At 43.7% G+C, this 72,089-nt stretch overlaps 2 protein-coding genes, 1 long non-coding RNA gene and 1 other non-coding gene across 7 annotated transcripts in view, besides 1 other annotated feature; all 4 read right to left on the reverse strand.

Annotated features, from left to right (window-relative positions):
• The window catches only part of LOC107983987 (small integral membrane protein 34B), a 9,453-nt gene extending 2,849 nt beyond the window's left edge, over nt 1-6,604 (reverse strand). Inside the window, exons 1-2 of one of the 2 annotated variants that reach the window (XR_007067779.1) lie at nt 6,486-6,574; nt 1,526-2,283 (exon numbers count right to left, since the gene is read on the reverse strand). Coding sequence is in view for 1 of the 2 variants with exons in the window: in NM_001386820.1 (NP_001373749.1) it covers nt 1,871-2,283; nt 6,486-6,492 (420 nt within the window). In the remaining variant the exon portion in view is untranslated. Of the gene's footprint in view, nt 1-1,367; nt 2,284-6,485 lie in introns of those variants that run through there. The other variant, NM_001386820.1, reaches the window with a different exon arrangement.
• Nucleotides 1-72,089: part of a sequence alteration artifact (region identified as an assembly artifact by the Genome Reference Consortium. This region falsely duplicates sequence located at GRCh38 chr21:34374240-34495759) that runs on past both edges of the window.
• LOC102723475 (potassium voltage-gated channel subfamily E regulatory subunit 1B) lies at nt 29,342-42,297 on the reverse strand. Of its 3 annotated transcripts, none has more exons than NM_001369869.1 (3): nt 42,182-42,297; nt 41,307-41,389; nt 29,342-32,337 (listed from the first exon to the last, which is right to left on the reverse strand). In NM_001369869.1, exon 3 carries the CDS (start codon nt 32,294-32,296, stop codon nt 31,898-31,900), a length of 399 nt encoding a protein of 132 aa, NP_001356798.1. In that variant the 5' UTR covers nt 32,297-32,337; nt 41,307-41,389; nt 42,182-42,297; the 3' UTR covers nt 29,342-31,897. The 3 variants fall into 3 exon arrangements, with proteins under 3 accessions (NP_001356798.1, NP_001316994.1, XP_006724009.1); NM_001330065.1 differs by having other exon boundaries at nt 41,307-41,417; XM_006723946.3 differs by lacking the exons at nt 41,307-41,389; nt 42,182-42,297 and adding an exon at nt 38,039-39,971.
• LOC124900474 (small nucleolar RNA SNORA11) lies at nt 38,763-38,890 on the reverse strand. Its single transcript, XR_007067947.1, has one exon. It is a non-coding gene; the product is annotated as a small nucleolar RNA SNORA11 (small nucleolar RNA).
• On the reverse strand, nt 66,668-69,672 carry LOC105379505 (uncharacterized). Its single transcript, XR_951148.2, has 2 exons — nt 69,450-69,672; nt 66,668-66,929 (listed from the first exon to the last, which is right to left on the reverse strand). It is a non-coding gene; the product is annotated as an uncharacterized LOC105379505 (long non-coding RNA).

Below are 72,089 nucleotides of genomic sequence, written 5' to 3' on the forward strand. Positions count from 1 at the left end.
TTTCTTTTTTAGACAAAGAAAAGTATATAAGTAACAGGTATTGGTAAACCACTTGAGTGAAGCATATGATATCTAATGTAAGGAAATCTAAAAGTGTCCACAGGCAAAATCTCATGGATTCAATTGATAGCACAGGTCATCAACTGACATGCAGACGGAATTCTCTTGTGGAACAAGACAATACAGCCATTGCTTAGAGACTAATTGTCAAGGAATTAGTCATTTCCTGTTTCAGAATAGCATCATCACCACCACCATTAATGCCAACATCAACCACCACCACCTACGCCACCACCGTTAGCATCATAACCACCACCAATAACATCACCAACAGCAACACTGCCATCAACATAAACCATCACCACCACCAAAACCATTAGCATCACCTAGAACCACCAGTCACCACCATCACCACTTACCACAACAAGGCTTATATTTACATACTTATTTTACTTTTCGAAATACATTCACATGCATGGTTTCATTAGATCTTATCTACTTGGTAAGGTTGGCAGATCTGACATCATTAGCCTCATTTTATCTGTATGGAAACTAAGTTCTAGAGAAGCGAAGTGATGTGTGAAAGGACACCAGAGTGATTGATAATCAAATCCAGACTAGAGTTTGGTTCTTCTGACTCCAAAATTAATACATTTTTCTTAAAAGAAAAAAATTTTTTTTGAGACAGGGTCTCACTCTGTCACCCAAGCTTGAGTGCAGTGGCATGATCACAGCTTACTGCAGCCTCGACTTCCCAAGCTCAAGCAATCCTCCCACCTCAGCCTCTCAAGTACCTGGGACCATAGGCACATGCCTGGCTAATGTGTTTTAAACATTTTTTGGCTGGGCACGGTGGCTCATGCTTGTAATCCCAGCACTTTGGTAGGCCAAGGCAGGCGGACCACAAGGTCAGGATATCGAGACCAGACTGGCCAAAATGGTGAAACCTCATCTCTACTAAAAATACAAAAAAATTAGCCAGGCGTGGTGGCACATGCCTGTAGTCCCAGCTACTCAGGAGGCTGAGGTAGGAGAATTGCTTGAACCCAGGAGGCAGAGGTTGCAGTGAGCTGAGATTGTGACATTGCACTCCAGCCTGGGCGACAAGAGCAAACTCCGTCTCAAAACAAAACAAAACAAAACAAAACAAAACAAAACAAAACAAAACAAAACTTTTTTTTTTTTTTTTTTGTAGAAACGGGGTCTCCCTAGGTTGCCCAGGCTGGACTCAATCTTCTGGGCTCAAGTGATCCTACTGCCTCAGGGTCTCTAAATGCTGGGATTCAGGCATGAGCCACCACACCCAGCTCCAATGCTTTTTTTGTCGTACCTAATTCTTTCAATGAAAATGAAGAATTTCCAACTTCTGATATTAACAACTTTGGTCCTATATTCAAGCTAGAGTCTTTCAAATAAAATAGACTTTTAAAACCATCTGTCTCCAAACCCTAAATGTCTCAGGTGAGCAACTAAGCTGCTCAGTTTATGTGACTCCCCAGAAGTTGAATTTTAACCCAGAACTGACTCCAAGTTCATTCTTCTTTCCACGACAAGGAGTCACCTCCTTGTATGCCCCCAGGAGTCTCCCGGATTCCTCCGAGAACAGTGGAATAGTGCTCCTCCCCAGAGCACAGGTTTTGCCAGTGAAGATTGAATTTGGCTAGAAACCGCTGCCCTGCTCTCTCTTCTCGAAGCACCTGGAAGTCTGAGAAGGAACTGGGTGGCTGGCTCTGGTCACAAACTAGCAGCCAGAAGCACCCCTTGTCAGTGATGCACCCCCAGTCCCCCTCAAGGGCTCCAAGTAAACCCAAAGCTGCTCCCCTCCAAGAAGTCTGGGGCCACCCTAGGGAAGGCCTCCTGGCCTTGACTCTCAGGGGGTCTCTGGGGTTGCGGTTTGGGGCCCGCTGCTTCCGCCCTTTGCCCCCAGGTGGGCCTGGCAGGGCTGCAGCACAGCTCTGTTGCTGATAGACAGGGTGGAGCACTTGGCGACCTTGCCCTGCAGCCCTGTCATTTTGAGTTCAGAGGTCAGATTTGAGTAATAAACATCTTCTAAGGACTTGTCATTCTTTCTGAGGATGTTGCTGGCCAGCCGGAAGACGAAAATCACCGCGTAGATGCCGATGATGGTGAGTATATACCAGGCAGCGCTGGTTCCGTCTGGCACCTTCAGAGCCCTGGTGGAGTTGGTGTCATTCCTCCCCTCTGTGTGGTCACCCAGCAGGAGCCCCAGGAGGGTGCTGGCCTGGGTCTGGTTGGAGGCTTCATGGGGAGTCCACTTGGCCCCTGAGAAACAGAGAGGTCCGGATGAGATCCAGCGTCCTGGGCTGAGGGCTGCCTGGCCACACCAAGGAGAATGGAGCCCTCATATCCGTGAAAACGTGTCGCTGCTCAAAGAGGCCTTCTCTGAGGCATGAGCAGGAGTGTAACAACAGGTATGTCAATATATTTTTAAAAATCAAAAGAGTCCAAAACACTATTTTGTTGTTGTTTTGTTTTGTTTTTTGTTTTGTTTGTTTTAGAGAGACAGAGTCTCTGTCACCCAGGCTGGAGTGCAGTGGCATGATCATAACTTACTACAGCCTCAACCTCCTGGGCTCAATTGATCCTCCTGCCTCAGCCTCACAAATAGACATGCAGCACCATGCCGGGCTAATTTTTTTCTTTTTTCTCTCTCTTTTTTTTTTTGTAGAGATAGGGTCTTGCCATGTTGACCAGGCTGGTTTTGAATTCCTGGTCTCAAGAGCTCCTCTCACCTTAGCCTCCCAAGCCCTGGGATTACAGGCAGGAGCCACTGTGCCCAGAAAAACACTAAGTTCTTGAATAGGAGACACAACATCATAAAGATGTCAGTTATCCCTCAAATAATTTATACAACAAACATAATTGCAATAAAAACAGCAATAGGATTTCTTTGTGAAATCAATAAACTATTCATTTAGAAAAATCAACTGTTGGCCGGGCATGGTGTCTCATGCCTGTAATCCCAGCACTTTGGGAGGCTAAGGTGGGAAGATTGCTTGAGCCCAGGAGGTTGAGACCAGCCTGGCCAACATGACAAGACCCTGTCTCTACAAGAAATAAAAAAACTAGCCAGGTGTGGTGTGCAAGCCTATGGTCCTAACTACTCAGGAGGCTGAGGCCGGAGGATCACTTGAGCCCAGGAGGTTGAGGCTGCAGTGAGCTGTGTTCACACCACTGCATTCCAGCATGGGACCCTATTTAAAAAAAACAAAAAAAGAAAGAAAGAAAAAGAAAAAGAAAAATCAACTGTCAAGACTAATTAGAAAAAAAAATCTGAATAAAAAGAATGACTAATGAATTAGCCTAGCCACAAATTTTAAATCAGCCAGCTATAAAAACTAATTTACATTTTTTTCAATGAATGAAAGCTTTATATGCACAAAGCCCAGCTGGGACTTGCTGGGCTTTGCAGAGTGTGTGGGCTGGGGGTTCTTCAGAACCAGGTACAACTCTCCCTATAAAACTACAACAGTGCTGGGCATGGTGGCTCACACCTGTAATCCCAGCACTTTGGGAGGCTGAGGCAGGTGGATCACCTGAGGTCAGGAGTTCGAGACCAGCCCTGCCAAAATGGAGAAACCCCGTCTTTACTAAAAATACAAAAATTAACCAGGCGTGGTGGCACACACCTGTAGTTCCAGCTACTAGGGAGGCTGAGGCAGGAGAATCGCTTGAGTCCAGGAGGTGGAGGTTGCAGTGAGCCAAGTGATGCCTGTAGTTCCAGCAAGACAGAGCAAGACTCTATCTTAAAAAGTAAAAAAATAAAAAATAAAACTACAACAGCTAAAATAGTGTGATGCCTGTAGTTCCAGCTACTAGGGAGGCCGAGGCAGGAGAATCGCTTGAGTCCAGGAGGTGGAGGTTGCAGTGAGCCAAGATCGGGCCACTGCACTCCAGCCTGGGTGACAGAGCAAGACTCTGTCTTAAAAAATAAAAAAAATAAAAAATAAAACTACAACAGCTAAAATAGTGTGGTGCTGAAAACACAGGCAAGCAGACCAATGAAACAGAGTAAAAACAGCATCAATAGTTAGCAATTAGAATTTGATAGCTAGCTAATAAAGGAGCATTTCTGATCGGTGGGAAAAGATGAATTATTCAATATGTAGCATTGGGGGAAATAGCATTAGATCCACATCTCTCCACCATATGACCAGATAAATCGGTCCAGATTAAAAAAAAAACAGCCCAGATAAATCAAATATTTTAACATAAAAAGTGAAATAATTTATAGTACTAGAGTACAGCATGGCAGATTTTTTCTTTATCATCTCAGAGTGGAATATTCTTTTAAGCATAACAAAAATTCAGAAGAAACAAGAAATAGAAATCAAATTCAACTACATAAAAAAAATTAAGCTATTTCATACCATAAAACCAACAGGCAGATGACAAAGTGCAATTTATATCACTGATTTTCTAAATAGCCTTCGGTTCTGTAAGAAAAAGTTTAAAACTGCAGTAGAAAAATGTGCAAAAGATATGGACAAATAGTTCACAGGGAAAAAATGAACATTCAACATAAGAAGAGCTTCTCAATATCACTCATATAAGAAAAATGCAAATTAAGATAATAACTAGATACCATTTTGTTACCTATTGGACTTGCAAATTCATGATGTTTCAGAATAAACTAACAAAAAAATGGCTTTTTTTTGTTCTTTTGTCCAGCTTAGAAGAAAGGTGTCTAAATTGGGAGCAAAGGTGGCAATGACGTGGACTTGACACCAAAAAAAAATTTTTTTAAAGAAAAGAAACAAGTGCCTCTGCATTTCAGGGGTTTAGGATTGGCATTTTTAAAATGTCAACAAATAAATGTTCATATCCACACTTGACATTTTTTCCAAGGAGAATTTTAATTGTATAATTGCTGGTAAATTCATGCAGCCAACATGGAGGGCACACGGACAAGATCTATGAGCATTACAAGTGCACTTACCTTTGACCCAGCAATTCTATCTCTAGGAATCTATCCTAAAGATGCTCCAGAACATCTAGAGACAACATATGCTGAAGGTTAGTCATTGCAGTCCTCCTTGTGATGACGAATGCCTGGGAACAGCCTGAATAGCACCAACTGAGGGATGGTGAAATACATTTTGGAACCTCCATGCAGTGGAGTACTACACAGTCATAAAAAGCAATGAGTTTTTTATGGTACTGAATGTTAATAAGTGAAAAAATAAGCTAATGGTGACATGCTCTGCAATGCCACTTGTAAAGAAGGGGGAAGTTATATGTTATTTGCTTGTACTTTTTTTATGTATAGAACATCTCTGGAAGAATGAATAAGAAATTAGTATCTGCAATTGCCTCTGGGGAAGAAACCTGGGGGAAGAAGATATATTTTTTACTGTTTGCCCTTTTGTACACTTAGTACCGTGTATACTTATTTTTGAAAAGCAAGAGTGTACCAGTTGGTACTTTTCTGGTCTCCCTGGTGAGGTGCCCCTGGGTAAAGCCGTTGTATGCCCTTGTAAGACCAGAAGATTAAGATCTCAATTGCTGTTCAATTCAAAACTGTTTTCTCTGCTTGGAGAGCTGGTGGAGAAAATGAAACAATGAAAACCAGAGCTGTAGAGTGCAATCCTGTGAGACATTTCCCAGTGGGGCCTTACTGGCTCAAACCCCCATTTCTTGCTCTAATGTGAACACAGATGTATTTAAAAACACATCATAGGATCAATCTTGCAGCCTGCTGTGCAGAACAAAGGTGCTCCAAAATGCTTCCCATTTGATCGTTGTTTGTTGCTAATTCATTTTGCGAACGCAAGACTCAGAGAGGCCAGTATTTTTTATTATAGTTAGTTGCCAGAATGTGTGAATGAGCTTATTACTTTTAGATGAAGGAAGAAACTATTTAAAAATTACTTTTCAAACTACATGTGACAAAGCCCAGGACAAATGAACAGATTTAATTACATAAAATTAGTCACTCGCAAGAAACAACACCACAAGCATAAATTTACACCATTGTTTGGTAGAATGGTTTGAGACATTAAAGTAAGGAAGGTGAAAAATTCCCGTAATTATTGCAACAAACAAACAGACAGCAAATCAACCCAACAAGAACACAATATCCTTATATTAGGGCAAGAGAACTTATTGAAACTCAGAACACATGTATAAACTCATAGAACTTTCTAGAAATTGTCATAGAATGATGCAACACATTCAAATACAAATAAAATATCCCCAACTAAGAGCTACACACAGAACATTAAATTATTTAAAAACCAGTCCATTTTCTACACGAAAGAAACTCACTATATTAATTACTGCAATACATTACATTTTACCTTTCTTACAAAGGTAAAAGTAAGTTAGGTTGTATCTTAATGGACAAACATATCCTGTAGAAGAGAGAAACTTTTTCCTCTGTGCTATTTTGTACTTGTAATTTAATGACGTGAAATATGTAAAATCTCAACCTGCCCATCCTTGCATTGTAGCTGAGTACTCACATTCCATGGGGTGGTCTTGTCCTTGACTCTTGGAGGGGCAAGTTCAAGCGGCTACCATGCACAGAAGGGGAAGATGATGAAAGGAGAACTCCGTCTCCTAGGGAAGAATCAGTCCTACTGCAGTTGAGCTGCACTGAGTTTCCAGAGTGGGGAGTAATATGATCTTCCAACAATCTTAGGGCAGCACCAAACAGAAACTTAGTAAGTGGATGACTTTGCTTTCATGCAATTAATCAGAGGATCCGATTTGCTGTGTCTTCTGTTGCATCAGAACAGAAAGCACTTCCCAGCTTTGACTTGTTAAGAAGTTCTCAATCAAAACAAATTTTTAAAACGTGCTGGTATTAAGGAATCTCCATCTCTCAGGTCCCATCATGAACTGAGGTGGCCAGAAGCTCCCCCTGAGGCTGGCTCTCCGCTTAGAGCTTGGATGGCTATTGAATTCCCCTGTGTTCTGCACCTGTTGCAGGTGTGGCAGATGGCCAGGTGTGGCAGAGATCTGTCATCATAGGGCCAGGAAACTCCATGGTCAAGAGTCACCAGCTTCCTCTGGACAGTCTCCCAGATGAGGAAACCCAGACAGGAAGGGAGTGACACCCCAAGGGTGACACACCTGAGGGGACTTGGGCTTTCCCTGAGGGGTCAGTGGGCAGTGGACTCCTGTGCCAGGTGGTGAGAAATGGCTCTTCTCTTTCCCAGAGTCACAGACCCCATTGGAGTTGAGGTAGGCTTAATTGGAAAGTGTTAGAGTAAGTGTCTGCGGGTAAAGTTTCCCCAGGAGCAGGGAGGGAAAAGTTGGAAGACTGGCAAGTTAAATCATCCAGCCATTGTTTCCAGTTCCATTTCTTCCTAATCCTCACTCTAGGACTCTAACTTGCCACGTTTGTGATGGTTGCTGGTTTTTAAGATACAATTTGATGAAATTTCCATCAATGGGGTACTGGGTAAGTAAGTTATAAAATAAGCCATATGATCCAGCAATTCTACTCCTGGGTATCTTCCCAGGAGAAATAAAAATGTAAGTTTACACAAAAACTTGAACACACATGTTCAAAGCAGCATTATCTGTAATAGCAAAAAATGGAAACAACCCAAATATCCAACAACTGACTAATGAATAAATAAAATGTGGTTTATCCATACAATGGAATGTTATTCAGCAATAAACAGGAATGAAGTACTGATATATGCCATAACACGGATGAAACTTGCAAACATTGTGCTAAATAAAAGAAGTCAGTCACAAAGGACTACATATTGTAGGATTTCATTTATATGAAATGCCAAGAATAGGCAAATCTACAAAGATAGAAAATAGATTAGTGGTTCACTAGCGGGAGGGATTGGGGGTGATAACTAAGGGTATATAGCATTTTTGGAGGGGTAATAAAACTTCTAAAATTGTGGTGCTCACTGTACACAATCTGTGAATATACAAAAAAATTGAATGCATACTTTAAATGGATGAATTTTATGGTATATGAATTATATTTCAATAAAACTGTTAAAAATTATAATATACAAGCTGGGTGCAGTGGCTCACACCTGTAATCCCAGCACTTTGGGAGGCCGAGGTGGGTGGATCCCCTGAGGTTGGGAGTTCGAGACCAGCCTGACCAACATGGAGAAACCCTGTCTCTACTAAAAGTACAAAAAATTAGCCGGGCATAGTGGAGCATGCCTGTAATCCCAGTTACTTGGGAGGCTGAGGCAGGAGAATTGCTTGAACCCAGGAGGCGGAGGTTGCAGTGAGCAGAGGTTGTGCCATTGCACTCCAGCCTGGGCAATAAGAGTGAAACTCCATCTCAAAAAAAAAATTATAATATACATATACAATGGAGTATTACACAGCTGTGAAAAAGAACGAGGAAGCTATTTATGTACTGATGTATAAAGCTCTCTAAGGTGTGCTGTTATGAAAAAGGTAAAGAAGAGAGCATGTTAACATGTATCCAAAAATTGAGAGGAAGCATATATATATATATCTGATTTTGCCACTGTAAGCATTTAAAACACCAGTGGAATATCCAAGAAATTAAGAAGAGGGGTTACCTATTGGAGGAGAGAACCAGGTAGATATATGGCAGGTGTGGGAGGGAGAGCTCTCACTAAATATTTTTATGCTTTAAATATTTTTAACCGTATGTGTATTACCTATTCAATAATAAATGCACCCATTTGTTAGATATCTTTGTTGAAGATTCATTTGGCTCCTGCTGTCTCTTGCTATGGGATGGACCATGGCATCCCCCCTCTGCCACACAGACAAGGGATTTGGACACTGCCAGTGGGACGTGGGAGGGGAGAGCACCTGACCCGTGATAATAAGGGGCTCGTGGCAGTGATAAGGGCTGGGAGTCAGGGCTCTGGCCCCAGCCACATCCTTGCTGCATGACCCTGGGCCAGCCCCCTCATCTTTGTGAGCCTCAGTTTCCTCATCTGTGAGGTGAAGGTGGTGAAGGAGGTGAAGGATGAGCAGGATCTTATGTCCTTGGTCCTGAGAAGGCAGGAGAGAAGCCTGGGGCTCTGTGTGGGAAGAGCCGCTCTCTGGGGAGGTATCTGAATAGATGAGGGAGAGCACACCGGGCAGCCAATGTGCCAGAGGTGGAGGCTTTGGAGAGTGTTTCATTTGTGAAGTCAACAGATTTAACATTCAGATCAGGAGGACGTTGGCATGAGATGTGGGGAATCATAAGCTCCAAAACAATCGTGAGACAGAAGGAAAGATGGCCTTTTGTTGAGCAGCCATTCTCCTCCACGGAGAGTCCTGTCTAGTCTGCCTGTTGAAGGGGCACTGATGTTAGGGAATAGATCTGTGTCAAATGCTTCCCACCTCCCAGAATCCTGTGAGGCAGGAGTATTATCCCCATTTAAAGAGAGGACACTCAGGCTCAGGGAAGTGACTGGCCCAATGTCCCATAGCTCATAGGTGCCAGAGGTGGGTCATCCACACCAAAGTCATTCTCCTTCCATACCCTGAATGTCACCTTCACGCTGGACCCAGGATCCTGTGTGGTGAACTGTCTCGATCACTTCCCTAAAGGTTAAATCATAAACTCTTACTGCCAAGGCATATCCACGACCTTAAACTCTCCCTGTTGGGCAAAAACAATCTCTGATGTTAAAAGGCAGGATAGTGGATACTTTTCAGGGAAGGGTAAATGACAAGGGCATGAGGGGAACTCTGGGTGCCGGTCATATTCTGTTTTACAGGTTTGTTCAATTTGAGACACTTCATAGAGCTGTAGCCTTGTGCACAGGCACTTTTTTGCATGCATCGTCTGCTTCAATATAAACCTCTTCCTGTTGTCTTGTTTTTGTTTTTGTTTTTGTTTTCTCTTGTTTTCTTGTCCTGCTCTGTCACCCAGGCTGGAGCTCAGTGGTGTGATCTCAGCTCACTGCAGCCCCTGCCTCCCAGGTTCAAGCGATTCTTCTGCTCGGCCTCCTGAGTAGCTGGGATTACAGAGGTGTGCTACCACACCTGGCTTCCCTGTTGTTTCTTTAATGTAGAAAGCCCTGATAGATGGTGGGAAAACAAAGTTTAAGGTATTCATAGAAAAATACAAATACTATTTTTAAGGATTCTATATCTGGCCACATGGTGCCATCTCACGAAGAGTGTCCCCGTCCCTTGAGGGGGAGTGGTCGGGATCATGGTCAGTGTGGGGCCCTGCAGCTGCCTGCTTCCCTATGCTGTGTGGATGACGCCCGCCTCCGGTCATTCCCCTGTGCTTACATAACAGTGAAATGGAACAACCTGTATCAGCACGAGGGCCAAGAATTTTCTTCTGACTTGTGGATACCTCCTTCCTTAGGCCTCTGATCAGTCTGGACAAATATTGCCCTGAACGCAACCAAGCAAAGCCACTCACCTGGTAAATATTTGTATGAGCTACAGTTCTGGAAGAACAAATTCCAATATCCTGCAGTCCCCTTGACATCAAAGACCCAACTCTCCCAGAGGGCAATGGCTTTTTTGTCCACTGAGAAGCCAGTCAGCTTCGAAGAAAGGTGTCTAAATTGGGAGCAAAGGTGGCAATGATGTGGACTTGACTCCAAAAGAAATTTTAAAAAGAAAAGAAGTGCCTTTGCATTTCAGGGGGTCAGTATTGGCATTTTTAAAATGTCAACAAATAAATGTTCATATCCACACTTGACATTCTTTCCAAGGAGAATTTTCTAGAGGAGACAGACCTCATCGGTCAGCTCTGATGCCCTGCAGTGCAAAAAGACATTAAAAATGACGGTAAAGGACCCCTGCAGAGAACAACTGAGTCTCTTCCTTGCCCTGCGTCTCCAGATAAAGGATGCCCTGCATCCATCCCCTCCTGGCTAAGAGCACAGACTCCAGAGGCTTTTTCCTCTCCTGGAGGTTAAAGAGGCATCACATATGTTTAAAATCTTTAATTTATATGTCACCTTTGTCCTTCCTTTTAACTTCATTTTTCTCTTATCCAGCATTTAGGGACTCATCTTTAGGGAGGTTCAAAGGAAAGCTCATGGCCTTTAGAACTGGAAGAACCATGTTCCAGTTGGGACTTGATCATTTACTAATTGTGGGATTACAGCCAAGTCACTTCATCCCTCTGCTGTAAAAAAAAAAAAAAAAACAAAAAAAAACATATGATGACATTTGTGGAATGGCTCCCCAAGCCAAAGAGGGCAAATATTGTCACAGCTCATTTCTTCTCTCAGTTAATTACTTGCGTCCTCGGCTGCCTGGCTGGCAGGACAACCTATATTCGCCTCCCTCTTAAAGCCTCCTGGGTTGGCCAGGACTCCAAGCGGCTTTGTCCAGAATGAGTAGGGTGGTTGGCCTGGCCTCCTCAGCCAATCAGAGAGGACTAGCATCTGAACACTCCTCTGTGCTATTGCTTCTAGCTGCCACATGGGGACGCTGTTGAACACCGGCCTGGTGCAGTTGGCCATATGATGCTTCAGGGTCTTCTGAGACTTCAAGAATGTGCTCACAGGGAAGGTATTAGCTCTAAACACTTGCCTCTGCTAGTTTACATCACAGAACAGACAGACAAGACTGTTTTGCTCCCTCAGCTCTCTCCTTTTCCTAGCTTCAGTCCTGGGGAGCTCAGAAGCTACAGTTTGTTTTTTGTTTTTTGTTTTTGTTTTTTTCTTGAGGGAGTCTTGCTCTGTTGCCCAATCTGGAGTTCAGTGGTGTGATCTTGGTTCACTGCAACCTCCGTCTCCCAGGTTCAAGCAATTCTCCTGCCTCAGCCTCCCGAGTAGCTGGGACTACAGGTGCCTGCCACCATGCCAATCTAATTTCTGCATTTTTAGTAGAGTCAGGATTTCACCATGTTGGCCAGGCTGGTCTTGAATTCCTGACCTCTGGTGATCACCCACCTCAGCCTCCCAAAGTTCTGAGATTATAGGCGTAAGCCACCGCACCCGGCCAGAAGCCACAGTTTACAAATCTGGGGGATTTGGGGCATGGGAACAGAAACAGAAGAGTCCCAATGAAAGGAAGATACCAGCTGAGCTGCCCACTCTCCCAGCTGCAGTTCTCCTGCCCACAGCAGGCCCTAGCTGGGACAGGGAGGAGCCCCAGCCTTAAATCAAATTCAGAATTTTGTTTATGACATAAGACTGCACATCTTAATTACTGAATTAAGACTATATTTTCCAACCTATCATGACTATAGGTGCAGGGCAAGATCAAACTCCAGTGTATGTGGGGCCCGCAGAAGAGATTTAAAGAAACAGTGGGGGCAGAAATAAAGCTGTGTGGTTATCAGATCCCATGAGTCTTGTCTGTAAGGATGATGGTTACAGTCGGGATGCTCCAGAGTGCAAAGCCACATCTCAACCAGAGTTAGTAACAAGGGAGAGTTTACTGGTTCATGTGAGGAAGAGAGAGGAAGGGGAGGGCTAGCCAAGGGGCTGGATGCAGGAAGGAGGGTCCCCAGGGTTCTCTGTCCCCCTCCTGTCTTCCATCTCTGCCTCTCTCAGCAGGTTGGCCTAATTTCCTCCGACTGCAGAGAAGCACACAAGCTGTGGCACCTGGTGCTCAGACTCACACTGCAACACTTCCACCAGTAGATGGCAGAGAGGTACTTTCCTGCCTGTTCAGCCACGAAAATCCCAGGGGATGGCTCTGACTAGCCTAAGTCAGGAACCTGCTGTGGGCAATCACTGTAGCATTAAGATGGGGGCCAGTGATGGAGCCGGTCTGCAGCACATGCTCAGCAAAAGACAAAACCCGCCTGTTTTAGATCACTCCGGCTGCATCACAGAGTGTGGATTGAACAGGCACAGAACTGGAGGCAGAGAAACAAGTTAGGCAGCTGCAGGCATAATCCAGGCAGGAGATGACAGTATTTGAAAGAAGGAGTGGGAGCAAGTCTGGAGAGAAGTCGATGGATCCAAGAGATTTTTAGAAGGTAGAATGTGCAGAACTTAATTAGTTGGTGCAGTGGGTTGAATGGTGTCTCCCTAAAAGATATGTTCACCTGGAACCTCAGCATGTGACCTTATTTGGAATAAGGGCTCTTGCAGAAGTAAGTAAGGTGAGAATCTTGAGGTGAGATCGTCCTGGATTACAGTGGACCTTGTATCCAATGGCAAATGTCCTTATAAGAGACAGAAAAGGAAAAGAAAGAGACACAGGGAAGAAGATGTGAAGATGGAGGCAGGGATTGGAGTGATGCAGCCTCAAGCCGCAGAATGCCTGGAGCCACCAGAGGTTGGGAGAGGCAAGAAAAGGTCCTCCCCTAGAGCCTTCACAGGGAGTAGCGTCCTGCCAACGCTTTGATTTTGAGCTGGTCTCCAGAACTAAGAGAGAATAGATATCTGTTTTTCTAATCCACCAAGTTTGTGGTTATTTTGATGCAGGGCAGGCAAGCCCCCAAATTGGGTTGTAGCCTGAGAGGGTTCTTGGGTTCATTCAGGAAGGAATTCAAGGGCAAGCTGGTGGTATTAGACAGCAACTTCTGTTGAAGCAGCAGTGGACAGCAGCAGCAGAGGTCCTGCTCTTTGCAGAGCAGGGCTACCCCATAGGCAGTGTGCCCAGAGTAGCAGCTCGAAGGCAGTTCTGTAGTCCTATTTACACCCACTTTTAATTATATGCAAATTAAGGGGCAGATTATGCAGAAAATTTTAGAAAAAGAGTGCTAATTTCCAGGTTGTCGGGTTGTTGCCATGGAAAGGGGCCGCAACTTCCGGTGAACTCCATAGTATGTGGCACACACTGGTGGGCGTGTCCCATGGAAAGGTGCTTCCGCCCTGTACCTGTTTTAGCTAGTCCTTAATATGGTCCAGTATCCGCGCCCTGCCTTTGGAGTCAAGTTCAACTTCCTACCTCAATTGATGATAGCAGTTTCTGAAAACTAACACATGTAGATATAAATATAAGTCCTTAAGTCTATCATTATTATGCATATCCTATAGGGGAGTCATCGCGAATGAAACTGAACTTATTGTGGTTCATTCATTCAGATATTTATTTAAAAATATTTATTAAAGCTTACTGTCTGCCAGTCCGATACTGCACTAGGTAAGTGCTGGGGTTACAAACAGAACAAGATAGACAGATTAGTTGCCCGCATGGAACTTATATCTAGTGGGAAGAGAAGCAAAAAAAAAGTAAGCAAGCAATAAACAGTAAAAAAAAAAATACTGGGATTTGAGCCATAAAAAAAGAAATAAGATGCAGAAATCAGCAATAAGGAGGTTGGGGAGAAGATCCTTCTTTAGAAAGAATTGCCAGAGAAGGTGGTTGGGATAGGCAGAAAAAATAGTAATATTCCTCTTTTATCTTCACCTATATTAGATGATCAATAGATATTTCCTGAGAAATGAAGGACTGAGTATATTATAAGAAGGTATGATTAAAAACAATCACCAGAATGAATGGCTAACAAGCACATGAAAAGATGCTCAGAATCATTAGTAATGAAAGAAACACAAATTAAACCACAATGAGATACCACTTCACACATAAAAAGGAATTAACACTTGCTGGTGAGGATGTGGGGAAATGTCATATTTCCCCACAGCAGCCATAGTACACTGCTGGTGGGAATATAATATGATGCATCTGCTATGGAAGAGAATATAGTGGCTCTTCAAAACGTTAATCCTAGAAAGCCTGGGCATGGTGGCTCCCGCCTATAATTCCAGCACTTCGAGAGGCCAAGGTGAGAGGACTGTTTGAGCCCAGGAGTTTGAGAGCAGCCTTGGTAACATAGCAAGACCCTGTCTCTATAAAAATCAAATAAAAAATAAATAGAGGAAAAGCACATTAATCATAGAACTGCCATATCCACCACTTCCACTCCTTGGTATATACCCCAAAGAACTGAAAACAGCTATTCAAAGAAATACTTGCACATGAGTGTTCAGATTATTAACGGAAACCAAAAGGTGGAAATAACCCACATGTCTACCAATGGATGAATCAATAAACAACACATGGTCTATCCATACAGTAGAATATTGTTGAGCCATAAAAAGGAGTGAAGTGCTGGTACATTGCCAGAACATCAAAGACCCTTGAAAACATTATGCTAAGTGAAATAAGCCAGATGCGAAAGGACATGAATTATATGATTTCATTGATATAAAATGTCCAGAAAAGGTAAAAAATATCCATTGAGACCAAAAGCAGATTGTGGTTGCCCCGGACTAAAGAAAGAGTAATTACTTAATTTTCCTGGGGGTTTCCTCTTGGCATGATGTTCTGTATACAGGACATACAAAAAGCCTTTATTTTTTATTCTTAGCAAATACTTAATTAGTACTCACCATGAGCTGGGCATGTTCTAAGTCACTTTCCAATTACTAACAAATCACTTAATTATATTGACACAAAAAGAATGGGCATAATGCATAAAGCAAATACGAACATAAAAAAGAAATCTCCCTATTAATATCATTTATGTTGAATTCAATGCAGGGAGCATTTAAATAAGATAAAGGGAGATACTTCATAATCCACACTGGTCAGCTAACATCATGACTATCTATGCAGAAGATAAACCAGCATCAAAACTCATAAAGAAAAATTTATAGAGAGTAAGAAAAAAATGAAGAAACAGTTTAGAGGTAGGTAATTTGAATTTACTGTTCGGTGCATAAAAGAACAAATAGGCCAGACGTGGTGGCTCAGGCCTGTGGTCCCAGCACTTCGGGAGGCCGAGGCAGGCAGATCTCGAGGTCAGGAGTTCGCGATCAGCCTGACCAACATGGTGAAACCTGTCTCTACTAAAAATACAAAAAATTAGCTGAGTGTGGTGGCGTGCACTGTAATCCCAGCTACTCAGGAGGCTGAGGCAGGAGAATCGCTTGAACCTGGGAGGCAGGCTGGGCGCAGTGACTCACGTCCGTAATCCCAGCACTTTGGGAGGCCGAGGCGGGTGGATCATGAGGTCAGGAGATCGAGACCATCCTGGCTAACACGGTGAAACCTCGTTTCTACTAAAAAAATACAAAAAAATTAACCAGGCATGGTGGTGGGCACCTGTAGTCCCAGCTACTCGGGAGGCTGAGGCAGGAGAATGGCGTGAACCCGGGAGGAAGAGCTTGCAGTGAGCCGAGATTGCGCCACTGAACTCCAGCCTGGGTGACAGAGCAAGACTCTGTCTCAAAAAAAAAAAAAAAAAAAAAGAAAGAAAATACAGGCCACACAGATGGGGAGATGATAATTGCAAGTTATATATTTGATAAAGGACTTTCATTCAGAATATATGAAATAGTCTTACAATTTAATAAAAGAGGACAAACAACCCAGTAAAATGTAGGAAAAATATTTGAACAGATGTTTCACCAAGGAAAAAATACAAATGGCTAATCAGCACATGAAAAGATGCTCAACATCATTTAGTCATTAAGGAAATACGAACTAAAACCACCATAATATATCACTACACACCTGCCAGAATGGCTATAATTTTAAAAAAATGGACAATACTGAGTGCTGGTAAGGATGTGGAAAAACAGAAACTCTCATACCTTGCCAGTGGCAATGTTAAATGATACAGCTATTCTGGAAAACAGTTTGGCATTTTCTTAAAAATTTAAACTTATTATATGACCCAACAATTCCACTCCTAGGTATCTACCCAAGAAAAATAAAAATACATGTCCACACAAGGGGACTTGTGCATAATGTTCATATCAGCCCTATTTGTAATAACACCAAATTGGAAGGAATCCAAATGTCCATTAACTATGAATGGAAAACCAACATTCTTACAAATAATTCAACAATAAACCTTCATGAACCTTAGAAACATTATTCTGAGTGAAAGAAACCAGACACAGAAGACCACAAGGTGTAGGACTGTATTTATTTGACATTTCTAGAGAAAGCAAAACTGTAGAGACAGCAGATCAGTGACTGCCAGGGGCTAGAGACGGAGGCAAGGGTTGATACAAGCAGGCAGGAGGTTGCTTTCTGGGCTGATGGAAATGTTCTTATGCTGGATTGTGGTAATGGTTCACAACTGTATAAATTAACAAAAAATTATCAGACTATACCCTTACAATGGTATGTACATTTCATCCAAGTAACGCTGCTTTAAAATTTGAAATTAAGCACCTAATGATATTAAGAAATGAATAACAAAATAAACCCAAAGAAAGCAGGGGGGAAAAAAAGCAATTGGAAAAGATGAGAGCAAAAATAATGAAAAAAAAAACATCTATAATACATCTAGCGGTTGGTTCCTTGAAGAAAAAGAAAGAAAGAAATGAAAAAATCATTAACTATCCTAATAAAGAAACAAAGGAGAAAGAACAAATATACAAAATAAGAATTGTGAATGAAATAATTGTAGACACAGAGGATATCAAATGAGTGACTCCTCAATCCCTCTGCAAATAGATTCAAAATCTTGACCAAATGGATGATTTTCTAGGAAAATATAAATTACCAAAACTGACCACCAAAGAGATTTTAAAAATCAGAAAATATCGTTTATCACAGAGATGGTAAAAACCTTGATAAAAAGTCATTTACCCAGAGAAGCATCTGGTTCCAACAGCTTTGCAAGTGCATCCTATTAAAACTTTATTGATTGGCAAACGCTAATTTTTTTTAATTTTTATTTTTAATTATACTTTAAGTTCTAGGGTACATGTGTACAACGTGCAGTTTTGTTACATATGTATACGTGTGCCATGTTGGTGTACTGCACCCATTAACTCGTCATTTACATTAGGTATATCTCCTAATGCTATCCCTTCCCCCTCCCCTCTCCCCACGACAGGCCCCAGTGTGTGATGTTCCCCACTCTGTGTTCAAGTGTTCTCATTGTTCAATTCCCACCTATGAGTGAGAACATGCGGTGTTTGGTCTTCTGTCCTTTCAATAGTTTGCTCAGAATGATGGTTTCCAGCTGCATCCATATCCCTACAAAGGACATGAACTCATCCTTTTTTATGGCTGCTTAGTATTCCACGGTGTATATGTGCCACATTTTCTTAATCCAGTCTATCATTGCTGGACATTTGGGTTGGTTCCAAGTCTTTGCTATTGTTAATAGTGCCGCAATAAACATACATGTGCATGTGTCTTTGTAACAGCATGATTTATAATCCTTTGGGTATATACCCTGTAATGGGACGGCTGGGTCAAATGGTATTTCTAGTTCTAGATCCTTGAGGAATTGCCACACTGTCTTCCACAATGGTTGAACTACTTTACAGTCCCACCAACAGTGTAAAAGTGTTCCTATTTCTCCACATCCTCTCCAACATCTGTTGTTTCCTGACTTTTAATGATCGCCCTTCTAACTGGTGTGAAATGGTATCTCATTGTGGTTTTGATTTGCATTTCTCTGATGGCCATTGATGATGAGCGTTTTTTCATGTGTCTGTTGGCTGCAAAAATGTCTTCTTTTGAAAAGTGTCTGTTCATATCCTTTGCCCACTTTTTGATGGGGTTGTTTGATTTTTTTCTTGTAAATTTGTTTAAGTTCTTTGTAGATTCTGGATATTAGCCCTTTGTCAGGTGGGTAGATTGCAAAAATTTTCACCCATTCTGTAGGTTGCCTGTTCACTCTGATGGTAGTTTCTTTTGCTGTGCAGAAGCTCTTTAGTTTAATTAGATCCCATTTGTCAATTTTGGCTTTTGCTGCCATTGCTTTTGGTGTTTTAGACGTGAAGTCCTTGCCCATGCCTATGTCCTGAATGGTATTGCCTAGGTTTTCTTCTAGGTTTTAGGTCGGACATTTAAGTCTTTAATCCGTCTTGAATTAATTTTTGTATAAGGTGTAAAGAAGGGATCCAATTTCAGCTTTTTACATATGGCTAGCCAGTTTTCCCAACACCATTTATTAAATAGGGAATCCTTTCCCCATTTCTTGTTTTTGTCAGGTTTGTCAAAGATCAGGTGGTTGTAGATGTGTGGTATTACTTCCAAGGGCTCTGTTCTGTTCCATTGGTTCTGTTCTGTCTCTGTTTTCGTACCAGTACCATGCTGTTTTGGTTACTGTAGCCTTGTAGTATAGTTTGAAGTCAGGTAGCATGATGCCTCCAGCTTTGTTCTTTTGGCTTAGAATTGTCTTGGCAATGCGGGCTCTTTTTTGGTTCCATATGGACGTTAAAGTAGTTTTTTCCAATTCTGTGAAGAAAGTCATTGGTAGCTTGATGGGGATGCCACTGAATCTATAAATTACCTTGGGCAGTATGGCCATTGGCAAACACTAATGTTTTTAAACTGTTCTAGAGAGCATGGAGAAAGGAGAAAACCTTCCAAATTATTCCTGTGAAGCTTGCATGTCAATGATTCCATAACAATAACTATAGAATCAAATAACCACAATAAAAGAAAAACACAGACCAACTCCACTTATGGATATAGATGTAAATATTCTAAATACAATATTAGCTGATAGATCTAACACTGCATTAAAAGATTTGTGGAAGGAGTTGTTCAATATTAGGAAATCCACTCTGTGATTATCTCAAGTTAGCAATTAGATGTATATTCAATGCTGAAATAACAGAAGCACCCCAGTTTAGTCAGAAATAAGACCCAATTACCCATTATCACCACCACCATTTAGTATTGCACTGGGGAATTACCAATTCAGTTAGACAAGAGTGGGGAAGAGGTACAAAAACTAGAAAGAAGGTGGCAAAAACAATCATTGACTGTATGATTGGAAAAAATAAGAGAATCAATTGCAAAACCATTAGAAAGAGCAGGATAATTCAGGAAGCTCAGGGGGCACAAAATAAATGTTTTTACAAAACAATATCCAAGAATCTATATTAACAACAATATCTTTGAGATATAATTGAATAGAAGATTCCATTTACAATAGGAAACCCCAAAGATAGAACACCCAAGAGTTGCACAAAATTTACACAAAGAAAATCTAAACAACAGAGGGACAAAACGGAAGATTTGACTACATGCAAGTATATTTCCTAGTCTTGGGTAGAAAGACTCATCTGCATAAAGATGACAATCCTTCCTGAATTAATCTATAAATTTAGTATAATTCCAATGGAAATTTCCCTTGTTTTGTTGTTGTTGTGCTGTTTTTGTTTTGTTTTCCAGACTACACTGAATGCCAAATATTCCATTTAGTGATTTTCTTCTTCCCTTTTCCTTTCTAATGACATATTTTGTGCTTTTCAGACCTGCCTTTCTTTCTCTCGGCACCAATGAATAAAGTTCCAGCTTTAAGGCTTGAAAAATCACAGCAAAGTTGCAGCAAAATTAAAAGGAAAAAAATGTTCTTTTTTTTTCCTGCAGCTGCAGAGAGTGGCAGATAGCATCCTGCGTGATAAACGCCTATTCTTGGCTAGGCGCAGTGGCTCACGTCTGTAATCTCAGCAACTTGGGAGGCCAAGGCAGGCAGGTCACCTGAGGTCAGGAGTTCGAGGCCAGCCTGGCCAACAAGGTGAAACCCCGTCTCTACTAAAAATACAAAAATTAGTTGGGTGGTGGCGCACACCTGTAATCCCACCTACTTGGGAGGCTGAGGCAGGAGAATTGCTTGAACCTGGGACGTGGAGGTTGCAGTGAGCTGAGATAGTGCCACTGCACTCCAGCCTGGGTGAAAAGAGTGAGACTCTATCTCAAAACAAACAAACAAACAAACACCTATCCTTGCCTATGTCATTTTAACAAAGGAGGAAGTAAATCCCCTGGATTTCAGAGGCTGATGCTCTGCCCAAGAAAAGCAACCCTAACTTCCCCAAAGGCTAAAATTCAGACTGATTGGCTCTGGCAGAGATATTTAAATTGATACCTCTGTTTCCTCAAAGGTATAAGCCTTTGCGAACTTTCTTTGGTTTCTCTCTTCTCTCACAGGAGGCAGGGGATAAACAAATATGTTAGATTTCTTATTTAAACAAAGAGCTTGAGGGTTTTGCCTCATCGAAATTAACAGAGACAAGTTGATGCTAATATTTTTATGGAAAATCGAATATGCAAAAATAGCCAAGGAAATTCCAGGGAAAAAGTAATGAAAGAAAATATCACCAAAAGATGTTAAAACATTTTGGAAAGCCACAGAAATTAAAAGTGTTTGATCCTAGCATATAAACAAGCAGACAAGGGGCTGGGCATGGTGACTCATGCCTGTAATCCCAGCACTTTGTGAGGCCGAGGCTGGTGGATCACCCGAGGTCAGGAGTTCGAGACCAGCCTGGCCAACATGGTGAAACCTCGTCTGTACTAAAAATACAAAAATTAGCCAGGCATGGTGGCACGCACCTGTAGTCCCAGCTACTTGGCAGGCCGAGGCAGGAGAATTGCTGGACCCTGGGAAGCAGAGGTTGCAGTAAGCCGAGATTGCACCACTGCACTCCATCCTGGGCGACAGAGCAAGACTCTATCTCAAAATTAAAATAAACAAACAAACAAATAAATAAATAAACAGGCAGATAGATCAGTGGAACAGAATAAAATCCAGAAATAGACTGAAAACATTCAGGAAAACAGTATAAAATAAAGGGGACATTTCAAATCAATGGAGAAAAGATTAGTTATCTCAGAAATGAATGGGACGATTGAGTAGACTGGGAAAGAGTAAAACTGGAGCTCTACACACACCAAAATACATTCCAGATGGGGCTAAGATTTTATATATCTATATATGTTTAAATAAAGCCATGAAAGAACTAGAGCAAACATGAGAGATTTATTTTTATAATCCCAGACGGTGGCAATCTTTCCAAGTGTGGCACAAAAGTCAGAAATCATTAAAAAAAGACTGATAAATCCAACTACACAAAGTTAGACATTTCTTTATGGCAAAAAATGCTATCAAAAAGTCAAGAGATCAATGATAATGGGGGAAACATTTGTAACACATACAATAAGCTGTCCAATTTTTTAATAGTCAAAGACTTTAACATTAAGAAACAGACCAGCTGGCTGGGCATGGTGGCTCGAGGCTGGGGGATCACTTGAGGTCAGGAGTTCAAGATCAGTCTGGCCAACATGGCAAAACCCCGTCTCTACCAAAAATACAAAAATTAGCTGGGCATGGTGGGGCATGGTGGTGCATGCCAGTAATCCCAGCTACTCAGGAGGTTCTTCTGGCTTCTCAGCTTGCAGACAGCCTATTGTGGGACCTTATGATTGTGTGAGTTAATACTTAATAAACTCCTGTTTATATTATGTGTGTGTGTGTGTATATATATGTGTGTGTGTGTGTGTGTGTATACACACATATACTGGAATATATGTATATACATATATACATATATACACATACATATATATACACATATACATATATACACATATATATACACATATACATATATACATATATACACGTATACATATATACATATATACACATATACATAAATACATATATACACATATATATACATATACTATATATATACATATACATATATTCATTCCATTAGTTCTGTCCCTCTAGAGAACCCTGATGAATACAGTGGGCTACACACCTATTGGAATGGCCAAAACCCAGAACACTGACAACACCAAATGCTGGTAAGGATGTGGCGTTTTTTATCCGCATTCATTGCTGATGGTAATGCAAAATAGTGCAGCCAGTTTGGAACACAGTTTGGCAGCTCTTTACAAAACGGCGTGTACTCTTACCATACGATCCAGAAACTGTATTCCTAGGTATCTACCCAAAGGAGTTGAAAACTTGTAACCACACAAAAACTTGCACACAGATGCTCATAGCAAGCTTTATTTATTATTGCCCAAACTTGGAAGCAAACAAGATGTCCATCAGTAGGTGAATGGATAAATAAACTGTGGTGTATCCACACAGTAGAATATTATTCAGTGCTAAAAAGAAATGAGCTATCAAGACATGAAAAGACATGGAGGAAACTGAAATGCATATGACTGAGTGAAAGAAGCCCTTATGAAAAGCTACATACTGTATGACTCTAACTATGTGACATTCTGAAAAAGGCAAAACTATGGTGAAAACATCAGTGGTTGCCAGCAGTTGAGACGGGTGGGGGGAAGATAACCAGGTAGAGCATAGAGGACTTTAAGGGCAGCGAAAATGCTCTGTATATTACTACGATGGTGGATACATGTCATTATACAGCAGGTCCTTGGATGACACTATCTCATTCAACATCATTTTGCTATAAAGTTGATGAGAAAAAAAAGTCAATTCCTAGCCAGGCCACTGTCTCTGTGGAGGGTGTGCGTTCTCCCCATGTCTGTGTGGGTTTCCTCTGGGTCCTCCAGTTTCCTCCCACATCCCAAAGCTATGCACGGTAGGTGAACTGGCATGTCTACATGGTCCCAGTGTGAGCGAGTGTGGAAGTGGGTGAGTGTGCCCTATGATGGAAGAGGACCCTGTCCAGGGTTGGTGTCTGCCTTGACCCTGTGCCTCTGGGATGGGCTCTGCCATCCACAGCTCTGAAGTGGAATAAGCCAGTCAATAATATTCTCGCTTGTTTTTTGTTGTTGTTGTTGTTTGTTTGTTTTTGTGACAGAGTCTCACTCTGTTGCCCAGGCTAAAGTGCAGTGGCACTAACTCGGCTCACTGCAACCTCCACCTCCAGGGTTCAAGTGATTCCTGTGTCTCAGCCTACTGAGTAGCTGGGACTACAGGCATGCGCCACCATGCCCAGCTAATTTTTGTATTTTTAGTAGAATCAGGATTTTGCCACGTTGGCCAGGCTGGTCTTGAACTCTTGACCTCAGGTGATCTGCCTGCCTCAGCCTCCCAAAGTGCTGGGATTACAGGCGTGAGCCACCGTGCTCAGCTTTCACTTGTTTGTATTAATCTTTCCTAAATGTATGTATGGCTCACATTTATTTCAATGTTTAGTATTAGAAGTGTTTGAGGTCTTTGTAAGTTTGGTGATGTTTTGTGACCAGAAACAGGCCATAGGAACTTAACTCTTGTTTATATTAATTAGCTTATGGTAAAATTGGATAAATGTTTTATAAGAGACATGAAAGGGCATACAGACACACAGGAGAGAAGGCCACGTGAAGATGGAGGTGGAGGAGACAGTGATGCAGCCACAAGCCAAGGGATGCAAGCGGCCACCTGCAGTTGAGAGAGGCAGGAAGGATCCTCAGAAGGCATGGAGCCTACGAGGAAGCCTGGCCCTGCTGGTACCTTAATTTTGGACTTCCAGCCTCCAGAACCATGAGAGATTACATTTCTGTTGTTTGAAGCCACTGATTTTTGTGGTCATTGGTTATGGCAGCCACAGGAAATAAGATAATCACCCACTTAATTTTCCTAGAAAAGCTGTGTTTTGAAAGTCCTCTTGAAGCCTGGGTTCCTCTCTCTGCATCTCCCAGTTTTCCCTCAAAGCTTGTGGATTCTCCATTCCTCACATTAACTCAGGCCTTTCATTGCCAAGTGACCCCGAGTCCTGCCTTCGCGGGTGCTGGGGGAGCCTTCCTGACCCACTGGAAGTGGACCTGCCCATCTCCTTGCTGTGAAACTGCATGAGGGGGCTTGTGTCTGAGGATTGTCTGGCGTGAGGGGAGAGACACCACGTGGGGACAGAGGAGTGGATGAGCAGGCCGGGGCATGACGGGGCCGTGACAGGGACCTGGCCTTCCATTCTGTGGAAGCCTGAGACAAGCAGCAACTTCTCTCATTCCTCCTCTCTATGACAAGACAGGAACTGGGACACTCACCTTACTACCCTAATTCGCTGAGCCTCGGAAGAAAAGCAGCTTAGATTTTTAATCCCATCCAAGATGGAGGCCCTCCTGCTCCTGCTGCCTTGTTCTCACCCCCTTTCGTGATGTGCGAGGCCATCGGAAGGTGTGGAATTTCTCCACTGATTCCTCTCATTGTCCCTTTCTCCCTACTCCTGGGGAGGCTGCAATGGTGACCTCATCCACCTTCAGAGGCAGGTGCTGGAGGAGGAAAGGATGTGGGAGTTCAAGCCGGCTGCAGAGGCCCAAGAGCCCAGATGGTGTCCTTCCAGCAAACTGGAGAGGCACTCCTCCTACCAGGCAGCCACTGCCCCACTCCAGGGCCCCTGGCTCAGCTAGGGAAGTGGGGCTGGGTTTCACCCCCTGCTCATCCCCTAAGGCCCAGTGCTGGACTCAGTGCAGCACCTGCCCAGCCATCTCTAGCAGCGGCATAAAGCATAAAATCAAGGCCAATGTTACGTGCTGCCTTGACATGTGGTAAAATGTGAAGGGCCTCAAGTGGCCTAAATGCAAGCTCCTGTCCCACCTCTGCTCCCATAAATAGGGTCTCCCAGCTGGGCAACCCTTCTCATCCCAGGGACCAGGTACCACCCCTGTTTGTTGCCAAGTAGCAGGCTTCAGTTCCCTGCCAGTCTGCGGAATTATTTAACAACCTCATGAAGAAACCAGGGGCCACTCCACCCTCTGTATTAGCCTGTTCTCAGGCAGCTAATAAAGATACCCAAGACTGGGTAATTTATAAAGAAAAGAAGTTTAATTGACTCACAGTTCCACATGGCTTGGGAGGCCTCAGAAAACCTACAATCATGGTAGAAGGGGAGGCAAACATGTCCTCCTTCACGTGGCAGCAGGAAGGAGAAGTGCTGAGCAAAAGGGGGAAAAGTCCCTTATAAATCCATCAGATCTCATGAGAATTCACTCACTGTCATGAGAACAGCATGGAGGTAACCCCCACATGATTCAATCACCTCCCACTGGGTCCCTCCCACGACATGTGGGGATTATGGGAATTACAATTCAAGATGAGATGTGGAAGGGGTCACGGCCAAACCATATCACTCTTGTTACTACCAAACCTGCTGTCCAACAACCCTGCTGTTCACTCTGCTCTTGAGCACCACCTCATGTGGCCCTGCATAGCCTGCAGTGGCCCTTCCCCTGGGCTACGAGTATATGTGACTAGAAAATTGCCGTGGGTCTCACCTATCCAGTGTTGGGTGTTGTGTGTCCAGCCCTAGAGTGGGACTCCTTCCCTCACGAATGGGGTGAATAGAAGGTGATAAAAAGATCTGAGTCTAGGGATACCTAGGAGGTGGAATCTCTTCTCCATGCATAGCATGAGTGATCACAGGCCTGAAACCAAAAGGGACTTAGGTCTGGGGGAGAGATTATTTTCCAGGTGCTGAATATTCCTGGGATAGGGGAGGGAGCTAAACAGGTTCCTGCCCAAAGGAAGTGAGAAGGGGGTCCTAGCAACTTCTCAGGGATTTAGAGCTGTGACTCCAGGGCCTTTGTTCAGAGGAGCTACCTTGCAAGGAACTTCTAGAAGAATGCTTCTCTTTCTCAGCATCCATCCTCCCATTTCATAGTCGTGCCCACGATGGGCCCCGTCTCCCTGAACTTGATGGCTGAATAGAAGTGTAGCCTCCCAGGGGCATCTAAAGGCACTCAGAGCCCCTTACCCAGCCCCAGCAGGCACCTGCCTGGCTGCCCGGTCCTCAGGGTTCCCTGTGCATTGAGCAATATCCTCAAAGTGACCACCAGGGGGCAGCAGCACCCAGACTGCCTTCCACTGCACCTGCAGATCAACAAATTCCAGTATTTTGGGGGAATATCTGTGATAACTTGGCTACTGCTTTACTGACCTCAGGTAAATAGACAGACCAATGTGCTTGAGGAGCCAATTGCTTTAAATCTCCTGACTCATTTTTTGTATTAAGATTTGTTTTATTTATGCAATTATTCTGTTTACTCAAAGACTTTACCAGAAGCTGGGTGCAGTGGCTCATGCCTGTAACCCCAGCACTTTGGGATGCCAAGGTGAGAGGATCGTTGGAGCCCAGACATTGGAGACCAGCCTGGGCAACATAGTGAGACCCCATCTCTACAAAAAATTTAAAAATTAGCTGGGCGCCACTCATGGTGGCTCAGGCCTGTCATCCCAGAACTTTGGGAGGCCAAGGCAGGTGGATCACCTGAGGACAGGAGTTCGAGACCAGCCTGGTCAGCATGGTGAAACCCCGTTTCTACTAAAAATACAAAAATTAGCTGGGTGTGGCGGTGGGCACCTGTAATCCCAGCTACTCGGGAGGCTGAGACAGCAGAATTGGTTGAATCTGGGAGGCAGAGGTTGCAGCGAGCCGAGATTACACCACTGCACTCCAGCCTGGGCAACAGAGTGAAACTCAGCCCTCCATCCCGACCCCAGAAAAAATTACCTGGGCATGGTGGTTTGAGTCTATAGTCCCAGCTACTCAGGAGGCCAAGGTGGGAGGATAGCTTGAGTCTGGGAGGGTGGGAGTCTGGCTTGAGTCTGGGAGGGCGAGGCTGCAGTGAGCTATGATTGCACCACTGTACTCCAGCCTGGGTGAGAGAGCCAGACCCTATCTCAAAAAAAAAAAAAAAAAGTACCAGCCCCTATCTACCCATTCATAGCTTTATGTCCATTTCTTTTGTCTTCAAGCACTGGTATCCTTTACTTATCTCTCCTCACCTGATCTAGTGTTTACATCTCATTTGCGCCCATAGAGAAGTCATACACTGATGTGGATTTTAGATAGGGCACGCTCTCAAGACAGCCACATGTATTATTCTGTGCTCACACAGCCTGGCCTGGAGATGCAAAGATTATGGAATCCAGAATCTAAATGAGAGGATCAGATTAATGGGATGTTCTCACAGTGTCAGGTGAGGACAGCCTGATGCAGCCTTTCATCATGAGGCTGGGACCTCTGGGTCCCTTGGCCCCAGGACCACACTCGAGGACATGCCTGTTCCTGCCAACATGGCTGGGCAGAGTTCCTCTTTTCTTTCCTTTTCTTTTCTTTTCTCTTCTCTTCTCTTCTTTTCTTTTTTCTTTCTTTTCCTCTTTTCCTTCCTTCCTTCCTTCCTTTCTTCTTTCTTCTTTCTTTCTTTTCTTTCTTTTTCTTTTTCCTTCTTTCTATTTTTTTTTGAAATGGAGTCTTGCTCTGTTGCCCAGGCTGGAGTGCAGTGGCACACTCTTGGCTCACTGCAACCTCCACCTCCCGGGTTCAAGCGATTCTCCCACTTCAGGCTCCCAAGTGGCTGGGATTACAGGCACCCACCACCACACCCAGCTAATTTTTGTACTTTTAGTAGAAATGGGGTTTCGCCATGTTGGCCAGGCTGGTCTCAAACTCCTGACCTCAGGTGATCCACCCGCCTAGGCCTCCCAAAGTGTTGGGATTACAGGCGTGAGCCACCACACCCTAGCCCTGAGTCTGTTTATGCTTCTGTCAGGTGTGGCATGGGCCTGCCTGGGAGCTATTCTTTTTCTGTAAAGCACAGGCAGTTAATCAGTGGTCTCTGGGAAGAATCCAGCTCAGGGTTATATTTCGTTTGACCCACTCAAGTTTTAAAAAGTAAATTAGTTGCCAATGTGCAAACATTAGAAGAGTTCACAGCTTCTCCAACAATACCTAGAAGTTCATCCGATGGTGCCCGCATTCCCTGCTCTGTCTAGATGGTGCCCACATTCCCTGCTCTGTCTAGATGGTGCCGACATACCCTGATCTGTCCAGACAGTGCCTACATTCCCTGCTCCATCTGGATGGTGCCCACATTCCCTGCTCTGTCCAGACGGTGCCCACATTCCCTGCTCTGTCTGGACGGTGCCCACATTCCCTGATCTGTCCGGACAGTGCCCACATTCCCTCCTCCGTCCGGAAGGTGCCCACATTCCCTGCTGTGTCTGGACGGTGCCCACATTTCCTGCTCCGTCCAGACAGTGCCCACATTCCCTGCTGTGTCTAGATGGTGCCCACATTCCCTGCTCCGTCCAGACAGTGCCCACATTCCCTGCTCTGTCTAGATGGTGCCCACATTCCCTGCTCCGTCCGGACGGTGCCCACATTCCCTGCTCCATCCGGACGGTGCCCACATTCCCTGCTCCGTCCGGACGGTGCCCACATTCCCTGCTCCGTCCGGACGGTGCCCACATTCCCTGCTCTGTCCAGATGGTGCCCACATTCCCTGCTCCATCTGGACGGTGCCCACATTCCCTCCTCTGTCTAGACAGTGCCCACATTCCCTGCTCCGTCCGGACGGTGCCCACATTCCCTGCTCTGTCTGGACGGTGCTCACATTCCCTGCTCTGTCTAGACAGTGCCCACATTCCCTGCTCCATCCAGACGGTGCCCATACTCCCTGCTCTGTCTAGATGGTGTCCACATTCCCTGCTCCGTCTAGACTGTGCCCATATTCGCTGCTGGCTGCAAATGCGAGGAGTTGACAGCAGCCTCCCCTTTACAAGGCAGGAGGTGCCACTGTTCGCCATTGTCTCCACCTAGGGCTTCACTTGCTTTCTATCTGCAGACATCAGAGGGACCCACATCTCTCTGTTCTGACACGCTGTGTGTTGATGGCAGAGTTTAATTATCCACATGCAATCTTACTTTCCTTATTCCCAAGTCCGTGGGGCTGCCTCATCAAAGCATTGTAAGAACTGATAACCATCTTCTAGAAGTATCATAGTGATATTAAGAACACACATCACAGATCATAGTAAATGGCTTTAATTTTTTAACGAAATCTCACTACTGCAAATGCATTGTTGTCCTAGCTAATGAATGCACAGAGTATTGCCTGCAAAATAATAATTGAGATTCTATTTTTAAGAAGCTTAGAACAGTACATGGTGCATAGCAAAGACTCTGTGTATGTGAAGCCAGATTTTAAAATATGGTAACAAGTGTCTGAAAATATGTGGCTCAATTTGTCTCCCGGTTACTTTTCCCTCTCCCCCTTTAAAATGTAGAGGAAGGAGAAGAAGAGATAAGAGGTTTGTGAGTGAAGACAAGGGCCCTTTAAGGCCTGGGAAGACTAACGCCATAGGGATCTCCCTCTGCCTTAAAAGGCACAGGAATCTTAGTGGGGAAAAAGAAGTGGTGATAAATAGCCAGTCCGTGTGCCTGGAATATCAAAGTCAGTGCGTGCCAGGGATCACACTGCGGGTCACGTGCACTCTGGGTCTCTCTCTGCAAACCTGCCCTGCCTCAGTCTGGGAATATGCAACTGCCTAAGAAGGGTCTGGCTTACACAGGGGCCGTGAGACGTGGCAGGCATAGCTGGGCTGCTACTGGTCATGAATCCTGGACACGGCAGGCAAGGTGTGGTGTCCATATGCATTATTCGGGTGGGGCAAAGATCACAGCTCTCACTAGACTTTCAGAGGACTTTGTAACCCAAAGAACCACTCATCTCAAGGACTGTGGTAACTCAGGGGCTGAGCCATGCCAGTGTTTATTATGTGAAACAAGGACTGGAACCTCACAAGACCAAGTCTGTCCATTTGAGGATGGCCCAAGATGCACACGGGCTGCTTTTATCTTATGCGCAGGTTTTAAAAAAATATGTTTCATTTAAATATTCCATACTCTTCAGGAATGCCCAGGCAGCTGAGCTTTCAGGATGTCGCATTGCAGAGGACTCCAATGCTACATATGGCAGCTGGAGACCCTTTCAAGGCAGGTGGCAGAACGGAGGCCCTCTCTATCTGCTGGGGCAGCCCCTCCGGGTGCCCCGCTGGAAGGCAGAGCAGCTCCATCTCTGGGTGGGTGAGAGGTGCTGCATGGGCTCACTATAGTATCCCAATACTGTATGGCAGTAGGCTGCCAGAGTATCCTAAGCTGGGTGGCTTCAACAACAGGTACTGACTCACAGTTCTGGAGGCCAAAAGTTTGAATTCAAGCAGGGCTGTGCTTCCTCTGAAACCTGTGGGAGAGGAGCCTTCCTGGCTTCTTCCCGACTTCTTGGGATGGGGATGCGCATCCATCCTCGGCCTTCCTTGGTTTGTGGCTGTGTCACTGCACCCTCTGCCTCTGTCACGGCATGGTGCCCTCCCTATGCATCTGTGTCTGAATTTCCCTCTTCCGATAAGGACTCCAGTCATATTGGGTGAGGGCCCACCCCAATGACCTCATCTCAACTAGATCATCTGCAAAGACTCTATTTCCCAATTAGGTCACATTGAAGGTACCTGTCTTTTTGGGGGATACAATTCATCTCACAAAACCGGCCCATCACCTCAAAAGGACCTGCCACCCCAGTGCTATGTGTCCCTCTCTGCCCAGAGCCACTCCTTCCCCTGGCTCTCGGGGAGTGGGGGCACCTTTCCCTGCTCCCACAGTGACCGAGCACCTTCCCCTTGGTATGCATTCTGAAGGGGGCATTTTTTTCTCCTCCATCTCAGCCCTGTACAAAGCAAGTTCTTTCTAGATTGAGGTGTGTATGTGTGTCTATGTATATGAGTGTATGTGCCTGTGTGTTTTCAGGGAGATGTGTGCAGGATGGGTGCAAGGGAGGAGTGGAAGGCGGAAGGGCAGGAGGAGGATAGAGCCACAAGAGTGAGCACAGAAGTGACAAGGGCAGAATCAGTGTGTGCTTGTGACAAGTATGGAAATGTCATGCCTTTAGGTTCAGTCCTATAAGGTAGGTGTATCAGTAAGGGCATTGATTCTGCGACCTTAACAGAGATCAGAATAACAGTGGCTTAAGGAAGAGTGGAGTGGATTTCTCTCTCCTGTAAATCTGGCCTGGTGGGTGGTAAGGAGGATCCACGTCGCCCAGGCCCAGATGTGTGTGGCTCTTTGAGTGCCCCATTCTTTCCCAGTCTCATAACTGCTCTCCACCTCCTCCACATCCAGCCACTGGGAAGCAGGACAAAGTTAGTTAAGGGCACGTTCTTTTCTTTCCAAGGATTACTTGGACATTACAGTCTTCACTTCCATGCCTACTGGCCAGGGCTTAGTCACACAACCTTGCTAGCTGCAAGGGAGTCTGGGAAATGCAGCTGCTATTCTCAGAGGCCATGTCCTCAGGGATTCTGCTAAATTTAGCAAGGCAGGGACAGATATGGGGGAACCACTGACAGTCTATCACAAAAGAACGTGATTTTAGAGAAACAGTGAAACAGTGTCATTAATCCACCCCCCACCCCTTACAACAGCCAAAAAGAAATCCAGTGGTATCCATCACAATAAAGAGTATGAGAGGAATGTGATTAGAAAATCAGGTTGCCAGGCAGGATGTGTCCAGTTTTAGCCAGTGGTGGGGTTCATGGGGAAGGCTTCGTCTCAGGAAGGTGTGTGTTGGGTTGTTCTATGGCCAGATGGTTTTCAACGACATAGCACGACCTGTAGCTCTCCAGGACCCGGGCCTGGACATAGGCCTTGTCCTTCTCTTGCCAGGCATTGGACTCGATGTAGACGTTGAATGGGTCGTTCGAGTGCTCCAGCTTCTTGGAGCGGATGTAGCTCAGCATGATGCCCAGGGTGAAGAAGCCGAAGAATCCCAGTACCATGAGGACGTAGAGGGCCTCCAGCTTGCCGTCACCGCTGCGGGGGGACCTGCGGGCCAGGCCCGACATGTTGCCACCCTGCTGAACTGTCTCCTGCCACAGCTTGGTCAGAAAGGGCGTCACCGCTGTGGTGTTAGACAGGATCATCCTGGGCATTAAGGTTCCACTGCTGCAGCTCAAACTTCCCAGGCACACCTCTTAAAGGAAAAATGCAACCCCAAATCAAAAAGTACGTATTGGCCAAAACCCACACGTACGCACACACACGTATACAATTTTAAAATCTCAGGTGAGAGGGGTGAGCTGACACTCCACAGGCCATGGCGTGTGCCATCTTGGGTCTGTGCAATGCCTTCTCTTGATAGATGAATGGATACATTGATTCCCTTCTATTTCCATCCACCACTCCAATCTCCACCCCTATAGGTGACCATCAGAATGAGCTTCTTTAATATGCATTGCTGCATATTGTGGCGTATGGGGTCGCATGTGTGCATTTTGGTTTACCTAAATGGTATCAGGTCATCCAACTCATTCAGTCTCCTTCTTTTTCCTCATGACTGTGCTTTTGTGGCTCACTTGTGGTGCTGGGTGTGTGCATTCCCTTGCTTCCAATGTTTGTATACAACCCATGGTGAACACCCACTTCTTTTCTCTGCCTTCTCCCCCAGAGATGGACACTGCTGTGGCTGCTGACTCCATAAACAAGGGGGAGACAAATATCCCCATCCTTGACCTCCTATGGACCTAAAAAAAATCACGCATCTCATACAACTAGTTCCTGGCGGCTTATGCAAGACTAGTCAGACTGGTTGCCCTTGGAAGCAACGTGCAATTGGTGGTCTGTTTCACCACAGAGCATCTCTCTATGAACAGTTACATTCATCTGAATGAAAAATCTATGCTGTCACGTGGTGGACTTCAGAATGTCTAGGGAGATTTCACAGAGAGCTCCCCTCGAAGAGGCCAGTGCTGTAGCTTGTGCTATGTTTTTCCCTCCCTGCCCACACACAGGCACACACACGTACACAATCTTAAAACCTCAGGTGAGAGGGGTGAGCTCACATGCTCCCTAGTCCATGGTATGTGCCGTCTTGGGTCTACACAATGCCCTCTCTTGATTGAGCAATGGTACATGGATTGCCTTTTATTTCCATTCACTACTCTCTGGCTATGCAGAAAGTGACATTTTCCCTATCGTTTAATCTTGATATCACTGTCCCTGTATACTCAGAGTGGGCCTGGGAATTGGAAAAATTGTCTCCAAGTAGCTGTAAGATTCTGTCAGGGGTTTGGTTTGCTGTGGAAACCCCATCTAGGTGACCTTGAGATCATTGGTAAGCTGAAAAAAAACAGGTCTTGTTTTTATTTATTTATTTATTTATTTATTTAGGTTTGAGCAAATGCCAGCCTCTACCCCCAGTTCCTGCTGGGAAACAAAAGCTCCGAGGCCAAGTTGTTGATGTCACATTCCAAACTCAAGCCAGAGGGGGCCACTGGGAGCTTATCACACGTAAGTGCTCCCACTCAGTTCTTTCTTTTTCTGTTTTATTGAGACAGGGTCTCACTCTTGTCACTCAGGCTGGAGTACAGTGGCACAATCTTGGCTCACTGCAGCCTCAACCTCCTGGACTCAGGTGATCCTCCTACCCTACCCTCCAGAGTAGATGGGACTATAGGTATGCACCACCATGACTGGCTAATTTTCGTATTTTTTGCAGAGGTGAGGTTGCCCTATGTTGCCGAGGCTGGTCTTGAACTCCTGGGCTTACAGGATCCGCCCACCTCGGCCCCCCAAATTGCTGGGATTACAGGCATGAGCCACCCTGCTTGTCCCCTGCTCACTTCTTAGGAGCTTAAAGTAGCTGAGTAGAACATGGCCTGGAGTAGAACATGGCCTCGGGGGGACTGTTGTAACTACAGGTGAAGGATGTATTTGGGAAGACAGTTTATGGCCAGAATCGCTATGGAAAGACAAATTCCAACACTTGCCAGGACGGCGCTGTCTTTCCCAGCCAGGATGGGGACTGTGACATTGCACATCATCTTGTGTAGGACAAATAACCTCAGAAACCTAGCTCCTCTCCAGCTTAGACCCAGAGCTATTTCTTCATTGAATTGGTTTAATTGTAAAACATACCCTGAACCCAGCACCAGCTGAAGACATCTGGCACCTTTCCGAGGCCCCTCTTCCTCTACCCATCTCTGAACTGTGGCTGTGTCTCAGAGTTCTGTTACCTGCTCTCTTCTCTTCCTACTCTCCTCTCTCCCAGGGTGACTGCACCTGCTCCAGGCTCACCTGCATGGCCATGACCCAGGGCTCTCTTTAAGCTCCAGAGCCATGCGTCCAGTGACCTGCTAAGGAGATGGTTCCCTTTGGCCATCCCCAGGCTCCTTAAAGTTAACACTCCACCCTGTCCTGTCAGAGACTGGCCCCTGCCTCACTGAGCTGAGTGGCAACACCACTCACTCCAAAATCTGCATCACTCTCACTGATGACTGCAATCTCATCATGGCAGTTCCCATCTTGAAGGCCTTCCTTGGCTCCTCCCTGCCTTCAGGGTGAAACTCCTGGTCTTCTGCATGGATACAGGCCCTAAATTTGAGAGTCTATGCATCCCTCTCCAATTCCACTGTTGCCACTGTGCCCAGACCCTATGCTCCATGGTCCCTGCTGGCCCCAGAGCCTCTACACATTGTGCGTCTCCAGCTCAGACTGCGCCTTCTTCTTGGCCCATGAAACTTCTCAGCAATGCCTACTCATGCTTAAAATTCAGCCCAGCTCTCACCTCCTTCCCGAAGCCTGCTCTGATACATGGGGCTGGATCAGCACTGTGCACACCATGACCCCTGCTAACCTCATCATGGTCAGGATCTCCAGGCCCCTTATCCCATCCCTGCCCTGCCATCCAGCCTGGTGCTGGGCACGCAACCACACAGGAGCTGCCCATGAATGTTTATCGAATAGATGCCACCAGAACTTAATACCTTTTGACCAGTGGGGCTTGACTCTTTATAACCTGCTTACTCCAATGAACAGATGCCAATGAGCTGTCTCCGAAGCTCTAACTGACTCCCTTTTCCAGAAGGGCAGTCATCTCCCACCCTGAACCACAGTCTCAGAAGGCAGGAGTGAGGAGCAGAAAGAGCTCAGATTTTGGGATTCCACTGCCGCCACAGGTTTGGATTCTAGCTTTGCTACTTCCTGGCCACATGATCCTGGACAGTTTCCTTAGAATTGTTCAGTCAAGTTTTTTTTTTTTTTCTTTCCAAAGTAGCGAGAAACACCACTGACATTTGCGGGCTGTTGAATCCCTGAGCAGGTGTGTAGAGTGGCTGACAGCATGTGGCACATGGCAGGTGCACACTCAGTGGTCCTGGGTAGGAGTTTATTGGTTTTTCTACCTCATTAAGAAATTGCTGCCCAAGGATTTGGGGCTTTGGGGGTTTAGGCTTGGCTTTCCTGTGGCTGACCATGGCGGCTGTCTTCTCTACGTTGTGGAGAGATCAGACATGAATGAGAATCAAAGATTGTTTGTGGCCTTTCCTGGTTTCTAGGCTTTTGAGTCTGTGCAGAGATCTGTCAGGGGTTAAGCTGCCTGGGCTCAAGAGATTCAGGTCCTTGTTCTTGTACAAAACTAGCATTTAGCCCCATTCTAACCATCGGGGTAGGCAGGAATTGTTTGGTAACAGATCCAAACTCAACGCTCAACCATTTCTTTTTAAATGACCCGAAACCACTTATGAATGCATAAAACCCTGCCCCAGAAAACAGACAGACCTGGACCTGATACTATGATGTAATTTCCAAAAACCCAGAATGATCACAATTGGCAAATAATTCTGCCACCAATCACTGTTAGAGAGTCTTTCCAACTTCATGACCATGTGAGGGTAGAATTATGGCAGGCGACATTTGAAGATCCACAAGTTAATTGGTTTAAAACTGATAAATCCATACAGCAAATTAAGAGTTACATCTGCAATTAATTCATAATAGTGAGTTCACTGAGAAGGCTTGTTACTTAGATCCAGATGGACTTTCTTATGTCCAAAGAAGCAACCAAAAACATCTGCTTTGAAAACCTCCCAAGCCCAAACCATCCTCAGCCTTGTTCTTTAGAATGCTTTAGAATGACCTTGTTAAAATGCAGATTGCTCCTGTAATCCCAGCACTTTGGGAGGCCAAAGCAGGTGGATCACTTGATGTCAGGAGTTTGACACCAGCCTGGCCAACATACTGAAACCCCGTCTCTACTAAAAATACAAAAATAAGACAGGCGTGGTGGCGGGCACCTGTATTCCCAGCTATTTGGGAGGCTGAGGCAGGAGAATCACTTGAACCCAGGAGGTGGAGGTTGCAGTGAGCCAAGATTGTGCCATTGCACTCCTGCCTGGGTGACACAGCGAGACTCTGTCTCAAAAAAAAATGCAGATTGCTGGGCTCTATTTTCAGAGTTTCTGATTTGGTAGAACTGGAGCAGGCCTGGGAATCTGCATTCCTAACACATTCCCACGTGGTGCTAATACTGCTGGTCTGGAGGCCCTGCTTGGTGATCTATTGGAATCACCGGGGGAGCTTTTAGAAAATAATGGTTCCTGGATCTCACCCCTAGAGATTTTAATGTCTTTGGTCTGGGTTCCTGCCTGACTCAGAGACTTTTTAGAAACCTCCCAAATGATCCTAATTTGTAGCCAAGATTGAGAACCACTGGGCTGTGGTGTGGGACCCTAGGAAAATGACCAATGGCCTTTTGTGCTGCAGGGTACCTGGAAGAATTTTGCAAAAATATAGAAATATGATCTCACTGACTGTTTTTCAAATCTTGTTTGTTTTTTACATTTTCTTTTTTGGCCTTGTTTGCCTCTGATACAGTCTGAAAAGAAATTGCAGAAAGAAACTCTCCAGTCTTCAGTGTAACCTCAGCTGTCCCCAGTCTCACACACGCTGGTGCCTTCAATTACAATTCTCCTGTCAGAGCTTAAGTCCGGCTAATTAACTGCCTTTCAAATGACAACCCTATATTTTTAAAGAATTTTTTTAAAACTTCACATGTAATTTATTGCATTGCTTTTGCTAAATGTCCTCCACACCCCCAATGCCTGCTAGGCTGGGTCGCCATGGTATTTTTGTGTAACGAGTCTCAAAATGAGTTTGGCAATGTCTCCGTAATAGTCAGCATGGTGTAAATGACAGTCTGGATCTGCATGTCATTTGGGATTTTATATCAGATTCTCTAGGTTCATTTCTATGATACGTGATGCCAAAGCACCCACATGCCCCGTGGCTGCACTTTCAGACAGTTGGACTCAAACAGAGTGGGAGAGCAACTGATCCAACAATCTGAATTTTCAGAAAACGGGGCTCCTTAGAGATGAGATGGCTTGCCAAAAGTAATCTCTCCTATCAGAAGTACATATCCTCAGCAAACTAACGCAGGAGCAGAAAACCAAACACCGCATATTCTCACTTATAAGTGGGAGCTGAACAGTGAGAACACATGGACACAGGGAGGGGAACAACACACACTGGGGCTTGTCGGGGAAAGGTGGGTGGGGAAGAGCATTAGGGAAAAGAGCTAATGCACGCTGGGCTTAACACCTAGATGATGGGTTGACAGGTGCCGCAAACCATCATGGCACATATTTATGTCTGTAACAAACCTGCACATCCTGCACATGTTCCCTGGAACTTAAAAAAAAAAAAAAAGAAACAAAAACAACCAACCAAAAATATATCTAAAATGTCATCTGTTAGCAATTGACTCACATATTATTAGTATAGAAAAGAGCAATTCCCAGGACCTTGTACAGAGGAAGCAGGCTCAAAACAGCTGAGGAATAGGCCACTTTTATCAGATAGCATTGGATCCATGCACATGGGGGTTGGCTTCTTACCTAAATATGCCATCAGAAATCATCCTTGTTCCTGTCCCCTCAGCTTTTGTAGCTTGCACAGTGAGTAAAGGGATGGTGGAGGCAGAAATGGTAGGAGCCAGAGATGTTCAAAATCCATCTGATGCTTGGCCTGTGCTGAACGTTCTCAAACTGTGGCCTTGTCAGGCCCAGAAAGTGGGGTGGATTCCTGGCCGTTTCTGCTTCTGCCTGGGTGTGAGATGTGAATGCTGCCCCTACTGAAGGGTAGTGCAATTTTTTTTTTTTCTTAAAAGCTTAGACCCAGAGCTGCTAATCTACTGGAAATCACTCAGGACACAGGGCTCTGGGCAGCTGCGCTGAGCGAGACACCTGCAAATGGAGACCAACGGGGCCTCCAGCACCCTGGAGTTCCGTAAGGCCCCCAGCTGAACCCAGGGGAGAAGAGGGCAGTGGGTGGCGCCTCGCTGCTCTGGGCACACACCACCTCTTCTGACTTCTCCCACGTGCTCCGGCTGTGTCGCCTATCAGCACTGATAACAGCCTGGAAGCTTTCAGAACAGAAGCTTTCCCAGCATGGGAAACTCTCATTCTTTCTTTTTTTTAATTTTCCAAAGCCTTTATTTCTAAGACCAACTGTGGCCTACCCGTGCATAAACTGGGCAGGCTGTAGACAGCAGGCTTGCCAAGTAAATACTACAGCCTTCCTCCCAATATTGAGCCCTGTCCCATTGATCCTGCAGGGGAGATGTGTAGGGCATTTGTTCACGGGGAGGCCACAAGTTTGGGCCTCTCATCACTGTGACCTCACACCCCTGTTGAGTGTGTCGTAAACAGAGGAGCCGTTCTTCAAGCCCCCTGCCCTGAGTGCACCCCTCTCATTCTTTTGTTATTATTAGCAAATTCCCCCAGTTCCTGATCATTCTTTCTTAAGCCTTTAGTGACTGGGTAAGGTTCTTGTGGCTGACTCCAAGCTTTCTTCTAAAAGGAATAGATTCTAGGGGTGAGTAGAGGAGACAGGAATGTCGGAGTCAGAGCTCAGGAATCTGGGTTCCAGCCCCAGGTCAATCCTAGATAAACTAGAGGGCTCCTTAACTTACTTCCCTAGGTTGACTCTGGGTTTTTTTATCACGCTCGACAGGACTCCTTATGCATTTCTTCGAAAGAGCATCCAGTCTTAACATCATCATTTGGCCTCATTTGGTTTAAGAAGCAGAATTAGGGTAAAAGCAATGATGGATAAGCCTCATTTTGGTGAATATGATCTTATTGAGACAAGAATTCTGAGTCAATTGTCCTTGGAACCAACTGTCTATTGTTTTCATCTTTATCACAACACTATGTCCAAATTTTGGAAACATGTTTCCCTCCTAGCAGAAAAGAAGCCACCCAGGGCCACCAGATGCTTCCCGACACTTGGCTGGCTTTGTCTGGTCTTCTATCCTTCCCCTATCCCCAGAGTCAGTGGGTACTAAGGTGGCCAGGGTCGCTCAAGGAATCAGAATGCAACCGTCCAGAGGCCCAGAATCAGACTGTCCTCTCTGATTAGGAAAGTGTTTCCTGCCACCTCCCAGGGGGATGTGGGGTGTGGCTTGAGTCTGGTGCTTTTACCAGGAGCTTCCCAGACCTCTCTATGGGTGATGGAGAGAGAGTCTGGGGTGTGAAGGATGGAAATATAAACACTGAATACTCAGAGAGTCAGGCCAGCGAGCTGGTGAGGAGACTCCATCAAACTCAATATGAAAACATGGGTGGGCGTTTGGGGATGGATAATGAATGACAGCTGAAGTCACACATCAGGAGGGAAGGAAGGACTCTCATCTTCAGCAAATGACATAAATCTGGGGAGCCTCAGTTTCCTCACCTGAACAGTGAGAATGATGGAATCTACCCTGAGTATATATCCCAGGTCTTTGTGCAGCATGGAATCAGCCCCCAGCCTTCCTAGCTCTTGCTTTATTTTATTTTATTTTAGAGACCAAGCCTCGCTCTGTCACTCAGGCTGGAGTGCAGTGGCGCGATCTTGACTTACTACAACCTCCTCCGCCTCCTGGGTTCAAGTGATTCTCCTGCCTCAGCCTCCTAAGTAGTTGGGTTTACAGGTGCATGCCACTATGCCTGGTTAATTTTTGTATTTTTAGTAGAGACGGGGTTTCACCATGTTGCCCAGGCTCAACATGCCTGGGCTGAAGCGATCCACCTGCCTTGGCCTCCCAAAGTGCTAGGATTACAGGCGTGAGCCACCGTGCCTGGCCTCTTGTTTTATGTTTGCTGTTCTCGCTGTAGGTGAGGCATTCCCACCATATTCCCTTGTTAAAATCCTACTGGCCCTTCAAATGCCAGCTCATATCCACACTGTGTCTGACCCTGATCCAGAATCCTCTCCCCTTCTTTGACCCCTTGTATATATCTTTCCTACAGTGCTGGTCATATTCTAACTTCTAATCATTTGTAGACTTATCTGGGCATTTTCTCCCAGGAGGTCCCAAAGGACAGAGACCATCTTGCTCACCTTTGTCCCCACTCCAGCACCCAGAATGTTTCAATAAGGTTTTCCTGAATTAAGTGGGAAGCAAAGTATTAGATTCAATACCACTACAATGGGAAAGTGAGTGAATAATTGATAAAGTATACTATGCTCTGGAAATAGATTATTGAGTAATCAGAGGAAAACCTCTTGCAATGTAGTATGTTTTTATATATTAAATTTTATATTATTTATTTATATTTATATTATTAACATATTTTTGTTATTCATTTTGTTTATTAAGATTTACTCTATATATATATGTGTGTGTGTGTGCGCGTGTGTGTGTGTGTAACCCACCTTATTTCTAAAAAAAAATTTTGGCAGTCAGTGACTATTAATAGTAGAGCACAAACTCTTAACCTTTTTTTCCTCCCGCTTTCCCAGAGTCCTTATCACCTTCTAATATAATAAAGTTTTCTTAACTGTGATGTTGATTGTTCAACGTTTGTCTTTCCCACCAAAATGTAAGCTATTGCGGGCAGGGATCTTTGCATGGGTTGTTCTTCATTGCATCCCAGGCCACTAGAACAGTGTGTGGCATATGGCAGGAGTGCAATAAACATTCAGCGAATGCAGGCAGGCATGCGTGAACGCATGAATAATAAGTGTTCCTTTCAACTACCAGAAAGAGCGAAACCACACAGGAGCTGTCTCACCCTCAGAGATTTAAGACGACAGCAATGAGTCCCTCTGATGTCTTCTAAGTGAGCTTTATTTTCAAAACAAATCATTTTCCAATAACCTATCAAAAGCAGGTCCTACCTGAATATCCTTGGCTATTTCCTCTGGATACAGATAATGCCTTCCTCCAATGGATCCTCGGCTCACCTGATGATTGTGTGAAACTGGCCAGAGAAAGCAGAGGGATTTTTCCTGGTGATTGGAAATCAGAGTCACGGCTGAATTTAAGCAACTGTGTGAACTCAGCAAAGTCCCCACCACCTGGACCATACATGACAGCTATGGTTATTGACAAGGTCCTTCCTTAATGGAGCTGGAACCTCCTTCTTAATCTAAATGTGGACTCAAATGAACTGTCAATTCACATAGAGCAATGTGACAAATCCGGGGGGCAAAGCATTATGCAATAGATTGGGCACATGCGCACGTCTCTGCTACTTAGTCAACTTTCTTCTAAAGTTTCCCACTTTTCCCATTACCACAATCAAGATCAGATATCAGTAATATTCTCCGCGTCCCATGCCCTTTCCTCAGGGAGATGCCAAGGCCCAAGAGCTGGTCCCCCCAAAAAGCTGAAGGTCTTTGAAAAAAAGTGGGGACTCAGGTCCCGTGAGTGGTTTTGATTTTCTTTTCTTTTGAAAGTTGCATGTAAGTGTTTTCCAAATACTATACAAGAATGTCTATAACTTAATAATGGAGGAATGTTTTCGTTGTTCTGTGTTGGTGAGATGCTTTCCTATGCGTTTGTTGTATAAGTAAGTGAGAATGGCAGAAGGAAAGGAGGGGAGAGGCTGATCATCCTATCCCGTCTCCCACTCTGGGGGTCTCGGCGCTTCCAGCCTGAAGCGCGCCCGCTGCGCGTCCGGAGACGCAGGTTCCAGGAGCCCCCCGGGGTTGCCCGACTAGGCCACTTGCGCCCCGGAAGAGGGCCGCGGAGGTGGGAGACCCTAACTTACCCGGGTCTGAGATGCCGAGAGAGCCGGGTGTGGAGCTGAGTGCGCGCCTGCCGAGCGCTGAGGCCACAGACAGCCCCGCCCCGGGGCGGCACCTTCTAAGGGCCTGAGCGCTGCACAGGGATGGGGGCGGGCGGGGCCTCCCAGAGCCGCCAGGCGTCCCGCCCCACTCCGCCCACACGCACGGCCCAGCCCAGGGTTCCCCGGGACCACCCCAGACCAGCCCCGGCCCCCCCGGGTCCTCCACACTCTGCACCCCAGACCAACACCAACGCGCGTAGGGAAGCGTTTTAGATCCTGTCGGAGAGGCTCAAGGCCGGCAGAAGGTTTGCATTAGGATCGAGAAAGCCGACCAACGGACAGATCTACCTACCTTCCTGCGGGAGTTTGAGGTTGCCAGGGGGGAAGCCACTGCAGCCAGGAGAAAGGCCGTCTGGGAACCACCCCACCCTCGGACGTGCGGGCCTTCAAATATCTCTGAACATAATCCTCCAAAGACCGCTCAACCTCCGCTCCCGACGACTCTTTCTAGCCTCGTCCCGCACCCCAGCTGTGGCCACACACCTATTAGGCAAACATTTATGAAGCACCCACTTACTGGGTGTGCAGCCCTGAGCTGGGGGTGCAGCTGTGGACCAGACAGGAGGGGGCCCGGAGCGGCAGACAGTCGCTGGAGGCACCCGAGCCTTGGCGAGCACACCCTAACGTCCTTGGGGCCTTTCAGCCCGAGCCGTCCTTGTCCAGAGAGCAAACCATGCAATGATGCAGGTGACTTCCCAGCAAATTTCATAGCGTTGCTCACCAGCTTGGCAGGCAAGAGGAGAAGGGGCAGTCCCCAAAAGACAATCCCATGAACCTTCTAGGGAATGACGTCCAGGCTCCAGGCTCCTGCTCTGCAGGCGGGTCGCAGAGGCAGGTTCCTGACCTAGGACTAGAAGACATTCTCTAGGGTCACTGCCTCCATGGTCTTCCTTGGCAGGTCACTTCTTCCTGGGCTTCGACCTCGGTGTTCTCATGGGGACGAGGGTGATTGGAGGCCCTCCAAGGGGTGCACCGATGTGTCCTGTGCACCAGGCAGAACCAGCATTGCCCTACAGTGTGGGTGCAAAATGAACCCACATGGCCACGTTGGAAAGTCCTGAAATGTTCATAGCCTATGACATGAAATTGCACTGTGTGAAATCTATTTATTCTTTTTTTTTTTTTCTTTTTTTTCTGAGACGGAGTCTCACCCTGTCGCCCCGGCTGGAGTGCAATGGCACGATCTCGGCTCACTGCAACCTCCACCTCCCTGGTTCAAGCGATTCTCCTGCCTCAGCCTCCCGAGTTGCTGGGATTACAGGCACCGGCCACCATACCCTGCTGATTTTTTGTTATTTTTAGTAGAGACGGAGTTTCGCCATGTTGGCCAGGCTGGTCTCGAACTCCTGACTTCAGGTGATCCACCCGCCTCGGCCTCCCAAAGTGCTGGGATTACAGGTGTGAGTCAGCGTGCCCAGACTGAAATCTATTTATTCTATGGAAAGGATCAGAGCTGTAGAAAAATCCTTATGCATGTAAAAGTTCTTTGTGTTTTTACTTGCAATAACTAGAATCTAAACATCCAAAAATAGAAAATATAGGTAATTAAATTGTAGTACATATGATATTATTCTACATAGTAGAATATTATGTGGAGTCCTTAAAATGTTTACAAATAATTTATAACAACATGGGGCCGGGCACAGTGGCTTACACCTGTAATTCCAGCACTTTGGGAGGCCAAGGTGGGTGGGTCACCTGAGGTTAGGAGTTCAAGACCAGCCTGGCCAACATGGTGAAACCTGTCTCTACTAAAAACACAAAAATTTAGCTGGGCGTGGTGGTGGGCACCTGTAATCCCAGCTACTTGGGAGTCTGAGGCAAGAGATTCACTTGAACCCAGGAGGCGGAGGTTGCAGTGAGCCAAGGTCACGCCACTGCACTCCAGCCTGGGCGACAAGAGTGAAGCTCTGACTCAAAACAAACAAACAAACAAAAACCCAACAGGGGAGATCTTTATATTATCATGTTACGTGAAAAATACAAAAACAGAAAACAAAACAAAAACCCCACAAAACTCAAGGCCTTAAATTGTAAATATGAGATGCCAGGCATTATTCCCAAAATCTATAAGGAAGCACACCAACCACCATGTTAACATTGTCTATTAGTGGTAGGCCTATTGGAGATTTATTATCTTATTTATGCTACTTCATGTTTTCCTTCCTTTTTTGTTTTGCAACAACTCTGTATTAGTCTGTTCTCACACTGTTATAAAGAACTGCCTGAAACTGGGTAATTTATAAAGGAAAAAGTCTTAATTGATTCACAGTTCAGCATGGCTGAGGCCTCAGGAACTTACAATCATGGCCGAAGGGGAAGCAAACATGTCCTTCTTTACATGGCAGCAGGAGAGAGAAGTGCAGAGCAAAGTGGAAGGAAAAGCCCCGTATAAAACCATCAGATCTCGTGAGAACTCACTCATTATCATGAAAACAGCATGGAAGAACCGCCTCCATGATCCAATCACTTCCCACAAAGTCCCTCCTGCAACATGTGGGGATTACAATTTGGATTACAATTCAAGATGAGATTTGGGTGGGGACACAGCCAAACCATATCAAACTCTATGTACTTTAATATTTAAGGAAAATTACATAAACTTTATCTGAAAATTCCCTGGATTCTTCTCCTCAAGGTCATGCTGTACATATGCAGGATCCTCCTGCCTACATCTCCAAATGGATAATGGATTGAAGCAAAATGTTTGTCCCACCAAACATTGATGTGTAACCCTTTTAGTAACAATTCATAGACCAGGTAAACATGTGTGGAGCAGCCCAGATCAGCTGGAGGGAGCATTATTCTCATCAGAGTGTGGAACAATGCCTACCCATCTGTCAGCTGGTTATGGTGAAGACAGTATAAATGGAAGCACTGTCAGAAACTAAAGGCTTATGTAAGTGATGCTGTTCTTATGTCTCCTCTTCCTCTCTATCCCACATATGATGAATTATTTTATTATGATGATGCTGTAGTTGTTATTTTCTATTTGAAATGAAAAGACATGATTACAGATGAGAAAGAGTGTATTTTGTTATCCTTGATGCACTTGAAATGGTTTCCTCTTTTTTTTTTCCTGTTTTCTTCTTCTTCCTTCTCTCTTCACTCTTTCATTCTTGCCTCTCTCCATTTTATAGGTATGATTGATCTTGAAATAATGATGATAACAGAATGATAGCCCATATAGTCCTTGGGTCACTTCTGTCTCTATTTCTCTTTCTTCCCTCCTCTTTTTTTCTTGGTCCTTTTGCTAGATGGGTTGCGAGCATGGCTCCCTGCCCCTCTCAGTGGGTTTATCTTCATTTTCCATGAGCTCCCACCTCACTGCATGTGACATCAAAGCCAAAGCTCCAGCCACTTCTCATCCTTTCTTAGGAAAATCTCAAGTCTTAACTTGAAAGTTGAATGTCCTGCTTTTGTTCCTAACTCTGCTCACAGGATAGTGGAAGAAGAAAGGCTCAGCCTGTTACCAGAAAGAACAGATCTGCAGTGTAACCCATCTAGGATGAAGGGTCATGTGGACAGTTCTTCACTCTTCCCTCTGGCTGCCCTTCAGTTGGTGTCCAGATGCCCCTGTGTTAGCCTGGGGGCATTCCTTGCCCTTTGGCCCCTCTTTTGTTGCCTTTTTTTTTCTTAGACAAGGTCTAACTCCGCTGCCCAGGCTGGAGTGCAGTGGTGCGACCATTGCTCATTGCAACCTCGAACTCCTGGCTCAAGACATTCTCCCCGCTCAGCCTCGTGAGTAGCTGGAACTACAGTTGTACACCACCATGCCTTGGCTAATTTAAAAAGTCTTTTTGTAGGGATGGGAGTCTCAGGCTGGTCTTGAACTTCTGGCCTCCAGTGATCCTCCTGCCTTGGCCTCCCAAAGTTTTGGGATTACAGGCGTGAGCCATTGTGCCCTGCCCTTTGTTGCTTTTTCACTCCTTTACCCTGTGGTTTCTACTATCCTCAGGGACAACTCTCATTGCCCTGGGGCTTCTGGATCTTCAGCAAGACACACCCCTAAAGGCAAACAATCTTTCTTTAGCAGCAGCAGAGCACAAACGGAGTGTTGCTGTATGCTAAAAGCATACTATTTCCCCCCCATGAGAAAGTCTAAGGGGTCCAGGGGTCCTGAAGTCCCTATCCTGCCCCCGCCAGTGACAGGTGATGGGGAACAGAATGCTGAAAGAGACCCCACCCAACCATCTGGTGTGTCAACACCCGCCCCTGCCGGTGCTGTCCACAGGTTGATCCCCATCCCACATGGGTGGCTTAACACATTCATGTCTTCTGAGAGCCATTTGTTGCTCCCCAGTCTCTTCTGTCCTCCTTCTTTGACCAACATTTCCCTGTCTGATTTGCTTGGTCACAGGTAGCCTGTGTCAGTTTCCTCCCAGGACTCTCTTTGCCTGGGAATAAGTGCTATACATGAGAAGCATCCCTCCCAAGCGCTGTGTGTGGCCTCCTGGCATTCTCCTAAGACTTCCTAGAGGATTGCTCTGGTTCCAAAAAGAAACCAGCCACAACCTGTTTGGAGCCCTGCAGGATGTTCCAGCTCACCGACTTCATTCCCCACTACTTGCCCCTCTAACAGAGCTTCTAGACCAGCAGCCAAGGTGCCTCCATTCACTGTACATGACTCACCTTTCCCCCTTCTAGACACTTCTTCACGGGTCTAGCCTCTGTTTCCAGCTTTACACAGCACAGGCTGATGCCTGCCACTGAACGGGATCCAGGACTTTTTCAAATCTCAGATCCCCAGCAAAGGTATGACAATGGGCACCCTGACCAGCTCTGAGCCTCTAAGCATAGGGTCTATTTGTTTAATTTTGAATTCACTTTTAAGATTTAAAAATTGAGAGCTCTCATCTTCAACAAAATTCAGGGGATCTAGAAACATCATGCCCACTTGTGGCAGAGTAGCCAACTGGCAGAAACTGATGCTGATGCTGTCTGTTTCCTACACAAAATGCAAACCAGAGTTTACCACAGGCCCCGCTACTCCACATTCTCCTCCACAAGGACACTCAGCAGGCTCCTGTGCTGAACGGCTTGCCTGGTTCTGTAGGTGTAGGGTTTGTTACTCTGTTCCAGGACCTATTTTCCGCAAAGCCCCTTACCTGGCTGTTTCTTCCCTTGGCATACGTGAGAACTCCTTTCCTCACTGAATTGCTTTGACCTTGCTAATTAGTTGTGTTGCAAGTGCTTTTTGGCTGTGTCAGACATGTATGTTCTGTTTATCATTTTAGAGCAATGGTTATTAATTTTTTTCAGATTCTTCTTGGGAATTAGAGAAAAACTTATGGCTCTCCTCCACCATCCTGCCCCCACCTACCCCAATGCACACATGTGCAACATTTGTTCTACAATTCAAGAGCTCTCTAGACCCCTGATATGCTAGGCAATTCGTGGCTGCCACATTAGGAACCCCTGATTTAGGGGAAGGACTGTTTTCTCCATTAGACAAACTCAACTGTGTAGCATCAATTTCATGGGTCTACTGTGTACTGTGCCCAAAAAATGCCACTGAATGCTGCCTGACTGGTGGATAGCAAGACTGTCCATTAATGTGGTCATTTAGGTTGCCTCTGCCCAGGTCTTGAGGTCATTGGCACTAATTCACAACACCCTCAAGTCACCCAGGGAAGATGAGACACAGTTGGCTGTAGACCCACAGTTTGGGCATTACAGCTGCCCTTGAAGTTGACAAATAACCACAACCTTCAAATTGTTATGAAAAGAGCACAAATCCAATTAAGAAAGCTTTTCCAAAAGAAATAACAGTGTTCCTACCCCCTCTGTCACTCTCCACCCCCTTTTTGTCCCAGAATAATGTTGTGCTGATAGGAACATGGATAAATTAATTACAGTCTGGAATGTTATTCATGGGTAGGAAAGAACACTAAATCTACTCGCACAATGTTTGATATTTAAAGATAAACATTGCCTTTATGTTTTTTTTTTAAACCTCAGTCAGCCTAGTTTACGAAGACATAGGTATAATCCTTTTAAATGCTGTGGATTTTTTAATCGCAAAGGTAACAATATGCTGGGTGTTTTACCCAGCCAGAGAACCAGGAGATGCAGGAATGAGATTAGCATCTCTTTAGTTCCTTGCATATTTGATATTATTTTGGTGTACCTCCAATTCCTGATAACATAGAAGAACTCTTGTGGTTGAAGTCCCTGAAATGGAAGGATATTGGTAACCCTGAATTTAAAACAAGCACAGGCAGCCTTTGTGGGAATGTGTGTGAAGGTCACCTTCTAGAAACAGGACTGTCCATAGCCATTGCCATGGTTTCTGTGTCATTTCAACCAGAACCTTAGGCCTGGAAGTCTGGATGGATGTGGGTTGGCATGGTCCTCTATGGGCATTAAATGAATAAATGGATATAGCAGAGGGAGTATCCAGCATGACTCAAAGAAGGATGAGAGGAAACATATTCAAATAAAATCTTTAGAAAAGCAAATTTCAAAAAAAAATGCTTAAGTATAAAATATTTTGATGACAACCATGATTTTCAAATTGAATTCTTATTCTAAGTAATGGTCTAATCTGAACTTAGACCTCTTTCCTTAATTTTTTTCTCAATAAGCCTTTGGTGTCTAGTCAGTTCAATTCAGTATTTACTGAGTCTCTATACAGACAGGGTATAAGGCATTAATCAAATGTATGTCCAAAATTGCCCACCATGCAGGGCAGAGCTAAAATGCCTAACACCCCTCCTCTCACCAACACATCCCCCACCCACATCTCCAAAGACTTCCTGGCAGAGGTGATCTCTGCCTGCTGGGACAGATGTATAGGCTCCAACAGCAGCAGGGTGGCCCCTCTGACCACCACCTTGGGACCCACATTGCTCTTAGAACTATTCCTCTTTTTTCATCCTTGAAGCCCCCAGCAAAGCTCAGCCTGAATCAACTTTTTCTAGGAATCTGACAAGTTTCCAGGCTGATTTCCTGACCCAGTCAGATCCTCTTCCATCTTTCTTTGGGTGTTCAATTTTCTACGTCATTTTCCACCTCACATATTGGCCGTTGATGACCACATCAGCTCTTCTATGCTGTAAGCTCCCAAGGAACAAATTCTATCAAATGATTGGCCTTTCAGCTCTCTACTGTGACCAGAAAGTTGCCCAGTACATAAAAAGGGGTTCACAGGTATTTCTCACGTGGATAACTGGTGACTCATCTATCCATGATTTTGGGGATCCCCCACTTCCTGGACTAATTGTAAACCACCTTCTACCACCTGGGGGTGCCTGAGCACAACAGAGCTAAGTGAACATTTCATCAGTCTAATTGAATTCAGTGGAATGTTGGGGGCCTGGAAATTTGGACTAGGAAGGTAAGCAGGAGGAATAAGTGTGAATGACAGTATCTAAATTAAAATCTGTTGCCACGAAAGAAGATCAGACCTTTTCTCCTCTGATTTGTCCTTCTAGAAGTCACAAGATGCCCAAAGAATCATAAGCAATGGGTAACTAGGCAAGGGAATTATCTCTGACAAATGCCATGATTGCTCAGTGTCCCATTTCTCTTGGCAGCAAGAGTGGCCCAAAGACTAAACTGAGATGGGGGTCTGCACCCCTGCATGGGACTCAGGCTCTGCAGCTAGCCTTCCAACCACTAAACCTGAGCTGAGGTACTTTTAGCTCTTTATTTCTTGTTTTTCTCATTTGTCACTCAGATGAGAAGAATGCCCGCTCTGTTTGACTCAGTGTCAGCGTGATGAAGTAAAACAGCTTCTTTAAATCCCTCTGCAACAAGGCAGTGAATTGAAAATAAGAAAGATAGGGAAGAACATTCTGGGCAAGACAGCTCAATGAGTTCATGCTTTGATCGATCTCTCAGCTCTGAACACAAAGCCATGACAGGTAGGTATAAAAATAGAAAGCTAAAAAGAGATGTCTGGCTCAACAGAAGCAGAAGAGACACTGCCAGAAGCCTCTGACCTACTGGGCTCTTTGTCTAAAATCAGCAGGGAGTTTGGCCTCTGCTGGGCAAATCCAAGACGCCCCACCCAAGATGGCAGACAGGAACCAAGTACTTGCTTAAAGTCAGGAACTAGGGTGGGGCCCCGAAAGAAAGACAGTGCCTCACTGCTGCCTAGGGACCAAGGTTTTAGAAAAATAAGGTTGAGGGGCCAAGATGGCCGATTAGCTGCTGCTGCAGTCCGCGGCTCTCATGGAGAGGAATGAAAACAGCCAGTGAATTCAGCACCTTCAACTAAAATATCCAGATTCTCGGCCCCACTCGGACTAGTCAGACAACTAGACCTATGGAGAATGAAGAAAAGCAGGCTGGGAAAATGGTCCACCCGAGAGCGGCACGGAGCCAAAGGAAGCCCCACCCCAGCAAAGGGAAGAGGTGAGTGAGTGTGCGACACCACCCGGAAAACCATGCTTCTCCCATGGATCTTCGCAACCCGCAGATCGGGAGATCCCTTCATGAGCCCATGCCACCGGGGCCTTGGGTCCGACACACAGAGCTGTGCAGAGTCGTGGCAGAGCGGCCACTCAGGCACACACAAAGACCCAGGAATTTTACATACTCCAGCCCAAGGAATCCCAGCAAGGCAGGAGATCCATTCATCTATTCCCCCAGGAAGGGGGCTGAACCCAGGGAGCCAACCAGCATTGCTTTGCAGGCCCCGTTTACACAGCACCTCACAGGTTAAGGCCCACTGTAATTTTTGCCAGCCAGTGGTGACAGCCTGGAGTCAGCCTGAGATGGACTGAGCTCTCGTGGGTAGAGGCAGCCACCATCTCTGCGGTTCAGTTGACTCAGCCATTCTAGCCTGCCAGCTCCGGGGAGTCCAGACAGTCTGGACAAGGAGGAGTCTCCCACAACGTGTAGCACAGGTGCTGTGCCAGATCGTGGCCAGACTGCTTCTTTAAGTGGGACCCCGATCCAATCCTCCTCACTGGGTGGGGCCTCCCTGTGGGAATTTCAGCAGCTCCAGCCAGGGTTATATGGAAAATACTCTGCTCTCTCCTGGGACGGAGACCCCCATGAGAAGGGGTGGCCGACGTCGCTGCAGTTCAGTGGACTCAGTCTTTCCAGCCTGCTGGCTCTGGAGAGTTCAGGCGGTCTGGAGGAAGGGTCCCCTCAATGCAGCACACCCGCTACACCTGCTCTAACAAAAAGCAGCCAGACTGCTTCTTTAAGTGGGCCCCTGATCCCGTTCCTCCTGACTGGGTGAGACCTCCCAACAGGGGTCTCCAGAGACCTCCCACAGGAGCGATCAGGCAGGCAACATGTCAGTACATTCCTGGGATGGAGAAAAATGAGCAGGCTGCCATCTTGCTGTTTTGCAGACTTCACTGGTGATACCTCCGGGTATGGGAAAAACCAAGGCAACTAGGGTCTGGAGCAGACCCTGAGCAAACCACAGCAGCCCTGCGGAAGAGTGACCTGACTGATAAAAGAAAAACAAACAAACAAACAGAAAGCACCACCGACAACATCAACCAGGAAAACCCCATTCAAAGGTGAGCAACCTCGAAAATCAAAGGTTGATAAGCCCACACAGATCAGAATCAATACAAAAACGCTGAAAACTCAAAAAGCCAGAGTGCCTCTTCTCCTCCAAATGACTGCAACACCTTTCCAGCAAGGGCATGGAACTAGGCTGAGGCTGAGATGGCTGAAATGACAGAAGTAGGCTTCAGAAGGTGGCTAATAATGAACGTCACTGAGCTAAAGGAGCATTTTGTAACATTAAAAAGTGGGGAAACGACATGAACAGACACTTCTCAAAAGAAGACATTCATGCAGCCAACAAACAAATGAAAAAAAGCTCAACATCACCGATCATTAGAGAAATGCAAATGAAAACCACCATCAGCTACCATCTCACTCCCATCAGAATGGCTATTATTAAAAAGTCAAGAAACAACAGATGCTGGTGAGATTGCAGATAAAAATGAATGCTTTTACCCTATTGGTGGGAATATAAATTAGTTCAACCATTATGGAGGACAGTGTGGCGATTTCTCAAAGATCTAGAGGCAGAAATACCATTTGGCCCAGCAATCCCTTTACTGGGTATATATATCATTCTATTATATATACATAAAATAGGAATACAAAACATGCTATTCCTATTATATGTGTAATAGGAATACAAATCATTGTATTCTAAAGACATGCATATGTTCATTGCAGCATGATTCATAATAGTAAAGACATGGAATCAACCTAAATGCTAGACTGGATAAAGAAAATGTGGTACATATACACCATGGAATACTATGCAGCCATAAAAAGGAAAGAGATTATGTCCTTTGCAGGGACACCGATGGAGCTGGAAGCCGTTATCCTCAGCAAACTAATGCAGGAACAGAAAACCAAACACTGCATGATCTCATTTATAAGTGGGAGCTGAATGACAAGAACACATGGCCACGTGAGGGGAATAACACACACTGGGGCCTGTCAGGGAAGGGGGAGAGAGAGCATCAGGAAGAATAGCTAATGGATGCTGGGCTTAATACCTACGTGATGGGTTGATCTGTGCATTTTGTAACCAAATGTACCTGTAATTTATGATCCAATTCAAGTTGAATTTTTTATAAAAGATAAAGGAAAGATTAGGATTATGTTTTTACATAGAAATGCACAATTGTTTCAGTACAAACTAAAGAGATTTTCAGAATTTCATAGATGAAAACAATTCACATTTGCTAAAATGTATCCTATTAATACTAACGGTTGTACTTCAGCCATAAGAAAAGAGGACAGAAGGGAATGTGTGAAAGTCAGTATTAAATGGTAGTCAATTAAAAATAAAATAAAAATTTTGAAAGGTAAAATAATAATTACTGAAACTGATAAACAATATTAATAATTTTAATAGCCATTAAATTAACAAAATAATAATAATTAGATTTGGAATTTTTTAAAGAATAAGATGAGTTAAATGGGTGAAAGTCCACAGAAAGAAAGTTTTCTGGGTCCTTGATGTGATCGGGAAGAAAACAGAAATATTTAACAACAGAAATTTTGTAGGAAATTCATAGTTTACTAAGTATGCTAAAATTTTATAGATAATTACAAAAAGGATATAAGTAATCTATAAGTTGCAAAGCAACAAAATATATTCTTTTGTGTAAATAAAAGGGAAAATAGAATGGTTTCTCACACCAATGAGAAATAGGAGGGAAAAATACTTTAAGAGAAAAAGTTGTGAAATAAAAATCAAAATGTAACATGGTAAAAATATATGCAGGTACATCAATAATCATAATATCTTTAAATAGAATAAGCACACAAAAGACTACAATGATTACATTGAATAACAAAATAAAATCTAATTATATGCTGCTTACAAGATATACATTTGAAGTAAAACCAAATTGAAAAGTTGAAAATTAAGTAATAAAAAAATACTAAGCAAAGGCTAACACACAGAAATCTAAGGTAGCAATATTAACACAAGACAAAGTAAAAATTCAGGTGATTAATAGTATACAAAGATCACCCAATTTAATAAAAGGAAACAGTCTGCTAGGAAAATATTACAATTATGGGTATGTAGTTAACTATACAGACTCAGCAAATATAAAGCAATCCTGGCAGATTTATAAGACATTGATATATCTATCTATCTTATCAATTCCCTTAAGGGGAACTGAGTTGTAGGGAGCCATTTAACACACTTCTCTCAGCAACTGGTAGATCTGCCCTCCCCAACATAGTAAGCATATAGAATATTTGAGTGATGAAATTAACAAAGTTCATTAAATATATATATAGAGAGAGCACTACACCCAACCAATAAACAATATGCATTTTTTTAACAAGTGTTCACGGAACTTTTTTTACCATTTGGCCATGTACTAGATCATGAAAGAAGTCTCAAGAACATTTTAAATATTAGTTTTACATACGTGCTTGGCTCTATGATCAAAATGCAGTTAGGTTATAAATCAGCAGTAAATTTATGGTCAATAAATCTTCACATATCTGAAAACCAAAAACCAAGTACATGTCTACTTAACCCATTGGTTAGAGAAGAAAACATTTTAGAAACAATAAAATACTAAATGCCATAGAAAATACTATATATGAAAGTTTCTGGGATGCAGCTAATGTGGTTCTTAGAGGTAAATTGACAGCATTAAATGAATTTTTGAAAAGAAAAATGATAGAAAATAAGTTTAACTAAAAAAAGGAGACATATGAAATAAACTAAAGAAAGTAGATTAAACAAAATTTTAAAAACAAAAATTAGCAAAAATGAAAATGAAAAAGGAGAGAAGAGCTACTAGATGAAAAGCTACTCAAGGAACACAATTTGAAGATTTAAATAAGATATATATTTTTCTAGAAAAAAAACATGAACTTCCAAAGTCAATTTATGAATAGAGCTTCATCATAAAACTGGAATCTATAAAAAGTATCAGTTCAATAGATGGATTTACTAACATATTAGACACAGCTGAAGAAATTATTTATGAATTAGAATGTAAGTCAGTTAAAAATATTCAGGGTGAAACACAAGAGAAAAATAATGAAAAATACAAAAAAAGAGTATAAGAGATGTAAGGAAAAGGATTAAGAGAAGTGCAGTTAGAGGCTGAGAAGTACAGAAGAAAGTGAACAGAGCAGAAGTGATATTTGAAGAGATAGGGACTGAGAATTTTCCAAAAACTGATTTTAAAAATGAAGCCATGGGTGAAAGAAGTATTTAAAACTTCAAGAAAAATTACTTTAAGGAAAATCAGAATTTCTTAGTGCATCATATTAAAATGCTGAAAACAAAAAATAAAGAGAAAATCTTACAATCAGACAGAGGGGAAAAAGATATACAGGAATCACCAATAAGATAGATACTGTATCTCATTTCTCAAAAGGAAGATTGAATACTATAGAAAATTAAATGGCATCTTTAAAGTGCTGAAAGAAAATAACTACCCACCTAGAATTCTATACCTAATGAAAATGTCCTTTAAAAATGAAGGCAAAATAAAGGCTCTAATAATTCAAGGAGCGTTCTGTAATCTCTAATGTTTTAACTAAAATAATGAAAGAATGTATAAATAATAATGGGGAAATATGAAACAAAGAAAAATACTTCATTAATCTAAAAAGCATAAGAAATAATAAGTCCATAGACAAGTGTAACAAACAGAAACATTACAGAGTTGGTAAAACTTGAGGAGAAATAGATGAATCCACTATTCAACACTACTTTAACAGAAACAGACAGATACAGCATGCTAAAAATCAGTGCGAACATAGTTGAATTCAGCAGCACCATCAATCAACTGGATCTGATTCATCTAAAACGTCATCCAACAACAGCAGAATACACATTCTTCTCAAGCTCATATGGAACACTCACCAAGATAGACCACATTCTGCGTCATAAAATACACTTGGCAAATTTAGAAGAATCAAAATCATCCTATGTCTGCCCTCAGACCACAATGGAATGAAAACTAGAAATCAATGACAGAAAGATAACAGGAAAAATCCCCAACTACTTGGAGGTTGAACAATATACCTAATAACACATGAGTCAAAGAAGAAATCTCAAGGTAAACTTTAAAATATTTTGAACTAAATGAAAATAAAAATACGTGTTGTCAAAATTTGTGAGATGCAGCAAAAGCAGTGTTTAGAGGAAAAGTTGTAGCATTAAATGCATATGTTAGAAATGAGGAAAGATCTAAAATTAACAATCAGCTTTCAGCATGGAAAACTGAAGAAGAACAACTTAAGCCTAAAGCAAATAGAAAAAAAAAGAAATAAGAAAAATTAATTAAAAATAGGAAATAAGTGAAGAAAATCGACAAAGACAAAAGCTGGTTCTTTGAAAACATCAATAAAATTGACAAACTTCTAGTCAGGCTAAGAACAAAAAACGGGAGACACAAATTACCAACATTAGATATGAAAGAGAGTCATCACTACTGATCACATGAACAACAAAATGATCATTTAAAAATACTGAAAACAACATTATGCTCACAATTTTGAAGAACTTTGATGAAATGGACCAATTCTTTGAAAGACCCAAACTACCAAAACTCACACAAGGAAAAATAGATCTGAATAGGCCCATATTTATTAGATAAATTGAATCAATAATTAATAGACTTCCAAAAAGAAAGCACCAAGCTAACCTGGTTTCCCTGGTAAATTCTATCTAACACTTTTAAAATAAGTGATATTAATTCTCTGTAGTCTCTTTCAGAAAATAGAAGCAGAGGAAACACTTCCTAATTCATTATATGAGGCTAACATTATCCTAATACCAAGAGCAGACATTACAATAAAGGGAAACTACAGACTAATATCTCTCATGAATGTGGATGCAAAAATTCACAACAAAATATTAACAAATCAAATACAATAATGTACAAAAAGAATTATACATCACAAATGAGTGAGATTTATTTCAGGTATGGAAGGCTGGTTTAACATTTGAGAGTCAGTTAATGGAACCCACCACACCAACAGGCTGAAGAAAAAAATCATATGATTATATCAATTGATGAAGAAAAAGCATGACAAAATCCAAACCCATTCATGATGAAAACTCTCAGCAAACTAGGAATTCAACTTCATAAAGCACATCTACAAAAACCTACAGCTAACATCATCCTTGATGGTGAGAAACTGAATGTTTTCTCCTTAAGATCAGGAATTAGACCAAGATGTCCCTCTCACAACTCCTATTCAACATTATACTGGAAGTTCTAGCTTGTGTTAAAAAACAAGAAAAGGAAATAAAAGACATACAAGTTGGGAAGGAAAAAATAAAACTGTCTTTTTCACAAATGACATGATTGTCTATTTAGAAAATCCCAAGAATTAACTAAAATTTCTTGGAACTAATAAGTGATTTTATTAGTTTACTAAGACTGCCAATAACAAAATACAACAGACTGGGTGAGTTAAATGACTTAAATTTATTTTCTCATAGTTTTGGAGGCTAGAAGTTCAAGGTCAGGGTGTCAGCAGGTTTGATTTCTCCTGAGGCCTCTCTCCTCCTCTTGCAGATGGCCACATTTTTGCTGTGTCCTCACATGGCCTTTTCTCTGTGTATGAAAATCCCTGGTGTCTCTTTCTGTTTGTCTCATCTTCTTAGAGGGACACCAGTCAGATTGAATTAGGGTCCACCCTAGAGGCCTTATTTTAACTTAATCACTTTTTAAAGTCCACATCTCCAAATGCAGTCACATTCTAGGGTACTGGGGATTAGGGTTTCAACATATGAAATTTGTGGAGGGACAAATTCAGTCCATAATAGTGATTATATTATAGCAAGGTTGCAGAATACAAGGTTGATACAGGAAAGCCAATGGCTTTCTTATATACTATCAATGAACAATTAAAAATACAAATTTAAAAGCACAATATCATTTACAATAGTACCAAAGAAAGAAGGAAAGACATTAATTCTCAGGTAGAAATCTACAAAAACATATACAGGATCTATATGCAGAAAACTATAAAACTCTGATGAAAGAAATCAAATCAAATGAAAACAAATGGAGAGATATTTCATGTCCTTGGATTGGAAGACTCAATGTTATTTAAAAGACAATTCACTGTAACTTGATCTATAGATTCAACATAATCTCCCCAAATTCCAGCAAGCTACTTTGTGCATATCAACAAACTGATTCTGAAGTTTATATAAAAAAGCAAAAGACATAAAATAGCCAATACAGTATTGAAGAACAGAGTTGAAGGCTGACACTACTGACTTCAAGACTTAATATAAAGCTCCAGCAAGGAAGACACCACAGTACTGGTGAAAGAATAGACACTTAGGTCAGTGGAACAGAATAGACAGGCCAGAAGAGGACTCTCACAAATATACTATAGTCAATTCTCTTTGATAAAGAACCAAAGACAATTCAATGGAGTAAGGGCAGTGTTTTCAACAAATGGTGCATAACAATTGGACAGCCACGTATAAGAAAACAAATCTAGACTCAGATCTTACACCTTTCACAAAAACTAACTGAAATAGATCATGGATCTCAATGTAAAATACAATATTTTCAGATTTCCAGAAAAAAAAAAGCAGAAAATCAATGTAACCTTGAATTTAGTGATGAGTTTTAAAATACAAGCCAAAAAGCATGATTCATGAAAAAAATTTATAAATTATACTTGATTAAAATTAAAATACTATGTTCTGTGAAAAATACTGTTAAGGGAATCAAAAGACAAGGCACAGATTGGGAGAAAATATTTGCAAACCACCTATGTGATACGGGAACTTGTATCCAAAATACACAAGAAACTCTTAAAAAAACAAGAAAGCAAGTAATGCAATTTTAAAGTGGGCTAAAGATCTGAAGAGACAGATCACCAAGGAAGATTCATAGAATGGCAGATAGAAAGATGCCCATCATAATTTACGGCTGGGCACAGCAGCACCAGCTCCTCAGAAGGCTGAGGCAGGAGGGCCCCTTGAAACCAGGAGTTTGAAGCTATTGTAGGCTATGATGTGCCTGTGAACGGCCACTGCACTCCAGACTGGGCAACATAGTGAGAGCTCATCTTTAAAATAAATAAACAAATGAATAAATAATTAATTTGTCATTAGAGAGTTCCAAGTTAAAACAATAGCAAGATGCCACTACACACCTATGAGAATGGTTAAAATCCAAAAGCCTGACAATACCAAATGATGACAGAGAGGCAGAGCAACAGGAACTCTTGCTCATCGCTGGTGGGAATGCAGAATGGTGCAGCCACTTTGAAAGACAGTTTGGCTGCCTCTTACAGAACTAAATATAGTCTTAGTACAGAATCCATCTGCTGTGCTCCTAGATACTTATCCAATTGATTTGAAAACTTATGTTCGCATAAAAAAATCTGCATGTAAATGTTTAAAGCAGATTTATTCATAATTGCCAAAAACTGGAAGCAACTAAGATTCTGTTCAACAGCTGAATGAATAAACAAGTTGTGGTACATCTATATAGTGGAATACGGAATATAATTCTGCAATAAAAAGAAATGAGTATTGAGCTATGAAAAGTTGTGGAGGAATCTTAAATGCATACTGCTAAGTGAAAGAAGCCAGTATGTTTATAGCAGCATGATTTATATTCCTTTGGGTATATACCCAGTAAACTATGCAACCATAAAAATGATGAGTTCATGTCCTTTGTAGGGTCATGGATGAAGCTGGAAACCATCATTCTCGGCAAACTATCGCAAGGACAGAAAAACAAACACTGCATGTTCTCACTCATAGGTGGGAATTGAACAATGAGAACACTTGGACACAGGAAGGGGAACATCACACACCGGGGCCTGTTGTGGGGTGGAGGGGGGGAGGGATAGCATTAGGAGATATACCTAATGTAAATGACGAGTTAATGGGTGCAGCACACCAACATGGCACATGTATACATATGTAACAAACCTGCACGTTGTGCACATGTACCCTAGAACTTAAAGTGTAATAAAATACATATATATATATAAAGAAGCCAGTATGCAAAGGCTACATATTATATGATTCCAATTACATAATAGTCTGGAAAATGCAAAACTGTAGAGACTCGAAAGTGATCAGTGAGTTCCAGGGTTAAGGTGGAGGGTAGAGGGTGAATAGGTGAACTGCAGGTAATTTTTAGGGCAGTAAGATTATTGTAATGTAAAATTTTAGGGCAGTAGAATTATTTAAATGGTGGATATAAGATATTGCGTTGCATTGCCTATGCAACCAAAGGTGAACCTTAATGAATGCAAATTTTGAAAAATTATTTAAGAGGTTGGGGGATCCCAAGAGAGAATGCAGACCATGAGAAGAGAATCTAACTGTATTACAAATATAGGAAACACTCTCACTGAAGGGATGGGTCGGGGAGGGGAAGAGAAGAATACTGAAGTATTTTGGAAATAAGTGAGGCTTATAAGATTAAAGGCAAAGGGAACTGCATGTGAGCACTGTACTCTAGTTGAAAAAATTGTTTCCCATAGAGGTACTGGTTAACAATTCTGTTATTGCTATGTATTTATACTGGAATGGAACAATTACATGAATGGATGGCAGATGGTAGAAGCCAGGTTTCTCACCACTGGAGTGGCTGTTTATCAAAAAGCAGGAGGAGAAAGAATCATTCATGCAGTGATGGATTTGAGTTGGAGAGAGCAGTGTGGACTCATATTTAGCTCAATAGAGAGGCTGATGGTTATCTATAGAAGTATTTATAGATATGCATATATACATGATATAGTATAAACATGTGTGTTTCTTGCTCTGTCCCTGAAACAGCCTGAAAGAAATGACATCCCAGTAACAGCAAACGTGCACAGCACCGTATCTTGGTTTCTAATACTATTCTCCATTTAAACGAACCAGGATTCTTTGGAGAAGTGGCTGTTTCTAAGACTGGGACAGGAAATATCCAAGATGAGCCTAAAGCATCTGGTAGTGCCAGAAAGTAAGGAGGTGCTCAAGAACAAAACAGGACCAAACAAAACATTGATCAGGGTCTGTCAAAGGAGCACAGATGCCAGCTAAAAGAGTTCCCAATGGCCAAAGCTGGAACACTTTGCGGTAATAAAGTAGTATTGGATTATAACCTACAGTATAAAGTAAATATGCATGGTATAAATACATGGTTAAATATATTAATAAATGAGGAAGCAGAGACAAATCTCTCTTACAAAAGAATTCCATATATTTTACACAGGTACTCTGTCTTCAAGAAGAAGGAATCAAACTCCCCATTCCTTCAGTGTGAGCTGTACATAATGACTTCCTCCCAAAGTGTACAATATAGAAAAGGGGAGAAAAAGAGTAAATTTACAGTGGAGGACCCTGACAAGCGCCACTCAGGCAGGCGACCAAGGCTACCTTCCGCACTCATAAATCATGCTGACAGTAGGTACGCTTGATATCACGGGATGAAAATAGCACTTCACCTCTGTGATTTTCTTTCCAATAACTTACAACCCCAGTTTTCTAATGAGAAAAATATCAGGCAAATTCCAAAAGTGGGACATTCTACAAAATACCTAAGCAGTCCTCAGAACCCTCAATGCATCTAAAGAAGGAAAGTCGGAGAAACTGCCACAGACAGCAGGTGCCTAAAGAGACATGACAACTAAATCTAATGTGGGATTCTGGAACAGAAGGAAAAGACATTAAGTAAAGACTGAAAGAACAAAATTATGAACTTTTGTTAATAACAGGTCATTATTTGTTTCATTGTAACAAATGTAAGATATCGATAATAGGGGAAACTGGATGTGAAGTATATTGAAAGAATTGAACAATGAAAACACTTGGACACAGGAAGGGGAACATCACATAACCAGGGCCTGTTGTTGGCGGGGGGGATGGGGGGAGGGATAGCATTAGGGGATACACCTAATGTAAATGAAGAGTTAATGGATGCAGCACACCAACATGGCACATGTATACATATATAACAAACCTGCACATTGTGCACATGTACCCTAGAACTTAAAGTATAATAATAATAAAAAAGAAACTCTCTGTGCCATCTTCTCAACGTTTCTAAAAATCTGAAACTGCTGTAGAAAATAAAATCTATTTTAAAAAATTTAAATAAGCAAACTGCTCACTACTACACAAAAAAAGCAAAGATTAGTCTCTTGAGTATAAAATTGAGCAGAAGAAGCCAGACACAGCCTGCAAGCTCCAACTCCATTCATAAAGAGTTTGCAAACTGGCAGCGATGGCGCGAGAGCTTAGGAAATTGTTTCACTGGGGGAAGTGGAACAGACGTTGACTGGATGATGTCACATGAGGGGCTTCTGGGGTACTATTAACATTCGATCTCAAATCCAATTGGTGGTTATATTTTTGTTTCCTTAAATTAATAAGTATTAATTTATGAAAATTAATTGAAATGACACTCATAATCTGTGCACTTTTCTGTACAATTCAATAAACTTAATGATAAAAACAAGAATGAATCAGAACTGTGTATATCAACATGGATCAATCTAAAAAGCAATGTTGATTAAAAAAATTTAAAAATATGTCCGGGTGCAGTGGCTCATGCCTGTCATCCCATCACTTTGGGAGGCCGAGGTGGGCGGATCACCTGAGGTCAAGAGTTTGAGACCAGCCTGACCAACACGGTGAAACCCCATCTCTACTAAAAATTACAAAAATTATCATGCCTGTAATCCCAGCACTTTGGGAGGCCGAGGTGGGCGGATCACCTGAGGTCAGGAGTTTGAGACCAGCCTGACCAACATGGTGAAACCCCGTCTCTATTAAAAAATACAAAAATTATCATGCCTGTAATCCTGGCACTTTGGGAGGCCGAGGCGGGCAGAGCACGAGGTCAGGAGTTTGAGACCAGCCTGGCCAACATGGTGAAACCCTGTCCCTACTAAAAATACAAAAATTAGCCAGGCGTGGTGGCATGGGCCTGTAATCCCAGCTACTCAGGAGGCTGAGGCAGGTGAATTGCTTGAACCCAAGAGGCAGAGGTTGCAGTGAGCCAAGATCTCACCATTGCACTTCAGCTCTGGGCAACAGAGTAAGACTCTGTCTCAAAAAAAAAATACAAAAATTAGCCAGGCATGGTGGCGGGCGCCTGTAATCCCAGCTACTCAGGAGGCTGAGGCAGGAGAATCGCTTGAACCCGGGAGGCACAGATTGCAGTGAGCCAAGATCGTGCCATTGCACTTCAGCCTGGGTGACAGAGCAAGACTCCATCTCAAAATAAATAAATGAACAAATAAATAAACAAAGCAATGTTGAATGTTAAAAAAGTAATTTGTCAAATAATAACTAAAATAGACTACTTTTTTTATACGTACCTTCTGTAAAACAAACTATGTTCTTATTTATGGGCTTACAAAATTTAGCCTAAGTATCAAAACACACTTGAGATTATAAATACCAAATTCATGATAGCAGTTATCTCTGCAAAGAGAGGAAAGAAAATGAAATTGAGGAGGGGGACTCACTTTTTTTTTTTTTTTTGAGACAGAGTCTCACTCTATTGCCCAGGCTGGAGTGCGGTCGCATGATTGCGACTCACTGCAAGCTCTGCCTCCCAGATTCAAGTGATTCTCCTGCCTCAGCCTCCCGAGTAGCTGAGACTACAGGCGCACACCACCACACCTGTATTTTTTGTAGAGATGGAGTTTTGCCTTGTTAGCCAAGCTGGTCTCGAACTCCTGACCTCAGGTGATCCACCTGCTTTGGTCTCCCAAAGTGCTGGGATTATAGGCATGAGCCACCATGCCTGACCAACTTCTACCTATACTGTTGCATGTATATATATTTAAAAATCCAAAAAACATATTGCAAAATGTTAAGTTGTGATACAGTTGGGTTCAGCTACAAGGGTAACCATGACATTTCTCTATAACTGCTTCTAGTTTTGAAATACATATATATGTATACACACACACGAGTGTGTGCTCTATAAGAACATGTAACTAATATTGTATAGTGCAATAACAGCCTAGGAGAATTAACAAGCATTTTGCCATCAATACTTATCCTTTGTGTTGCTGAGGATGAATGAACCCATAGATCATTAGTCTTTGAAGCCGTTGGCTTCTTTTAAAAGTGGTTCTAACTCGAAGACTAATGACCTTTGCATTTCACCAGCCCCACCTTGTTAATCTCATATCTTTCAAGACATGTACACTTTGGGAGGCCGAGGCGGGTGGATCATGAGGTCAGGAGATCGAGACCATCCTGGCTAACAAGGTGAAACCCCGTCTCTACTAAAAATACAAAAAATTAGCTGGGCGCGGTGGCGGGTGCCTGTAGTCCCAGCTACTTGGGAGGCTGAGGCAGGAGAATGGCGTGAACCCGGGAAGCGGAGCTTGCAGTGAGCCGAGATTACGCCACTGCAGTCCGCAGTCCGGCCTGGGTGACAGAGAGAGACTCCGTCTCAAAAAAAAAAAAAAAAAAAAAAAGACATGTAATCCCAAAGTTTCCTTGAAGATAAATTACATTTGCTGACAGGACTCTTTAGAACCACTGAGAACAGTCAGATATTGGAGGTCAATGAGGAAACAACCCCACTGCTGATTCACTCCATAGCATGCACTGAGCACCCACATGGTCCACATGAGATGTGATGGGGCTTGAACCAGTCTGGCTGTAGAGGGGAAAGAAGGAGAGAAACAGATCTGAGAAGCATTTTGAGGCAGAGCTGTCAGAAGTCACCAAATGGCTCTGAATAACATGGCGGAGTCCAAGAGGCCAGAAGAAGAATCAAGAACAGCCAGGGCCGGTTTGAGCAGCTGTGTGAAGGCTGGCACCATTAACTAGGGTAGAAAGCATGGTGGAGAAATGGGGCTGGCTAAGCAAAGTTGCGGGTTCAATCAAGAAGTTTGCCTTTGGAATGTGTCATGGTTGAGATGCCTTTCACAATCCAAGTCTAGGCCTGGTGAGGTGGCTCATGCCTGTAATTCCAGCACTTCGGGAGGCTGAGATGAGAGGATCGCATCAGTCCAAGAATTTGAGACCAGCCTGGGCATCATAGTGGGACCTCATCTCTACAAAAAAACATTTAAAAATTAGCTGGCTGTAATGGTAAATGCCTGTAGTCCCAGCTACTTGGGAGGTTGAGGTGGGAGGATGGCTTGAGCCTGGGAGGTTGAGGCTGTAGCAAGCTATGATTATGCCACTGCACTCCAGCCATGGTGACAGAGCAAGACCTCATTTCAAAAAAAAAAAAAAAAATCCAAGTCTAGATGTGACCAGGTATGTGGAATCTGGAGCTCAAAGAGGAGTCAGACTGGAAAGATATACACTTGGATGTCACCAGCATATTGATGTTGCTTCATGCCATGGGACCCAATGGGGCCCCCCCACCCTGGAGGAGGGTAGTTAGAGAAGAGAGGTCTGAGGATCAAGTCCTGGGATGGTTAGAGTTTCATAGAGGAGCAGGAACATAAATAATAAAGGCCAACCACATAAGGAAAACAAAAGCTATATATTCAGGGTATACTGTAACAAGGGAGTCGTCACCATCACTTACATTTTGGTAGAGACTCCAAGGCAAGAGTGGGAAAGTTTGACAGTGATGTTAACCAAAAACTGACAGAGGCAGGTGTCTCAATTGATAGCGGTTTATTTCGCCAAGGCTGAGAATGTGCCTGGGAAAAACTCGAGTCACAGGAACATCTATGACCTGTGCTTTCCAAAGAGGGTTTTGGGAATTCAGTGTCGAAAAGGCAAAGAACAGACAGGAGGGAAAAAAGCGAGGGAGGGTGGGCAGTGAGGCAAATGGTAACATTATTGTGAGGTTCTGATTAACGCTCAGTAAATTGGCATTTTACATAAAATAAAGCAAACACGTGAAAAGAGGAAGTATGGGGAAAAGTCAATGATGCATTTATCTCAGGGTGGATGAAGGGATGATTTCTGGTCTTGTCCTTGTCCTCTTACCTGTGAAGATAAACTTGTAATTGACATTGTTAGGGTGAGATTGAACAGAACTCAGTTTCGGGGCTAGCTTATAGGGGGGATATGTATCCTATAAGATTTAGGGCTCACACAGAATTTCCTTGTGAGCAATTTGTGAAGAAGGCCATCTGGGGAGATATGTGGCCTCCTATCTTTGTGGGAACCTGGCTTATGTATGACGTTATGACACAGGGTTTTGAAATTACAGCTATTTGAGAACAAAAGAAAGGCAGTATTGCATGACTCAGTTCCCAAGCTTAACTTTCCCTTTGGCATAGTGAGTTTAGGGTCCTGCGATTTTGTTTTCTTTCACAGTGGAAAGGAAGGGAAGGCTGCAGGTGCACCCTGATGGGAGTCTGTTGGCATGGCGAAGCCCTAGGTGAGCTAATTAGGGGCAGGGTGTCCCATGGAATTGGCTAGGGATGCATATTTGGTTTTCTCTGGTTGGTCCTAAAATTAAAGTGAAGACAAAAATTAGGGGAGCTGTCAGTTATTAATCAAGTCCTGGTCATTGTGGGCCAACTGTTATGGATATTATTATTTAACTTCCTGAATTGTTACTAGAGATAGCAGTCCGGCTTTCTATGAGTCTGACTTATAGCAGGCTGGCTTCCGGTTGTTTATTGTAGATAAAGGGGTTGGGTTCCTGGCAGGTAGCTGCAAGCTGTGAGTCATAGTTCTATTTATATATCATGTGGCCATTGTCCATTTGTATATTTAGTCTCTTGGGAGAAAAAAGCCGAAAAGGAGATTGAAAGGAGCAGCTAGAGAGAGGAGGGAAACTAAGACAATATCATCATCCCAGAACTTAGGAAGATAAAGTCCCAACAAGAAAGGGGTGGTTCACTGAAGCAAATGCTGCTAAAATGTCTGATAAGATGAGGATGTCAAAGTAGGTGAAGCTTTTCCAGGTGAAAAAGAGACGTAGCCATCATTGTTGCTGAATTCTCAGACACAGGAAACATTTTCCTGTGGCTTCAGGCAATGGTGAAATAGGAACTAACAGGGTCAGCTAGGAAGAGAAACTTTTAATGCCTCTAGGGGGCACAGCATATCATACCTAACAACTGAGCAGCAAATACCGTCCCCTACTCTCCAGACGCATTTTCCAGCCCAACATGGGATTCTTAGATTGGTTAGATGGCAGCATCTGAGACCACAATTAACCTGAAATCCAAGCTCAGGCACTTGCAGCTCCAAAGCCTCACACTCGATGCTCCGAGTTTAGGGACTTCTATCAAGTAAATTGGGAAATGGGTCGTTCTCCTTTGAAGACTGTTAGGAAAGAGGGACAAAAACGGAAAAAAAAAAAAATCAATCCCTGAGTTTAATCTCCAGTATTCCTTCCCAGAAACTTTAAGTTAGCTACAAGAATGTTAATCATGAGCAGAAATTGTTTAATAATCAAATTATCATAAATTTGCTTTTCTTTTACCTTAGTAAGGTAACTATGTGACAAACATTTGTGAAGTTGAGAATAGATAAAAGTACCCATCATATGATCTAGCCATCCCACTGTTGGACATATACCCAAAAGAAAGGAAATCAATATCTTGAGGAGATATCTGCACTTCCATGTTTTTTGCAGCACTGTTTACGATAGTTAAGATTTGGAAGCAACCTAAGTGTCCATCAACAGATGAATGGATAAAGAAAATGTGATACATCCACACAATGCAGTACTATTCACCCCTTAAAAAGACTGAGATCCTGTCATTTACAACAACATGGATGGACATGGAAGACATCATGTTAAGTGAAATAAGCCAGGCACAGAAAGACAAACATTGCATGTTCTCACTTATTTGTGAGATCTAAAAATCAAAATAATTGAACACATGGATATAGAGAGTAGAAGGATAGTTATCAGAGGCTGGGAAAGCTATTCGGGGGCTGGTGGGTGGGTGGGGAGAGATGGGGATGGTTAATGCATGCAAAAAATAACTAGAAAGAATGAAGAAGACCTACTGTTTGAGAACACAACAGGGTGCCTATAGTCAATAAGAAGTTAATTGTACACTTAAAATAACTAAAAGAGTATACTTGGATTGTTTGCGACACAAAGGATAAATGCTTGAGGGGGTGAATACCCCTTTCTTATGATGTGCTTATTTCACATTGCATGCTTGCATCAAAACATCTCAGGTTCTCCATAAATATATACACCTATTATGTACAAAAATTAAAATTATTTTTAAAAAGTGCCAAGAAACTCTGTACCCTAACATAGCCCTGTTAGAATTACTTAGCACTAATAGTTGCCTTTGCTGAGTGATGCAAGCAGATGTCTCTGGCCCTCAAAGATGAGGAGACACTGCTGCTCTGCTTGGTGTGAACATAAACTCCAGTTCTTCTGGGAACTGCCTTAAAGACAGCAGAAACTGGAGAGCAGAGAAAAGTGGAAAGTGGCCAGGCACGGTGGCTCACACCTGTAATCCCAGTACTTTGGTAGGCCGAGGCAGGCAGATCATGAGGTCAGGAGTTCGAGACCAGCCTGACCAACATGGTGAAACCCCGTCTCTACTAAAAATACAAACATTAGCCAGATGTGGTGGTAGGTGCCTCTAATCCCAGCTACTTGAGAGGCTGAGGCAGGAGAATTGCTTGAACCTGGAAGGCTGAGGTCAGTGAGCCGAGATCTTGCCACTGCACTCCAGCTTGGGCAACAAGAGCAAAACTCCTTTTCAAAAAAAAAAAAAAGTGGAAAGCATAACCTTGCTTGATGGTGAGGTTGAATCCCCACCTTCGCCTTTCTCAGATTTATTCCCATCTTCCTACTCCTCCAACCCCTATGTTGGCTCAAGCCCAGATGGCTCTCACCTGCATTAACCTAACCATCTCGTAACCCATCTCCTCTCTTTGTTCCTTTCCTATGCACCCTCCACATGGCCAGCTGCCAGAGGATCTTTCAAAATGACTAATCTTACTATTCTTCTCCTCTACAAAGCTTCAGAGGCTTCCAGTCTGGACTCCTTAACAACACATAAAAAATTCCTCTTCTGTTCTTCCTCTGGCTGGTGGCTCTCAACCTTGGCTGCACTTGAGGATCCTGGGGAGCTTTAAAAACTGCCCTGCTCTGGTTTAGTCAGTCTGGGCTGGGTCCCAGGTGTCTAGAGTTTTAGTTTTGTTTCCCAGGACCTGGTGACTCCTTGAACTATTTGCAGATTCCTGAACCCCTGTCGGAGAGTAAGCTGTGTTCTAATCTCATCAGATCTAAGGAGAGATGTAGGAACTTGCCTTGAGGCTTGAATTCTTTCTCCTACTCTCCACTTGTGGTAGTCAGTCTTTTGCATTTAAGGGTCAAAAATAAGAAGGCCTATTGTGTTTCCAAGGCTGGGGTCCATAGTGCATACGATAGGTTTCAGAGGGAGAGATGGCAGTGGAGATGGGGAAAGAAAATGTGGAAACCTGAGTCTAGGATGTTGCTTGCTAAGTGTACTAGAATATGCCACCCCAAATATGCCTCTTTGGCATATAATTATTTTGAGCTGAAGGCTATTGAGAACCAGCAGATGCACGAAAGGTCTAAAAACAGAGTCTAAGTTTTCCTTTTGTAAAGGATTGTAGAGGTGTCTCCTTCTCCCAGGAAGAAGACTCTTAACTACTCATCAGAGGAGAAAGGGCAGACTTAATTCTGCACAACAAATCTTACTAAACACCTCTTGTTTACCATCCTTTTCCTGGTTAACTTCTCATAAGTTGCCTCCCCTACACAGAAGCCCCAACCCCTTCTTTTTTGTTTTAGCCTAAGATGGTATTTAACCCCCAGTCTAACCACCCCTTTGGGTTACTCACCTCTTAGTGTTCCTGTGTGTACACAGACAACGAACTTGTAAGTAGACTTGTTTTTCTCTTGTTAATCAGTCTTTGGCCAGTCTAACTTATAAGGTTTCAGTTGGAAAACCTAAGATGGGTAGAGGAAAAGATTCCCCTGCAACACACTTATATTATGAAACCAAACTGGATACCAAGCAAGGAGGATCGGGCATCTAACACTTAACTCCTGACCTCCACAATAGCTTGCAGGTAAGGGTTTTTTTTTTTTTAATATATATATGTATTTTTATTTAAGTTCTAGGGTACATGTGCACAATGGGCAGGTTTGTTACATATGTATACATGTGCCATGTTGGTGTGCTGCACCCATTAACTCGTCATTTTTTTTGTTTTGCTTTTTGTTTTGTTCTGTTTTTTTTGAGACGGAGTCTCGCTCTGTCGCCAAGGCTGGAGGGCAGTGGCACAATCTTGGCTCACTTTAAGCTCCACCTCCTGGGTTCAAGTGATTCTTCTGCCTCAGCCTCCTGAATAGCTGGGACTTCAGGTGCCTGCCACCACACCCGGCTAATTTTTGTATTTTTAGTAGAGACGGGGTTTAACCATGTTGGCCAGGATGGTCTCAAACTCCTGACCTCAGGCAATCCACCCGCCTCGGCCTCCCAAAGTGCTGTGATTATAGGCATAAGCCACTGTGCCCGGCCACAGGTAAGGGTTTTAAAGGCAGGAGGCAGAGGTTACAGGCAAAATAAGAAATCATGGAGGTTATACATTGGTTTAACCTAGAAAGGTGGAACATCTTGAAGTGGGCCCACAGGTCATAGGTGAGGCAAAGCTTTGTCTAAAACTGTGGGATCAGTAGAAAAGAATGTCAGCTCTGGCTCATGGGTGTGACTTCCTCCAGGCTCCCCAGGGAGAAATTTAGAACAAAGAATGGCAGTCAGAATTCAGTCCTCAATTCCTCTTTATCTGAAGTCTATGTGTCAGTGGATCCATTTGGTGGATCCATTGGTGGGGGTCCAGGTTTCTGAAACAACTCTGGGACATATGTTAATGGCACAGGACTTTTTTGGGGTGCCACTTCACCAGCCAGAGACCTCTGCAGCTGGCTGCACCCCTGCCTGGGCCTCACTCAGCTCTGAGCTGGCCTCTGGCCTTGCTCCATCCAGTTGGCCCAGCAGGCTGCACCCAGCTCACCCTACCAGCCACCACAGGTGAGCCAGGTGTGGAGTGGCAAGTTTGCAGGGTCCAGTTACTGTGCACAGTCAGGTGCATCAGCTGCTGCAATGGAATGAGCAGCTCCAGGTGCTGGCATCCAGACTAGGGGAACACAGTGGCACCCAAAAACTTGGAGATGCCAGCACCTGTGAAGCCCCAAAGGGGGTGTTACATCATGTCACAGCACTGGCTCCAGAAGCTCTGAGGTCTAGATGTCCAGAAGGGTTGCAGCTCTTTTCTCCTTCCCGCCACTCACAGTGCAGAAAATGGGGGTATGTTAACAGCTCATTCAGTCCTGCTGCCCTGCTCTAGCTTGTGGCTCCTGGGAAGGCCCGGCCCTGCTGCCATTTCCCATCACGTGGGACGGATGCCCAGCACTGGCGGAGGGTGGGAGGGCTACAGTGTTACAGCAGCTACTTTTGCACCCACTGTTTGGTGGGTCCTGGGTTCTTGTCCCATGTCCATGAAGAATGAGATTATGCTGACAACTGGAGAGTGAGCAAGGCAGAGAAGAGCTTTATTGAGCAACAAAACAGCTCTCAGCAGAGAGGGGAGCTGAAGGTAGGTAGTCTCAATGTGTGGCTGAGTCTCTCCAGTTTTTATGGGCTCAGAATGTGGGAGGTGTCAGCTATCCATAGCCTTGGAAAAGGCAACACTTGATTGGTTAAAAAGCATTATTCAGAAAGAACCAATTGGGAAAGAGCAGGCAAATGAAAATAGAAGTTCTCATTCTGGTCATGGACTCCATCCAGAACTGACAGCCTGGTTTTCAGGCTTCAGGCTGTCTTTGGCTTGGAGGTTGGGTTTCATGGGGGACCCACCCCAATCTGCCTGGGAATTTGTCTGTCTCCTGCTGCTATCTTTAAGATGCTATCTTTGGCTGGGCATGGTGGCTTACGACTGTAATCTCAATACTTTGGGAGACTGTGGTAGGCAGATTGCTCGAGCCTAGTAGTTTGACCAGTGTGGGCAACATGACGAAACCCTGCCTCTACAAAAAAAAAAAAAAATACAAAAATTAACAAGTTGTGGTGGCATGTGCCTGTGGTCCCAGCTACTGACAGAGCTGAGATGGGAGGATTGCTTGAGCCCTCAGATCAAGGATGCAGTGAGTCATGATTGCACCACTGCACTCCAGCCTGGGCAACAGAGTGAGACCCTGTCTCAAAACAAAACAAAATCAAACAAACAAAAAAAGATGTTATCTTTAGTTTTTACAGGGAGCCAAACATCCCATGATTCTCACTTCCATGATTATTGTTTTAAGCTACTATTACTCTCTTGCTTATCAAGTTGTTCATTTACTTCTCAGGCTAGCTAGGTGCCTGGAATTTCCCTTTAAGAAACTCAAGATTTTTTAATTCCTCTGTTTGGTGCTGGGGAGACCAGGCCCCTAAGAGGGGTCCCTGCTCCATCTCATTTGTAAGAGCTTATGAGACAGCC

The sequence above is a fragment of the Homo sapiens genome, chromosome 21, assembly GCF_000001405.40.
Source record: "Homo sapiens chromosome 21, GRCh38.p14 Primary Assembly".
NCBI lineage: Eukaryota > Metazoa > Chordata > Mammalia > Primates > Hominidae > Homo > Homo sapiens.